The sequence below is a fragment of the Glycine max genome, chromosome 9, assembly GCF_000004515.6.
Source record: "Glycine max cultivar Williams 82 chromosome 9, Glycine_max_v4.0, whole genome shotgun sequence".
Classification (NCBI taxonomy): domain Eukaryota; kingdom Viridiplantae; phylum Streptophyta; class Magnoliopsida; order Fabales; family Fabaceae; genus Glycine; species Glycine max.
This window is the reverse complement of record NC_038245.2, coordinates 44985375-45057463: the sequence shown is the minus strand read 5'-3', so window position 1 is coordinate 45057463 and position 72089 is coordinate 44985375. Positions and strand designations below refer to the sequence as shown.

General features: G+C 31.3%; 5 protein-coding genes and 1 long non-coding RNA gene across 6 annotated transcripts; 3 read left to right on the top strand and 3 right to left on the bottom strand.

Annotated features, from left to right (window-relative positions):
• Window positions 1–18654: 18654 nt before the first annotated feature.
• On the top strand, window positions 18655–21615 carry CYP707A1A (abscisic acid 8'-hydroxylase CYP707A2). Its single transcript, XM_003534293.5, has 7 exons — window positions 18655–19111; window positions 19200–19515; window positions 19731–20120; window positions 20388–20562; window positions 20662–20768; window positions 20889–21007; window positions 21137–21615. The coding sequence occupies exons 1-7, from the start codon at window positions 18909–18911 to the stop codon at window positions 21231–21233; spliced, it is 1407 nt and encodes a 468-aa protein (XP_003534341.1). The 5' UTR covers window positions 18655–18908; the 3' UTR covers window positions 21234–21615.
• A 10035-nt stretch (window positions 21616–31650) lies between these two features.
• LOC100780202 (AP-4 complex subunit epsilon) lies at window positions 31651–40324 on the bottom strand. The gene is made up of 10 exons (XM_003534292.5): window positions 39318–40324; window positions 38958–39173; window positions 38749–38859; window positions 37817–38014; window positions 37591–37722; window positions 37435–37491; window positions 37213–37329; window positions 35810–35887; window positions 34569–34712; window positions 31651–33200 (listed from the first exon to the last, which is right to left on the bottom strand). The coding sequence occupies exons 1-10, from the start codon at window positions 40248–40250 to the stop codon at window positions 32100–32102; spliced, it is 3087 nt and encodes a 1028-aa protein (XP_003534340.2). The 5' UTR covers window positions 40251–40324; the 3' UTR covers window positions 31651–32099.
• Window positions 40325–48507: 8183 nt separating this feature from the next.
• LOC102665425 (protein decapping 5) lies at window positions 48508–51954 on the top strand. The gene is made up of 5 exons (XM_006587606.4): window positions 48508–48645; window positions 48751–49653; window positions 50912–51220; window positions 51351–51461; window positions 51559–51954. The coding sequence occupies exons 2-5, from the start codon at window positions 48982–48984 to the stop codon at window positions 51691–51693; spliced, it is 1227 nt and encodes a 408-aa protein (XP_006587669.2). The 5' UTR covers window positions 48508–48645; window positions 48751–48981; the 3' UTR covers window positions 51694–51954.
• Window positions 51955–54154: 2200 nt separating this feature from the next.
• On the bottom strand, window positions 54155–56077 carry LOC100779666 (protein MODIFYING WALL LIGNIN-1). The gene is made up of 3 exons (XM_003534291.5): window positions 55528–56077; window positions 55237–55439; window positions 54155–54703 (listed from the first exon to the last, which is right to left on the bottom strand). The coding sequence occupies exons 1-3, from the start codon at window positions 55648–55650 to the stop codon at window positions 54454–54456; spliced, it is 576 nt and encodes a 191-aa protein (XP_003534339.1). The 5' UTR covers window positions 55651–56077; the 3' UTR covers window positions 54155–54453.
• A 210-nt stretch (window positions 56078–56287) lies between these two features.
• Window positions 56288–58355, top strand: LOC102665020 (uncharacterized). Its single transcript, XR_001382840.2, has 2 exons — window positions 56288–56534; window positions 56832–58355. It is a non-coding gene; the product is annotated as an uncharacterized lncRNA (long non-coding RNA).
• On the bottom strand, window positions 58286–66828 carry LOC100779139 (long-chain-alcohol oxidase FAO4A). Its single transcript, XM_003534290.5, has 3 exons — window positions 66293–66828; window positions 65103–65372; window positions 58286–60441 (listed from the first exon to the last, which is right to left on the bottom strand). The coding sequence occupies exons 1-3, from the start codon at window positions 66596–66598 to the stop codon at window positions 58594–58596; spliced, it is 2424 nt and encodes an 807-aa protein (XP_003534338.2). The 5' UTR covers window positions 66599–66828; the 3' UTR covers window positions 58286–58593.
• Window positions 66829–72089: the final 5261 nt, after the last annotated feature.

Below are 72089 nucleotides of genomic sequence, written 5' to 3'. Positions count from 1 at the left end.
TGAACATTTCTCACGATAAATAATTAAATCATAAATCATTACTTTGTACTCAATCCCTAATTATTATATTAGGATGTTTAATTTTTTTTTATACACATATATAGTTGTAAAAAGTATCCTCAATCATTCACTAAGATTAATCTTCTTTGGTTGATTCAAACATTCTCGAAAGTAAGTTTTTCCTTATTAATCAACTTTTCTCTATACGCATGAATTCAGATTCAAACCTCTAATTACTATACTCAAAGCATTTGACACATCACCAATGGACCAAGTTTCCCCCCACATACTGTGATGTTCAATTTGGTGTGAGATGATATAATTACATATGTTTTAATTCTTAATTACTTTGCGTCACATAATTGAAGTTTCGATGGTTAGTTTTGCCTCAAAATGAGAAAAAAGAAGTTTGAAAAAAAGTATTTGGGAGATTACAGGCTTTAGTTAATGTTATTTTCCTAATATATATCAAAGATTGCTTTTTTGAGTGTCATGGATTGTTTGATGCATAGAATAAATTTAAAGCACGATATAAAAAAAAACACAAAATCTAGCACAATAAAACACAAAGCAACAACTATTTTAGGAGATTAAAATTGATAAATAAATTTTGAGCTACTATAATAATTTTTTAAATGAGAAATATTAATAATACTTTCTTTAACACTCTATCTGATTAGTTAGAATTTTGTTGAAAATGATCAATTTTGGTAGGTTTTATTTTTCATTTAATATAAATCAGAAAGAGAAAAATATTAATTAAAAAATAAAATTTATCAAAATTAATGATTTTCAATACATTTTAATTGATCAATTAGTGAAAATGCAATTATTGTATACTTCAAAGTTGAATCCCAATTAAAAGTAATTGTGGCAGCTAACATTGTCAAAGGATGGTGTTAGATCAAATATATATTAAATATAATTTTTTTACATCAAAATTAGGACTCCAGGCTCTCTAGTAGTATCCAAAGTATTCATACCTATTTTAGTTTTTTGGATCAATTATAAGATTAATTCTTGATCCAAATTTAATCATATTTAAAATTTCTTATTTCTCTCCAAGAATTAAATAAAATTTAAATGTTATTGGAGGAGACGGTTTCCATGCCTCCTTAAATATAATTGTGAATTTTGATAATAAAAAAATATTGTGTGTAAAATTATTTGGCAATATAAGTGTATATAATTTTTAACTTAGATCGGTATAACTGATTCATTCTCTTTCAAAAAAGAGTTAATTAACTATCAAGGGAATCTGAACGATACATATACTCGTTTAGTTTAATATATAACAATTATTTTTGTATTGAATATGCTTTTCATGGTTTTGCGCATGACGTACAAAGACAAGTAACGTTAGCATGGCATGGCCACTTGCACCTTTATCACTCGTGGTCATTATAAAACAAATCCATATATGAACATGACATTAAATGAGCTCATGCATAATTCAACAATACGAACTTAGGACATTTGTTTTAATTATATTGGACAATGAACAGTAATAGTTATTTATCTTATCCGCACCAAGACAACTAATATATCAAATTAAAATAAGGGGAAGAAAATTAAAATACTACAGCTATATATAAACAAGCCTGGGATATATTGAAGTCAGAATGCCTCAATTGCACTTGGACATTTTGACTCCCCAAGAGTCAAGTTTTTCATTGATCTAACATTATGGAATCTTTGCATGTTGTTAGCATGCTTATAAATTAATTGCTTACAAACAATATGATGCCGTGTCTGTTAAGGAAATGCTAGATAATATTTACATATTTGAGAGTAAATAAATGACTATTTTTTATTGATAAATATAATGGTTAATGTATTATTTTTTTTAGTGGGAGAAATCAAACCTATAATTTAAACTTATTTAAATGTGGACTTTGTTTAACACTTAGTTTAAGTTGACTCTTCTTCTAGATCAAGTAGTTAATTAAATGGATTGAACCATAAGTTCAATCCAAAATAATTCTAAAAAAATTTAAATATATTTTTTTTATCTTTATAATATATTATTTTTTATCTATTTTTGTTTAATTTTATTTCTTATAATATTTTGTTTATTTTGAATTATTTTCTTTGAAAAATATTTTTTTATAGGTACTAAAAGCAAATTATCTACATATTTCAAGTGGAAAAAATGAATATAATAGAAAGCAAAATAAAAAAAAATCAAAACTAAAAAAAAATAAGAAGACCGTTTAAAAATATTATAAAGATCAAAACCAAAAAATCAATATATTACCAGAAACAAAATTTGGATTCAACCCTTCTGAAAAAAAAAATATTTAAGTATATTTTATCATTAATATTATACTAAGTCGTACACACTTCATGTTACCAAGAAAAATATTCCATCTCTTGCTCCGAAATTCCTAGACAAGTTATATCCTCTCAAAGAAACATTGCAGTAGCACCCAATGCCAGTACCAATGACGATATGGTAAGGTATAATTTCAACATTGTGAGTTAAATAGAGTATATATAGATACTAACCATTTCTATCCCAAAGAGCCACTTTTGTTTACTTGGCTTATTCATGTCTTTCTTCTTTTTACCCTTAGGTAGTATATTCATGTTAATTTATATATATTTCTTTTGTGCGTGTAATCCATATCTCTTGAGGCTTTTAAAGAGAGTCACCTTCCATTCCATTGAAACCTGCACCAAAATTATTTGAATGATATAATTGTTTGTGCACGTATAGCCGTCATAGTCTAAAATCACAGGACAAAGCTATCCGGTGTAGAGGAAAAAAAAGTGTACTCCTTGACGAGTTGTTAATTCTTTTCCATCGATTAAGATTAAAGGTGAGTTTGGTTGTAATGAAAAAAAAAAAAGAAGGAATGAAAGTGAATACTGAATAGATAAGAAGGGGATCAATTGAAAAATAGAGGTTATTTAACTGAAGAAAATTACAGTGAAACAGAGAAAAATAATTAAATCAAAGTAATTTGATAGATAAGGAAAAAAATGACTCTTTAGGATTGAAATGGTTAATATCCAAATTAATTTAATTGGTCAGTTTTGGATAATCGGATTTTGCGGGCTGATGGACACCCTTATTCAAATAAGTATAGCTCAAAATATATATAGGTTCAATTTTTCATATTACCCAGCATTAAAAAAAAACTCATTAAACTCTTTTCTCTTTCTTTTTTTCATTTTTTTCCTTTTCTTCTATATATTTAACTATTTTTACATAGTCATCAGAACAAAAATAGATATTCACAAGATTCAACGAAATATCAACGATCAAACAATTGTTCCCAACACATCAAAATTTGTCAGTTATATATTGAGATACAGGTACCCTAGCTAACACGTGTCAATTACTTACAATAATTGAAAAAAAAAAAGGTATTAGATGGTATCCAAGACAACATTTACATAGATATATAAATAAAATACTACTTAATTTTACTCTTACTTGATGGTATTTCTCATCTAAACTTAATTATTTTGACACTTTAATATTTTATGTTGTTTTACAATATGTCTTTAGTAAAAACCATAAGGGATAGATAGTTAGGTACTAATTAATTAGAACTTGACCATCTATTTAAATTTTTCATTTATAATAAATATTTTATAATTTAATCATTTTTAAAATGAAAAAATAGATTACCATAAATTTATTGTCCTAATCTTTCATTTGTTTTTACAAATATTTTTTATATAATTTTCTTAATTTAAAATGAAAAATTGTTGTCTCGTTCATTTTCTTCCCAAACCTCACTTCCGAATATATTCTTTGATTTCTAGTGCACTCTCATTCTAATTTGTAATAAAAAATATTTATTTATTAATATTTTTAAAATGGTCATTACTAGGACTAAAAAAAGGTGTGTTAAACAATTATGTTGTTAATATTTCTCTTTAATTTAAAGTTCAAATATTAACTTTTACTTTGAGAACGCTAGTGGGTTTTTATTTTATTTTATTAATGTTGGAGCACGGAAGAATAAATTAGTAAGAAATCCACATTCCAACTTGGTTTTGCTTCTATCAAAAAACAAAAAACTTGGTTTTGTTCGAAAGCCAAATCTGTACGAAGACGCAAATAATTTTAACCCTATTGCATAGGTAATTGAAGAGAAAAGAAAGAAAGAGAGGTGTAATTTTAATTGTTGATTTAATGTTTTTAAGTAAAATACTAGTATAATTTTAATAGGAAAAATAGTGATTAAAATATATTGTTGTTGTTGAATGAGGGAATTAAATGTGCAATTATTTAAATTCAGATAAAGTGTATATAATAGGACTAATAAATTAGAAAGGGAAAGTATATTATATTTGACCAACCTACAACTGCATATTGACTTATTAATGTTAAATGTCTTTAATAATTATACAATCACCTAACATTCTAGCGATTAGAATCTGTTTGTCTTTCACATCTTAATGATTGAAATTTGAATACACACCAAGTTGCTCGATCGGTTAGAGAATGGTTGGATCGTCAACATGGGTCAGTACTGGATTGTACTCCTCCTCTAAGTTCATGCACTTGGCAACTCTAATTTGTTTCATTTCGTGGCTTTCCCTATTTATTTATTTATGGGAGACAAATTCAATTATGATAAGATGTGTGGGCTCTCACAGGTGTCTTGCTGTTGTAGCCTTTGCTTGGTCATCGTCCACTATATGCAATGCATTATTTTATTATTCAATTACATCAAGTTTTAATTTTGTCCCTGAAAACATTGAGGGCTGTGGGTGCCCAAGCCATAGGTCCACTGGCTCGTATGGTTTTAATTTTTTTGGGGATTCCCTTTTGGTAGGAATTACAAAGTATTTTTTATAAGAAACAATTATATAGGCAACGATACTCTTTAATTTTAAATAGACGATTAAACATATATTGACTCCTCTTTCATTCATTTACCTATTGTTAAATTATCAAAGAAACGTTCTTTATGTAGAATACTATTAAAGAAGTTAATTTAATTCCTTCAATGATTTAATAATATACGTGATCAAAAAAATAGTATGAAGTAATATGTATAACTAATAGCACACAAATGTTTGTCCAAAAAAAAAAACTAATAGCACATAAATGTGGCTTGCTTGCATGTTGTTGGGCTAACATATATATGGTGGTAGCTTATTTATAAGTAAAAAAAAAAAAAAAACGTATGTTAATGATAACAAAATATTAACTATCAGTGTTGTCTACAACTTTTTGTCGAACAAAACATGTGAGATGGGGAATTTGTATTTCCCAAAAAATTCAAATGGAATATAATTGAAATGTATAATTAAATCACATAATGACTTTTTAAAATTTACATAACATTTGATTCTTGATTACCTATTAAATGTAAGGAAACGTTTGTTTCAAGGAATCAAGAAAGATTCTAGAAAAAAACGATTTATAGAATATTGCATTCCTATATTTGGTAGAGATTTAGTAAAAACATTCTTAGAAAAATTAATTTCAAGGATATAAATTACTCACATTTGCTTCTTATTATTTTGTTTAATCATTTAATTTATATTTTAGGTTTGATTGGGTTCTTTAATTTTTAAAATTGAATTAATTTGATCTTTTTGTCTAAATTAAACTGATAATGTTAAAAAATATATTTTATAACGATTTAAAATTATTTAGTGATAATTTTAAATCATAATAAAGTGTGATTTCTTAATATCATTAACTCGAACAATAAAACTAAATTGAATTGATTTTAAAAATAAAAAAATCAAATTAAACCTATAAGAAACTAAAAAATTAAATTAAACCTAAAAATAAATTAGAAGATAAAAACTAATTCAACCTATTATTTTCATGGGAATGATAGGTATATGGAATTCTCAGATAAATAAAAGTTATTTTCTACAATAACCAATAATCATCTACTTATCCTCAGCTCGTTCTAGAAATACAACCGTATTCCTTAAAACAAATGCTCTCTAATTATCAATATTTATTTCTCACATCCTCAAATAATAAAAGTCTACTCACATTATTTTTTAAAATTGTCATATGACCTAAAGAAAGATTTTAATCTTTATCATTATATATAGAGAGGGAGAGGGGGGAGGCTCAAACGTGTAATTAAACTTTAGTAGTCTCCTTTTGGACCACATAAATCCAATGTAACAGGAGGGACAATAATAGACTTTTTACAAGAAAATTAAACTATTTTATAGTTGATATGCACTGTTCTCATACACAGGCTGTGTTCATAAAATATTTAATTTTATATAATAATGATTGGAAATAAACAAAAGAAAAAGTGAGGATGGTACTGTGTTGTCATCTAGCTAGTGTTAATTTATGGCTATTCCTCTTCATTTTCCAAACTTTTTCGTGTCATGTAAATGTAAAGTATAACCTTGTGCGCATGCGGATGTGCCCACCAAAGCCCAACGATAGAGAAGAGACCAAATGGCCATGGCATGTTAAAATTTGATGAAATTAATTAAAATAAACAAACATCTCATTCATATCATACGAGAAACATTTAACACGAAATATTGTGAGTGGTTAAGACAAATTATAGGTTTGGTTTGGCCGGGCATAGTTTATGTTACTCAGAACTTTTTAACCGCTTCAAACTCAGCTATAAAATTAATTTTTAATTTCTTTTTCATAATATTATTATTATTATCCATATATTTTTTTAATTTTTTTTAGTAAAACGTTGACCTTTTTTTTCTATATATACGAATATATTTTTGTGATTTCTTATTTAAACATGATTTTAATATAACATTTTTCTATTATTATATGATTATACATATAATTTTAAAATAATATCCTTGTATTTAATACGGGGATGAGAAGATGGATATACGTTCCAGAAGTTTGTGAATACTCTGATGCGTATTCTTGTTGATTTCTTTTTTTCAGCTTTCTGGTCCTACTAAGATAAACAACAAATGAAGTACTGATTGTATATTCAAAAATCAAAATCACATTAGAATAAGAAAGAAAGAAAAAGTTTAAACTATGTATCTTTAGAAAAGCAAAGTCGTATTTAAACACTAGTACGTGTACGTGCATCTTTAGTTGAAATTGATCATAGATGGAGTTTTAGACACTTCTAGAAGTTTTTTGTTTCCAATGCGATAAGTTATGCAATGAATATTGTCCAAATCTATATGACAAATTGACAAGTTGAATATTTTTTCTAGAGAAATGGGTAGGTAGCTACAATTGTATCGATCTTTAGGTAGCTTCTTGCACCAATTAATAATAGTCCAACTAACAGTAGAAAAGAAAATGGATTTGCAGATTTATCGTTCAGTGAAGAAAATGCATCCCTTTTTCGACGATTTGGGGGGCAGGGGGGACGTAGCTAACATGTATCTGCATCTAAAATTATGCGACGATAGTATGAGACTATGAGTACATATATAATTATTTATTTGTTATTTTCAACTTCTTTCTGCTCCGTTCTTTTAACTTACAAGATATTTTTCTAAGGAGGAAAATAGAATAAATTTGATTAAGTATATGATCTGAACTAAAAGTTATGTACGTAGTTCTAAAACATGCCAGATGTAGTGATAGATTATTAGATGCACGCACAACTAGACACTAGTTATTCATGTAATAAACTTAATTTTGAGAAACATGCACGACCTCATAGACACTAACAAAAATATTTTCTTCTTTTTGTTTTCGATTTTCTAAACAGGTTTTAAGAAAATGTGAAAAATTCGATATAAAAGAGTGTTTTTTTTAGTAGTAGTTTCAAAATTGATGTGATAAAAAAAAAAGGCTTTCTTTATCAATTATAATCACAATTTAAAGTATAAAATATTCTGCATCATTACTCTCAAACACCATTTACAAGAGACAGAGATAAGAGGGTTAAGGTTTGAAAAATTATAAAAGAGAGAAAGAATATACCTCGTGAAGGAGTGATGGAGGTGCATTTCATGAGGCTAGTGTTTAAATGAAAGACAAACACATCAATAAAAAAAAAGCACACATATTCAAATAAACGAAAAAGATAAAATATAATGAGGAAACATAGACGGAAGCCATATTATAAAGACGAAGATCAAGGATACATCAGTCTAATTATCCTTTCTAAGACGTCTTGAGGAGAGTATATAGTATGAGTTCAATCTTGATCTTCTCTCTGTACATCTTAACGTTGTTGATCTTTCTTGTACTATTAAAAAATTTATTTTTAACATTGATTATTAAGAACTTTTAACATTAATTATTAACCGATATTAAAATTACTGACGTTAATTTATTAACATTAACATCAGTTGTTTAAAAATCAATGTTATTGTAGCAAAAAATAATATCGATTTTTCAAAACATCGATGTTATTTAGTAACAACATTGATTTTTTTAAAAAACCAATGTTGTTTTGTGATTTATTTTTAAATAACATATTTGTTTTTCTAATTAGCAACTTATAATTAATTTATATCACAACTTATCGTTCAAAGTTGTATAAAAACACATAAAATCAGTCATGTATCAAAAGTTATAAACAAAATATATTAATATATTATGCATCAAGAGTGGTTATAAACATTTCTAAATAAAATAACATATTATAAACAAAAAATTACAAATTGATAATATATTAGAGTAATAATGTAATTTAATTACAAACAAAACCAAAATAAAACAAAGTTAGAAGTTGTATCTGTAATTTGAGTTCTGGGAAGCAAATTTTGTGTTTGTGCAAAAGTCCTTCATCCATTTCCAATTTTTGCAGTCTTCCTTTAATGACTATAAACTATTTTACACTTCGTTCCTTCTAAGTTTAGATGGATTAATCTTGCAGCTTTCATAAATGAGTTCATGTACTCGACACATCCTAAAATGCAAAAGAAATTCATATTAGATAATTATATGATATCAAAAGTTGACATACAGGGAAGAGTACTTAATTACTCACCAAACTACTGCAAGTCACTTTATACTCAGTTAGAAGGACTTTAAAAGTGACTGAGTTAGGAATTTGATGGTACAAGAAGTATCATTTAGGAAATGCTTTTGGTTCAGAGCTGCTTTTAAAGATAGTGAGGAGGAAAATACTCTGTCCATAGTGGGTCAATATGACCTAATGATTTCCAGTGAGCTCATATAACTTTCAAAGTTTTGTCCATCCAACAAGTAGAGTTGGCTCACCAGATCTTGATTATATGTGACAGAGTGCATGTTGTCACTAGGTATAACAGATGTCAGGTAGGCTCTAGTTCATCCTTCCATCTTACAGCAAATGACCTACCCATTTCATTGTAAGGCTACATTTAACAAGCAAATTAATATAAGCAAAAGTACTGTTATATATCAAGTCATGTTTATTTTAGAATAGTCTTGAAATAATTTCTAACCTGATCAATAACATGAACAATGTTGAACATTTTATCTAATTCTTTGTTAATCTTCATCATTGTGTCATTTCCTTTCAGTTATGTTAATGTTCATCCATGGTTTATAAACTCCATTTACAGTATAAGCATGACATTAATATGCATGATACATTTGACATAACTATATGATATCAATAAATCTGCACAACCAAGAATTTTCTCACTAGCACAATATGATACCAATATGATATTCCTATTTTGGGGGCCTAAGATTGTGGCAGAATTCTCACACCAGCACAAAGTCCCATTAACAAGCACATACACACAGAACCATGCAAATCAAAAACAAAACTGTGCAACCAAAGTCTATTTTCTAGTAGTGTGTACATGAAGCTATTACCATATACATAACCCAGAAGGCCACAACTATATTCAATAGGATGCACTACCATAGCTTAAAAATACATGTATAATTTAACTTCCATGGTAATAACTGCAAACTAAGCAAAAATAAAAAACAAACACCAACCCTACCATAGCTTACAAACACAAGCTAATCGTAATAACAACAGCACTACCATAGCATTTACCACCATTATTAATTTTCAGAGAGCATATTTTCAAACATAAAGCAAAGGCGTTGCGATGCCATCACTACCTCACATGCGTTTCGTCTTCTTGAAACCAAATAGGACATATTTGTCGCGAGGTATGGAGAAGACGAAACACAACTAAGGTGGTGACGACAAAACGCTGGAATGCGAGGAAGAGAGAAAGAGTGAGTCACTGACCAGAGAATGGAGAGCATGCAAAAAGGAAGACGAAGAGAACGAGAATATGATGGCAAGAACGATGGAAGAGAGAACGGAAATGGAGAGCGCGACAAGAGGAAGAAGGAGAAAAGGTGAGAAACACCGATGGAGAGACGACGACAACGCGACAACACAAGGCAACAACGAAAGAGTGAGAAGGAAAAAAGGCGAGAACAAGAGGAAGAGAGAAAGATAAGAATGAGTGCGAGAAGAGGAAGAGTTTGAATATTTAATTTAACTAACATAACATCGGTTTTGGAAAAACCGACGTTAACGTGATTTGGTTAACATGTTTTTGAAGAAACTGACGTTAACATTAATTAATTAACGTTGTTTTTAAAAAAATCAATGTTAACCAACTCGCTTTAATGTCGATTTTTCCAAAATCAATGTTAACGAAATCATTTTAACATCGATTTTTAACAAAAATCAACGTTAACCAACTCGTTTTATTTACGAATATGCTATTGCATTTTTGTTAATATCGATTCTATAAAAAATTGATGTTAACATAACAATGTTATATTCATTCTTTCTACTAGTGTCGTATAGAGTATGAGTTCAATCTTGATTTTCTATTTATACATCTATTCATTTTTTGCTTTTCTAAATGGCCTTTATTATGAATGTATTCAACTTTTAAATCCTAGCCTCATAAAATGTTATAGTTTAGATTTTAGTCTTTCTAAATAGTTTTTGTTCTGAAAAAAGTCAAATAACTATCCCAAGTGATGACACTAACTTTATGCATGAACCTGATTCACTATTTCATGAGGGTAATCTTCTCGCTAATTATGGTTCTATTTTCAAACCTTAGTCTCCTTTGTTTCAAATCCTAAACTTATTTGCTTTTTTCTTATTAGTGAAGTCTTCATATGATGAAAAAGACAATTCTACTTGATGTACAGGCAAAAAAACATGCACATGTATATATATATATATTCTTTAAAATGAGTGAGTTTTTATTTTTATTTTTATAACTTTTTATTTTATTTTTCGTCACTCTAAGACTTGCAATTAGTATTGGTCCTATAAAATGAGAGAATTTTAATTTTGGTCCATGTAAAACATTTTTTTTTCATTTCTCGAAAATCTCAAATCAAGGTAAAAAAAATTAGAAAATTTTAAAGTAAAAAAAAAAAAAGCATTCATCTAAATTAAGGAATTTAGAAAATATTAGAGGTATCACTTGTAATAGTTGCTTGACATTTTCCTTAAATACATGAATAGTTAACGAATGTTATTCAACAGAAAAAAATGAATGTCTTATGACAAGAAGGATAAGAAATAATGATTTCATATTTTTGAGGATGAAAATCAAAGAAAAAAATATATTAAAAAGACTAAAATAAAAACTCGATCATTTTATTGAGATTGAAAATATTTATATATATATATATATAATATTACTTATTAATTTTATAATTTATTTCCATTATTGTCTCCTCCATTACATCTTATCTATTTAATTTATTCTTATTAATATTAGGATATTTATCATTAATAATGAAATACTTTTTATTCTAATTAAGTTTTAATTTATAAATCTATCTTGTTCAAATTTGAAAGTAACTATGCTATTCCTGTTTAATTTTTTATATAGAAAAAATATTTAGATTTTAAAATATTAAGTTTCACATGTGAATACTAGCACATGATGTTCAAGTTTAGGAATTAGTTGATCTTGAAAAATTAAAATATTATATATAATAATTATGCTAAACGATTATGTTTTTGATGTTGTATGGTTTTGTCTGGAATTTTCAATTTAATTGTAACAATTTTTAATAAATATTTTTCTATTAATACTTAAATGAAGTATATGTAGTAGGTATGGGTATGAATATATAAATATCTAATAGGTCGAATATAAAAATTAAAATTGTTATTCTCAGAAATATAAAGATGAAAACAAGCATATTTTTTTAAAAAATATATATATGCAAAGACATTTACTATGATAACTTAAACATACTCTATCCATTAGTTTGGAGATAAAGAGAATGGAGAAAAAATAAAATAAAATTCACACTTTTAAATTTTACTTTAATTAAAAAAAATATTATTTTTTTCACTTTACCGAACCATACCTAAAGTAGAAAGTGGCATTTGAAAGATTGGTTCCAACTTGTGTAGGCGAAATCAATGCTAATATGATATCAACCATTGATGCCATGGACAACATTAAATTTCGATTCTATTTCAACTTTTTCTTGTTGTGTGAATGAATTTGTCATGTTATATATCGATAAAAGAAAACTTAATTATCCAATTTTAATTAAAATTTTATAATAGATAAAAATAAAATAAAAATCAATCAATTATATTAAATTAAATTTTAAATATAATTATAAATTCAGTAAAAAATCTCACATTTTTTAAGTATCGAGTCGATCAACATGATGTTTTCAATTAAATATGGAGAGACCCAGCTCAACAAACATTGCATATTCTGGACTCTTGTCCATCTTTTGTTTCCAATTTTTGCTTAGCTGATGTAGTGGGTATCACCCATCCGAGACATTAGTTTCCCTTCTTTGTTTCTTCTGCTTTCCCACAAATCAAGAAAAAGTTGCAATATGTAAGACGCTGTGGATGAATACTTGGTACGTACTGCGATAATTAAATCCTCTCCTATATTCAGATATTGTTCAAAATTGAAATTAACTTGTCCTTGTCTGCTGAAAAAAAAAAATGTGAACGAAATTCAGATGTAAAAATTGAGAGACAGAGAAAAAACTAGAGCATGTCAGCAGGGATGGGTTTACATTAAGTAGTGCCGGACAAGTAGGGAAAGAAGGATCCTAGGGGGGGTTTCAATTAATTGCGTTCTAAATTTATTGATGAATAATTCAATGTGGTCGCTTAACTTGAGTTGAGAATCATGCTAACTTGTGTTATTCGACAAACTGCTTTATTAACCATTATCTTAGGATAAATTAAAACCTTTTTTTATATGTAAGAATTCAACGAAAGAATTTATAATACTAATGTATTTTGTTTAATCAATTCAACTAGATCACATTAATAAATTAAAACATTCTTTAAAAAAGGATAAATTAAAAGCATAAAGATTATATAAAATAAATCGATAATATTAAATGTTATTTTGAAATTAAAATATTATATTTTTATTATTTGTCATTATTTATAATGATCACTAATGATCCGGTAATTAATTGCAAAGTCTTATCTTGTGTACAGTTTATAAATGTTATCCTTTCTCAACTCACCAAATTGTCTTTTAACACGATTAAAACTGTGATGGGCTTTCAAATACCTAAACACAATGTCTCATATGGTGATTTTAACCGTGCCTACAAGCTACAAGTTGAAATAGTTAACAATAATTATGTGTTAGATAGTATAAAAATAAAACTAATTATTATTTAATCATACAAAAAAATATTATCTCCGTCTTCTGGTCCTTTTTATATAAAATAAGCAATAACATATTTTATATCACTATAAAGTATTTCTTATAAAAAGGATGGAGGTAGTATGTGCCAAAAAAGTATATGAAAAAACATTCAAAAACATACATCCAAAAATATCGTATATAGTTCTTCGAGCCAGTGTTTTGAATACACGTGCATGTGCTAATCGTGAATATAAATTTGTGGTGTACGTTCTATTTTGCTCCAAAACTAAAGGAAAGATGCTTTGTCTGTTTTCTGAATTCTGAAATTCGTTTTCCAATGCTCATTTTTCTTAAACTGTGGAATTGTACATTTGTATATGCACGCACTCTGCACAAATACATACGAGAAAGAAAGTAAAGTTGGCATCATCCTTATCTCTTCTACTCCTTAATTTCTCCACTTACGTGGCTTTCATTGTCACATATATAAGCATGCATTTAACGAGTCTTGCATTGCATGTCAGCAAGAGTTCAGAGTAGCTAGCCTCGCGTTTCCCACTTAATTGCGAGTGTTCTATGCGGCTGGGAAGGGGAGAGAGTGAAAGAAAATAAAAATAAAAATAGTAAAAACAATGAGAAAATGAACTTTAAATTCGTGATTAATTATTAGTTAAATTAATTTAATGAATTATATGTCAAAATAGGATACCGGCATTCTTGATCATGATAATTGTCATAACACAATTTTATAAGGGACTGAGTTCGAATGCTAGTAACAAAATATATCAAAATAGGATTACATTACTTCATTGTCACCCTTACTAGAGTTCACTTGCAATCAACAGATATTATTGATGGAAGTATATATATATACATATATATATATATATAGAGAGAGAGAGAGAGAGAAAAGAGATTTTCGGATACGTACTACTTTATTCAAAGTCAAACGATCAATGATCAGATCAATCGAAGAGGTTCATTCTCATTCTCATTCTCTTGTGACGTTCAAGTTATATATATCACAAGGCACGATTAAAAATTCTCCAGTTCACGCATTGAATTCAAATTATTTTGCTTGAACTTCCAAGTTTTTTAAAAAAGTTAAGAGTTGACATACTGCGTTAATTTGTTAGTATTTTATTGTTATGCGTGTGATCGGACGCAAAACTACAATTTTGGAATGCCTAATTACTCTTTTTTTGTGATTCTATTATTAATTTCACATTGACACGTAGCGGGTGATCAATTCCACCACATGCATATATCATGTGCTGCATGCAAACGTGTCAAAAATCCAACCGTAATACATAGGTTTTCAAAATCTATGTGGGGATATGCTATAGCTTCTTGACATGATGATTATGTTATAAGGCTTTTCTGATAATTAACTGTCCGAATAATAGTCAACGAATCAACAAATAAAAGATTTTAAGTACAAAATATTGAGCTTAATATATTTTTTGGTGTTGAGACCTTAATATATTAAACCTAAAAAACTTTTAATTTAAAATATTTTTTTAACAATAACTCATAGCAAAACTGCATACAATAAAAGTATCACATCTTAGTTTAATCTAAAAAGGGGATGTTGAAATACGAAAGTTTAATTAGTCTTTGTAATCAATAGTTTTGAAAAATCTATCGTTGATTTGTAACTACGACTGCTTCACATCACTCCTCGTATTTATTTAACACAACTAAGTCAAAATTGTTTAATGGAATACATAAGCAGGGTTTAGTGGATTAAATAAAATTTTATTTTCTTTAAATGATGCGGAGCCAAAGTTCGTCTTAAGAGCAAGCAATAGACATGTGCTGGGAAAGACCAAAATGTAATTAATTAACTGCATAAATAACCATAAAGAATTATAAATTACTTTTGATATTAAATTAATAACCCAAAAAATAAGGCCTTGATAGTTTGACTTTGAAAATTGCTAGTATTTTACATGGCCCTCTTTCAACAAACTGAGTACGAGTGTGTGTATATGTAGTTATTATTATTATTTTTAAATAGCATACTCATGTAATGTAGTAGTTTGTATTTAATTGATTTTCGGTGTATTTAGATTATATTTTCAGATGGATCGGTTTTATTATTTGTTCTTTTATATTTTTTTAGAAGCTATGTTCTTTCTAACTTTAATGAAAGTATTAAAAAAATTATGACTTTTAAATAACAATTCAATTATCTTTTTGGAAAAAAAGAATAATTCAGAAGTATTTTTAGTTTGAAAAACGCAAACAGATAAATTAAAAAATGTTTAAGATTCTCAACTAAATTAAATAAAAATATTAAATTAAAGTATATTTGGATTTAGTAGTTCACATTTAAAAAGTTAAGAAAAATCATATGAATTGATGCATATATCAATATAAAAAAAAAATAGTTGTTAGATTTGTCTCTGTTAATCTATTAATGCAAATGTTGTCTAGCTAGCTAATATAAATTAATTGAAATATTAATATTATAACTATTATAAGTAATGTTGACAATATAAAAGGTTATACTAATAGATACTTTTGTAGCAGTAAGAAAATAAGAAATTGGCCTTTATTATCAGCATATTGATTTATTATTAGTATATATATTTTTTCTTTCTTGTTGCTTGCAACGAGACATTAGTTTCTTGAATTGTAATTGACTTAAAGGAAGTGATTAATTAATGAACAATGCTAAAATATTTTTTCTTACTGGCTATATCTAACAATGCCATATAAAACTTAGCAATGCAATAAAAACTTTGAAATATCTTACATAACAATTTAATCTCTTATGATAATTAAGTCATAATATAGTATGAGAATAAATGATCAAGTGTTCGTCTTATAATCCTTATTACCCTCGTTCTTCTTATTAAAAAATTTAAACTTTTAAACAAGGTGAGAGAGTCTATGTATTAGTGTCTTCCAAAGGGATTGCTGCATCAACAATGACCGAAACAGAACAAATAATTTACTAAAAGAAAATAGCAATTTATGATTTGGGGACCATTAGAGTTGAAGACTTTTTTTCTTTCTGAATGCATGGATGAGTTAGTTTAAGGTGGGTGGCAGCCTCATTAATGTAAAGGCTCAACTCACACCATCAAACCTACTCCACAGATAGTTGAAATGTCCAAACAATATATTTCCAATAGCCATAAAATTCTATATCTTTTTCTGAATTTGTTACCAGATGTCCATCTTGACCCAAACCTCAGATTAATTATAACACAGAATTGGATTTTGCTGTTTGTGTCCGAAAATGAGTTGCTACTTCTACTTTATTGTCAGTAAGAGAGGTTAGGCATAAAGTGGAGTGATGGAAGCCATAAACAAAACAAGTAAAATGAAAAATGACTCAACAAACAAAGTGTTGTTGTATAATTAACAGATAATCACATTCTTTAAATACATACTTGATCAGAAGTTTGATTTTCAGCTTTATACTAATGAAAAATATTTGTTTAAAAAAATTACCTCCTTAAATAAATATTTATATTTGAAGAAATTAATCCTTAACTATTAAACCTTGAACAATCAAAAATGAGAATTGGCAAGGATCAAAAGTTGTCCTACATAATTGCATAAAAAGATATAAAGAAATTAACAGAATCCAGACTTATACGGACAATGGGAGTAACACAAGAAAAAAGGTTTTTAGTATTTAATAGAATCCACACTTTTGGCTTTTGTCATGACTAAGGGGCACTTTTATCAAAATGATGTATTTTTTTTCAATTTTTTTATTTGAGGTGGATTTTAAATTATTATAAAAAATGAGATAAGAGATAAGTTTTAATATGTGTTACGATTTTTAAGTTATTTTGATTTTTTCATTTAAAAGTGTAACATTTACTATGATTTATTATTATTTTATTTTTTTTTAATTGAAGTCGTAAAATTTTTTTTACTACTTTAATTTAATTTTTTTATTTATGACTTCAAAGTTGTATATATTTTTTTTAATCTTACCACTTTAAAGTAAGTTTTTTTTTTAATTTACTTCTTGAAATGGTAAGTTCTTTTTACCTTTAAAGTTTTTTCTTATATAATTTTTCATTTACTTTTTTCTTTTGTTTTGCTTTCAATTTTTTAAAAAAATTGTAAATGATTTTATTTATTCAATTATTTATATATTATTTTGTATATTAAAATTTAGATAATTTTTTAATAATGTTATTGAATTTCATTTGTTTTGTAAATGAAATAAAAAAATTAACATAATGTTATTTAATATATTTTTAAATATTTTAAATACTTAAATTTTAAAAAGCTAAAATTTTATAAAATAGTAAAATATTTTGTTACTAATATTAACTTATACTTTATGAAATAATATTACTTATTTTTTATAAGAAATTTATTATTAATAATATCTAATAATTTAATAATAAAGGCAGTTGTTAAATTAAAAAAATATAATACATTAATATAAAATAAAAAATATATAAATTAAAAAGAAACATAAAAATAAAAATTAACATTAATATAAAATAAAAAATATATAAATTAAAAAGAAACATAAAAATAAAAATTATATTATATATATTTAATAATTAAATAAATAAAATTATTTATAATTTTCAAAAGAAATTGAAAGAAAAAGAAAAGAAAATAAATAAATAATTCTAAAAGAAAAAACTTTGAAAATAAAAAAAGTTACAACTTTAAAGTGACGTGATTAAAAAAAGATTTATGTGACTCCAAAATAATAAGATTAAATATATATATATATATATATATATAATTTTAAAATGATAAATAAAAAAAATTAGACTGAAATTATAAAAATTTTAAGACTTCAATAAAAAAATAAAAAATAACAAGTCATATTATATATTATGATTTCTCATTTAAAAGTCACGTGTTACGATTTATTCGATCGATAATAATTTAAAATTACCCATATAAAAAATAAAATAAAAATTACTTCCATTCAATAAAAGTCTTGCGAGGGTCGCTCGTGTATCTATCTCTATGATTAAATTGACAAATTAAGCAAATTAAGAACCCTTTTTTAATAATTTTCTCTCTCTTGAGGCAGTCTCAGTCCTCTCTCCCTACAGAAACACCTATCCATGATACATGTACGGTCAACCAAACTCCAACTCTTATGTGCATCCGTATACACTCTTGTGACACGTGCTCTCTCTCTCTCTCTCTCTCTTTCTTAAATTAGACCAAAACTTGAATGAGCTGGAGGGAGATTCCGTGTGTGGAAATCGAGCTGTAATTGAAAGCCTCCCCTTTCTTTTTCCCTCCTTCTCACCCTCTTCCTGCTTCATTTGCTTCCACTCTAGGAATTAACAGCCTATAAATACCTCAAATGTTCAACTCCTTTTGTCACACACACCCTCTTCTCCTTCTTCTTCTTCTTTGTGTTATCCTTCACACACCTATTACAAGTCAAGCCACTCAACTCACACTAACATAAAAACATGGAACTAAGCACCATGTTTTTCCTGTGTGCTTCTCTTCTCTTCATTGTTCTCTTCTTCAGGACACTCATCAAACCTTACTATGTCTCCAAACGCCGTGACTTGCCACTCCCACCTGGCTCCATGGGTTGGCCTTACATAGGAGAAACCTTTCAAATGTATTCTCAAGACCCAAATGTCTTCTTTGCCTCAAAAATAAAAAGGTTCAACTCACTCTTCATGCCAACAACTCTTTCACTTTCTTTAACGGACAGACATACAGAAATTTCAAATTTTTTTTTTGTTATCTAGGTTTGGCTCTATGTTTAAGTCCCACATTCTAGGTTGTCCCTGCGTGATGATTTCCAGCCCCGAGGCTGCCAAGTTTGTGCTGAACAAAGCTCAACTCTTCAAGCCAACATTCCCAGCAAGCAAAGAGAGGATGTTGGGAAAACAAGCTATCTTCTTTCACCAAGGAGAGTACCATGCTAACTTGAGAAGGCTTGTTCTTCGCACCTTCATGCCAGAAGCCATCAAAAACATCGTACCGGACATTGAATCCATTGCCCAAGATTGCTTAAAGTCTTGGGAAGGCCGTTTGATCACCACTTTCCTTGAAATGAAAACGGTGAGTGAGCCCTCCAAAACAGACACAGCACAAAACAGAGCTAAACAGAGCTCCTCTGCTTTCCTTCTCTGCTCATTTTTCCTTCGAAAACAAAAATAATAATAACAAAAGAAAAATTACCCATTTCATGTCTAATTCCTCGTTGGTTTTTTTTAACAAAATAAAAAAAGAAGGGGCTTTTACGGTTTTTGATTTTGGGGTCTCCTGTCCTGCAGTTCACCTTCAACGTTGCTCTGCTTTCAATTTTCGGAAAAGAAGAGATTCTGTACAGAGATGCTCTGAAACGGTGCTACTACACTCTGGAGCAAGGGTATAACTCAATGCCAATTAACGTTCCGGGAACACTGTTCCACAAGGCGATGAAGGCAAGGAAGGAGCTTGCACAAATCGTGGCCCAAATAATCTGGAGCAGGAGGCAGAGGAAGATGATTGATTACAAGGACTTGTTGGGTTCATTCATGGATGAGAAATCAGGGCTCACCGACGACCAGATAGCGGATAATGTTATTGGCGTCATTTTCGCAGCTCGTGACACCACCGCCAGTGTGCTGACGTGGATCGTCAAGTACCTCGGTGAAAACCCCAGTGTCCTAGAAGCTGTTAATGTAAGTGTCTCTTGTTTTTTCTTTCTCAAAGAAAATTGAGGCTGAGGGCATAAAAATAGTAAAAAGTAGTTCAAAAATGATTCTTCGACACCTCAAAAGAGAAAGCACTGAGGGTAGATATGATAGGTAACATGACGTATGAAAAAGAGAAAAATAGAAAGAAATATGCATTGTTCGGGCATGCATATATCATTCTTCAAAGTTGTTTGGTCTATTAGCCTTGCCTTACACTTTTTTTTTTTTTTTTTGAATTTTTGGACTTGCCAGGAGGAGCAAGAGTGCATATTGAAGAGCAAGGAAGAAAGGGGAGAAGATAAGGGTCTAAATTGGGAAGATGCCAAAAAGATGCCAATAACTTCAAGGGTCATTCAGGAGACTCTAAGAGTTGCTTCAATTTTGTCTTTTACTTTCAGAGAAGCAGTAGAGGATGTAGAATATCAAGGTCAATAATCAAATCTGATATTTTTAGTTAATTTTTAACCCAAGATCTCCTTTCCTTTTTTTTCTCACAGATTCTATGTTGGTAATTGTTTTTCTATAGGGTATCTTATTCCAAAAGGGTGGAAAGTGCTACCTCTATTTAGGAACATACACCACAGTCCAGACAACTTCAAGGAGCCAGAAAAATTTGATCCCTCAAGATTTGAGGTAAGTAATTATTGTGCTGTTTACCTACCAAGCACAGTTTTGTTGCTATTCATTCATGTGTGATCCCAAGTCAGTCAAGACCTTGAAATTGAGAGATTCTTCTGTTTAATTATTTGCCAGGCTGCTCCAAAACCCAACACTTTTATGCCATTTGGCAGTGGGATCCACATGTGTCCAGGGAACGAATTAGCCAAGTTGGAGATTTTGGTCCTCCTACATCATCTGACCACAAAGTACAGGTTGGTAAACTTAATCACGAGTAATTTCAACAACCCTTTTTTAGCCATAGGCTTTGAATAGAGACATATTATTCCAAATTAGGGGGTTTCTAAACTAGCGTGTGCTGCTTCTATTTTTTTCTGGTGCAGGTGGTCTGTTGTGGGTGCAAAGAATGGGATTCAATACGGCCCTTTTGCTCTTCCCCAAAACGGCTTACCCATCACATTATTTCCCAAGAACAAGTAGATATCACTCAAACAATGGCTTCATAGTAGCTTTCTAAATATGGAAAGAATTGCTTCATAGCTCTCAAAATTGGTTTCCATATTGCAATTGGATAACCAAACAAGGGAGATCAACTTTTCCCTTCTTTTTGGCCAAGAGAAACCCAAAGGGGTAGTCTTGACAATAGCATACAAACAGGAAGAATGTCAAGTGTATATAGAGGAGGAGGTTTCACAGCCTGAGCAAATAGTATTAAGTTCTTTTCATTTTCTTATTTTTTTTATCCTTCAAATGTGAAGAAAAGTCCTCATAAGATTGTATTGATGCATTCAACTAATTAGTTCTGTATCCATAAGAATGCCGCAAGGCCAAAATAAAAGTTAAATTTTGGTTCTGAGAAAAATGAGTTTCAAATTAATACCACAAAACTTTCTGGCAAATCTTAGGTAATAATACACTTTATAATCTTTAACAACAACAATAATAATAATAATAGTTGGGAGAAAATAACAGGGAAAATGAAAAAAAAAAAATACGTGCGTCCCATCTTGCAAACATGCATTCAAATTCAATTATTCAAATCTTGAATAACACGGATTTCTTGTACCTCATTTCAATCAAAGTCAGGTCCCCTGAGATCCGAACACATGTCGTTTTAATCATACAAGCAAGCATTATCCTGCAGGTACTCTCCAACGTAAGTCTTCTACCAATTAATTTCCTTTTCTGCTCATAAAAGTCAAAACCATCTATTTTTCTCAATCGGGTTGGTTTTGTAAACTCTCGAATCAAGTATTGGTTGCAGCAATTGTGACATACTTCAAAGTACTAAGTAGTACTATATCCTTATAGAAATATACTTAAAATAACATACACAACGAGAAAAATTATAGAAATGTGTGTTTTATTGGAGTTGTATTGGAGAACAATCCTACTTTGCTTCTAATTCTGATTTTGGTATAATATTTAACGGTTACGTCGGTGCTACCATCCATCAATATCCACGTATGAAACATTGCAGTTCCTAATTGTCTATGTTTTTGTAACAAGATAAACACCCCTTTATTATGGCTTCAGAATTTCTGCAGTTAGTGTTTCCAAAGTTGCTCATGAGTCATGAGTCACGAGCATGTCATAGTTATCTAATTATATATCTAATTCCACACTGCTGTTGGTGAAGAAATATCTAAATGTTGGAAAGCTAATTCAAGTTAATTCATATGCTGTTTCCAACCATAACTTTCGTGGCAATATATATATATCTATTGATTCAGTTATATATTATATGGGTTTGATATTTGATGTTGAGAAAATAAAATGGTAGGTTATGTGGGCCTTGAACTTGCACCGCTTAGCTGTTAATGGATGGTTTGAAAGTTTCTGTGCAATCAAACCAGGGCACATAATGTTAGTTGGAGTTAAATTACACTTTTTTTTAAATAGTAAAATTTTAAATTGAATCTTGTAGACATAAAAATACATTTAGACAGGAAATTTCACTATAAATGATTACTTGATTTTTAATGAAAAAATATTTCACACTGCAATAAGGACACTTGCTCATATTATAATATCTTATAATTAATTTAAAATAAAGGTAAGTTAATTCGAATGTGATTTAATGACAATCAATTATAGAATCTAAAATTTTTCAAAGACCTTTTTGATAGCTTTCTTTTGTCTTTATTTTTCTCTTCTTGCCTCATCCTATTTCCTATAAATTTATCACTTTTTTTTTTATTTCTTCATATCTTTAAATTAAATGTTGATGGGCATATATGGTGTTCATCAAACATTTTCTTAAAAACAATATAAAATTGAATTGCTATTCTCATAACTGAGATCACAATAGACAATGATTCAAACATATTTTATTGTAAAAATGTGGAGTGATTATTAAGGTTTATTTTGAGGAAGTATTAGAAAAAGCTTTTAAAAAAGAAAAAGTCTTTAAAAATAATATTTTTGGGTTTGATAATCGATTAATGTTATAGCAAGTGTTAACACATTATAACGCCCGTTCAAAAATAATTACTTCTAATCAAATATGCAGAATTCAAATTATTTTTAAAATATTTATTTTGTCCTTTCAAAGTAATATTATTTTTGAACGTTTTCTTTATATTTTATTATTAAGAATCTTCATTATTTTAAAATATTTAGAAATCAAAGAATTCATGAATTTTTTTTTACTTAGCTTGAGAAATTAAGTTATTTTACACTGTCATACATAACTCTTTTTGTCAAAGCAAATACGTAAAAGAGTAGTTAGACAAATGTAAGATTTCTTACGTGAATTTTAAAGAGACTTTCCATCGCTGTAAAATAACCTATTTTTGGACTATTTTTGATCAAGATCAAAGTTGATTTTGGTTTACTTTTAAGAAATATAATTCAGAATAATTATAATTCAGAAATATTTTTGAATTTCAAAAATGCTAAAAACACCTTAATCGAATAATTATAATTCAGAATATAATATACATTATATTTATCATATTGTCTAACTTAAAAAAAGTATTCATTTCTCTTCAAAAGTTTCTAAGTTTCTCTTTCTTTTTTTATATTGGATAAAATTAAATGTTATATATTTTTTTCTTTTAAGGACAAATATATTTATTTTGGCACAGTTAGTTGAAATTTGACTTTTGGAGACCCGACAGAATTCTTTTTCTTCTTATTCATGCAGGGACGGGCACGTAGTGCCTATCTGTTAGCATTTTTTTACTATTGTAGAGAAATATTAAAATTGATATCATTTAACAGTTTTTATTTTTCAATAATTTAATACGGTTTATTTAACATGAGAGTTTGAATAGAGTAGTAAATAGTTTCAAAAGAAGATAAATAAAATAAAATACTCTAATACTATATATTAAATATGTAAATTAAATGGGATATTCCCTTTATTTTTTTCATATGCAATATACTAATTGTTAGTCATATATATATATGTGTGTGTGTGTGTGAGAGTTTGTTAACTTACAGCTTTTTGTGTTTTAAAAAGAATAAGTTAGTAAGTAAGTTATACTTGTACGTATTTTAAGGAAATTTATAATTATAATTTATTTCTTGTAAAAATTAAATGGATATAAATCAACAAATCTTATATGTATTTATTAGCATATACTCTCTTTTCTTTTTAGAAGGAGTAAATTAGTAATTTATATTCAAATATATTTTTAAAAAATTTATAGTTATAATTTATTTATTTTAAAAAATAAAATTGATCCCATATATATATATATATCGTTTAAGTTGAGCTGGAAACTCTGTCAAATTGTTAAGTCATTGAAGTTCGACAACCCCAATTATTAAACGAACTCGTTCCTGGTTTATATTTCTAATTTCCAGTTTTATTCCTATTAAAACATACCATATTTTAATTAAAACAGTCAGTCAAATAAAATTACGAAAAAAAGTCAGTCAAATCTTCATCTTCTATATTTAATTATTTTCAAACTTTCTCGATTGAGAAGAGATAGTTCCAAACAAAGCAAAAATTTATAAAATAAATACCATCAATGTCACTGGCTCACTAGGTAAGCATCTAATACTCATTTTGGTATATGATTCTTATTAATTTGAGTGATAGAGTATCTTTTACACCTATTTTTAATAGAGTCCAAATTTTAATATATTTTTAGATGAATCAAGACATTTCGGGAGTGAAAGTTAATAACTCATTTTTTAAATTACTGAAATTCATTTAAAAGGTTGACATCATTCAACAAATATGAATCATAAATTAAATTTATAAACATATGCTTAAAGGATAATATAATTTACCAGTCATATTACACAGTTTCCGGATGTTGATTATCTGAATCTATTAAAGTACACTGGCCAACACTTCTCAAGAGTTTAACCTTGAGTCAACAGTGCAACTCAGACACAATCTACTCCCTATACACTATCCACATCCACTTAATATTTCAGACAGATGAAAATCATTACTTAGCATGAAGGTAATGGGTCCGGGCAATGCAACCAACTCACAATCAATGATAAAAGGCAAAAAGGAGAAACGGTTGCCTATAATGTCATGAAAGTGGTTGAGCTCCAACCTTTATATGTGTCCTTTTCAATAGAAATCATCATCTTTTAATTCAAGGACATAAAAAGAAGAGATTGTGCATTATGACTTTGCCATGATTTCTAAGATCTTAGCCAAAAATGCTGACTCAGAGCTCTCTGCATCTCTCATAACAAGAGCCCAAGTGTCCAACGTGTGTTTTTTGATTTGTTGTGAATTTAATTGCGAGATGTCGATAGATATGCCCAAGATACACTTCAAATCTATGACAGCTATACAAAATATATGATTCCTTAGTCAGTTTGTTCAGATCTTAGTTCTGCCATATCTGGGATATATATGAATACACTATATATAGCACCATTATTTGGTTCTTTAGACTATAGTTTTTAGATAAATGTTAAACGATGGGCTATGTATCAATAATTTTTTATTTTTTTTTCAAATGTTGTGGATTGAATGAATCCAAGTATCTATCTAACTGTTTGAGACTATAGTCCTTGAACATTAGGTGAGGCCCTGGAGTTTCGGTCAGACGGTGTAGGAAGTCAATTCTAATAAAGTTTCAATTTTGGCGTTAAGTCCATTTTTCAATTAATTGAATGTCAAAGTATTAGACAAGTACAACGAAAAATTCAAGAATGGAGGTTGAAGATTTTTTTTACAATTTTGGCAATTTTATGATCTTGTAGTTTCATTACAAAGATAAGAACATAATAGACATAAACCTTAATAGCAAAATGATATGGTAGTTCAAGCTAGTTGAAACTTGAAACAACAAAACAACATCGGGCTCAAGAAGGAAGGGAAGTGAAGAAAATAAGTTACACAATATATTGACAGAAGAGGCTAGCTCCACAATGTGATGAAGATTTAAATTTTCGTTTTAAAAAATATTTATATTTATTATTTGACCGTTTCTCAAACAAAATTATGATAAAAGAAATATGTATATATATATATATATACACACACACACTAAGTTTGAGCGCAGAACATCGAGTTGGAACACTTTTGACTTCGGAAGTGGCCCTTCTTGGAGGTCCATATCAACCACATGGGGCAAGGCTATTGGGTTAATAAGTCCTTGTTAACAAGTTGTTTGAAATTTCAATTAGTTGAATATGAGTGTAGAAGTTAAGGTTGAAGAGTCTTACTTACATGATTAAGATTCACTATAATAATGTTTCTAAATTAATTATATATATCAAAGAAGTGTCCACTCATGTGACCAGTTCTAGACACGTGCGCTCTGAAATTTCTCTAGCTAACATTTTTCATAAATGAATAGCCAAGAAGTTTACATATGTTCTTTGCTTATAGTGACTGTGCCCTAGTTTGAGGTTGAAGAGACTTGGAGAATGCTAAATAACTAGGAATCAAGATTAAAAAGAGTTTATGGAAAAGTGTTACTAATATAATTTATTCTGAATTTATAATATATATAAATATAATATAACAATAATAACGACAATAATCTCATTTGTTTTCTATATTTTCTTTTTTTTCATTTTAATAATTTAATTACCTTTAATAACTGCATACACATTTGCATAATTAATTAAAAGAAAAATAAAAAATAATCAATATATGAAACTGATTTCCTGCAACACATTTTAAACGACATGGGATATTTTGTTCTGGTACAAAAACGACGTAGGATATGTATCACGGCAATTGGTTGTATTCTCTTATTGTTGCACTGTATTTGAAACTGGATTTTTGTGTTTCAATACAAAAAATTAATACTTATTAATTTTAGAATATTTGTTAGTAGGATTTTTTTCTTGTTTTTTTCTTGTTTTTTTAATAAGAAACCGGTGACGACAAATGATTCAGATTTAAGTCATTTAAAATATTACTTCAGTTTCGTTCCTATAGATAAAAAAAATATTTTTAATATGATTGATTTTTATTTTTATTTTTTGAAATATTGCATAATGAATGAGGACTGAGGAGTATTAGTGTAGGCTTGCGTACTCATTAGTCATGAGACATGACGGCTAGCTAGACTTATGAATTGTGATTGCCTTGTTGCAGTCAAGAAAGTTAATTATTTTCATGCATAATAGATATTAGATAATACCAATAGTAAAACAGAAGATCAAAATTTTAATTTCAACTGGAAAATCTCTGAATGGGATATGTGTTTAGTCTATTTAACTAAAAAAAACATCAGTGTCAAAGAACGTTCATAAGAAGATAAAACCAAAAAAAAAATCAGTACAATCCGCTTCGAGCCAAGAAATATGAGCTCACATGAAGTTGTGTTGAGGTTGTTTAAGGATTAGATGACATAATTTTAAATAGTATTTTTTGGACTTATTTATAAGTATAATTTTTAATTTTTATGAACTTTAATTATAAATATAATTTACTATTAAATTTATCATTAATCAAATTATTACGAGTGATTAAATTATCACGAGTTAAATTTCATACTAGGAATATTTTTTTATTGTTTGACAATATAAAATTTATTTTATATTATTACGGCATGATTATATATATATATATTTATTGTATTCATTCACTGTGAATGTGAGATGGATGAAAGGAAAATAACAATAAAAAGTGATGAAGAAAATTCAGAAATATAATAGATGATGTAATGGAAATTAAAGAAAAAAAATAAAGATTTATTTACTTAATTAGTCTCTATAATAATAAAAATTTCTATTCTAATTTTTATACTTAATTAAAAATATCTCATTTAAATAATTCCTACTCACCATACCCTTTAAAAAATTAGTCTTTCTACATATATCATTTTAATTACTTGTAGTCCTTAAGGCGATGATTAAAAATTGTTATGTTTTTAACTGTAGAAAAAAAAAGTTGCACTATATGGACCAATTAAATAAAAAAATAAAGATAAGAGAAAGGTAAAGGTGACAATATTAAAAGCTTTTAGGCAAAAATAATCATGGTTTTGCTGGACAAGATCAACTAATTGAACCGAGAATCGATATGATGATGGGTGTCCAGACATTCTTAGGCAATAATTTAATCGTTTACATTAACTAATAATTTTTTAATCCTTATTTTATATTATTTTATTACTTAAAATATCATATACTATTAAAAGCATAAAATTAATCGGTTGCCATCACAATTAAACCATTAAATTTTGAATTAGTGTATTCACTTGTTCAATCATAGGTGTAATTTTAAAAACATTGAAATAACATAAAGACTACGTGTCTTCATTGTACTTAAATGACTTATCCAATTCAAAAGACATTTGCTTCAAACCGTTATGTGACAATTAAGTTGAGATAATATTTTATGAAATCTAATTTGTTGAATGTAAACCAATGGCAATTCAATCCATATGGTTGTGAAAGTCATATAATGCTGTGTCTGTGTGTAACTTAGAAGCTTAGTATCTTAATTATCTTGTACAAAACTAGCACATATACAACCGGATGAAAACTGAGATCGAGAAAGAAGATAAGTCTCTTTCCTCGTTTTGTTTTTGTTGTTGTCTCCTTCTTCTTAAAAGCTAGTTCTCTGCTCCTCGTTTTTTTAACGTTGCAAAGATGATGGTCCTAACTCCCAACCTAAGCTATGGTGGTGGACTGTGAAATAATGAGTAGTGGAGCTCGTACTCTGCACTGAAGCTATAATAATGCTAAATATATATGACGTGGTGTAGCCGCAACAGTAGTGATATTTGGAACATATTGCACTCGCATGCACGCACGCACTAGGCGCACGAGAGAAACCAAAAGTGGTGGAAGAAACAAGAGACACGTATATACTATATATATGTAGCTTTCCACGTTGTCTCTTAATTTGTTATTTCACAATGTACTTTTCTCGTGTTAGGTTCCTTTCACCTATGAACTATTTTTCTAGTTACTATTGAAAACTTGGACTAAGAAAAATCATAACCTTAGCTTCCCGTTATGCGCCGTTAAAGTTGAATCCCATATATATGCATGTTACATGATGTTAAGAGCTAGCAGCCTAGCACAATTGCTCAAAAATCTAGCTACCAATGTTGTTCAAGTATTATTAATTGTTGAATGTTAAGTGTTAGAATTTTGGTAACAAGCATCACAACATCTATATCATGCAATCGCCATTTACATTTCCATCAGAATTAATGCTGCCATTTGTAATAAATCCGGATAACATATATATTTCTATGGTGGTTAATATATAAGCAAAAAGGAATGAGGTGCATATTTTTTTCTTTTTTTTTTTGTATTTCAAATGTTAGGAATCTATCATATCATACACTGGGACGTTTACAAAAGGCAACCCATTAGTGCCACTTAAGTAAGAGGTTTACAAATGCAATACTCAAGCAATATAATTTGGCATGATAAAAGGTTCTTTGCTTTTGGCTACATTTTAAACCACAGAAAGTGTTGTTGGAGCCATGATCAGAATAGATGGTCCTATTGCCTTGTGAGAGTATTTGAACTTTGTATATAACAAGATGAAAGCATGTAAATCAATGTGCACGAGAGGATGATTAACTTTAATTTGTATCAGCATGCATATGAAAGCGTGCTAGACGGGTTATACATCAAGAACCAAATCACCACTTTTTGCCCTGTGTTCTAAATCCCATTCATGTGATGAAATGCTAAGGTTAAGAGATTTTCACATTACAACATCTTACTCAGCGCACAAGACATGCTTGTATTCCTTGAGGAGCCACAATCCGGTGCGAATCATGTGATTATGCTTTTCCTTAAAGAATGAAGAGAAAAATGTTCGGCCACTTCCCAACCTACATCTGTTGGCTGTGTTATCAATTTTTCATTAAACTGGTTTATAATTTAATTGCCATATACATTCAAGTATTTAAAGAGTTGGGTGAAGATTTGATCTGCTCCCTACCTTATCACTACATAAAAAAATGTCATTTACTAATAGGAAAAGGGTAAAAAAAAGTTTTAGAACTAATTTCATTAATATAATCTTTGTTTAACAAATTAAACTATTAGTACAGATAATATATTAAACTTATTAATACAATGTATTAAATGCAAATAATTTTTTTTCAACCATGTAATCATGAGTTTTTGGCTTTTCAGTGGAACCTCAAGGTATTTTCACAAACATTGACCATTTAGGTTTGTTATGAGACTTATTATCAATTTTCAATAGTATATTAAGGGAGGATTGAACCTAAATCATCTCCAATAAATTATATTATTAATATAATTTAATATTCATATTATTAGTTTAATTTTCACTAAACAAAAATTATATCATCGAGGGTTGATCCAACACTAAACTATTTTTGTGTTTCCCTACTCAAGTGCTTTTTCACCTCTAACGTAAAGAACAAAAAGGCTCAATGGTAAAATTCATTTGGATTTCATACTTAAAAAGTTCCAAATGCACTCAAAATGTGGAATTTGCACGTTAATGACATCTACCGTCACGTCGTTTTATATGGTCCCTTATGTTTTGTAGTTCCAGAATGCCTAATATTTTTGGATCATGTACGGATAAAGTTATCAATAAATATTCTAAGAAGAAAAAGTAAAATAAAATAAACTTTTTTTATAAATTAAAATCAAATTATACACTTCAGCTTTCTAGAAGAAAAATTAAATAAAAAAACTTCTATAAAAATTATTAAAATTAAGTAAACTAGTTAATTTTAGTTTATAAAAACAGAGAAAAAAAGAAAACAAGATATATATTAATATCGTAAAATTTATTTATATGTTATTCAATTACAAATCACTATCACTTGTATAACAAATTTGTTAATCTTAATAATAATTATCCTAAAAGTCACACCAAAACTAATATTTAATTGATTAAGAATATAAAATTATTTACAATAATCATGTATATTTATTAAACTCTATTGATTTCCCCTTAATTATCTAAACTAGTCTTAAATACACAACTTTGATTCAGAATCTCAAAGCCAAGCCTACATACGCATACTATTTAATTGGCCTTTCTCTTCCAAGTGCATAAATTACTAATACTACTATTACAAAATTGATAATTCAGTATCTACACGATGCATGCTCATGTTAAATAAAGAGTTTAATTTGATTCACGTAAAACTTATTTTGGGGGGAGATAACTGTATATTATCACTTTTTAAACTCAATTGATAATTCAGTACCTACATAATAATGCACGCTCATGTATATTCATTAAACTCAATTCATGTTACATCATCATTAAATCCTATGTTGTCATACTCATACCATTAAAGACCTTTAGTTATCACCATTAACTTTTAAAGACGTGCAACAATACTCAAGTCAAAACATGACGAGAGAGCGAACGCAACAAAGGAAACACAACTGGGCCAATCATGAGCACTACGGTATTTCCATAAAGGAATAGAATAGATGAAGTGATGAACCTAACCTCGTTATCACTCTAAAATCATCACAAAAACAAATGTCGTTCACATCATCAAACTGATATTATTAACCGCAGTGACGAACTTCTCATTGTTGAAAAAACATCCTATGGACATGGAAAACTGCACATAAATGTTTAAAAAAAAATAAAAAAATACAGCTTTGGTACAACAAAGATGACCAGGGACTTCCTACGTGTAAATAACAATATGACCGAGTGCATGCGAGGAAACTCGTCCATTCTATAGCTACAAAAAGCTATTCTGTAATGAGTTCAAGCTTTAACCTGGTTCGGTTCTGCCATCATTCCTGGACATTGAATCACCCCAATCTAGGAGGCCGCATTTATCCATGCCTGATAATAACTTTATATTATTCAATTTTACGTGTATATCAGACAGTAAACTGTTTCAGGCAAACTCGATAAAGCAGCAAAGTTGCTAGGCAATCTATCTTCAAGCATCATGATCTAGAATTGGCTTAGTAAACAGATTAGCCAAGCAAGTCACTGAACAAGTTAGGATTCTGACTTGAGGGCTTCACACCCATCTGCCTCACTAAAGCATCCTTCTCCAAAGAATCTTTAGCATCTGGACCCTTAATAGATTGTGGCAACGGCTTCACAATTGTTTCTTCACGAGTAGCTTTTGTAGCTGCATTTGACAATTCAGATAAAAGATTTACATCATACCCCCCACTCACGGGTATAGAGTCGCCACCACTGACAGTAGTCTCGGCATAGAGTGACATAATATCAGGGGCATTTGTAGCAGCAGCTACATTATGATTTGTTGCAGAATTAGTGCTTGGGTCAAGAAGTCCTTCCAATTCCTTGAATGGGTCCACAGAAGGAGGAGCCGTAGTGACAGTTGGTTCATCCAAGTCAAGCAAATCAGCAGGAGGTGGTTGATGAATTGCTTTTTCCACAGCTACTTCATTGGGTACAACCGCAGCCTTTGATCCCCGAGATCCGTCTGCAGCACTTGCACTAGATTTTGAAACCTTGTGACTTGTAGATGATCTTTTCTCAGGTTTAGTTGAACCACCAAACAATGAAGCAGCAAGCTTTTGCTTTTCTGGAGTAATCTCAACCTGTGTCTTTCTTGAATCATAAGTATCATGCACTTTTGAATTGACAGTTGTAGCACCATCCACCAGAGTTGCCCCACTCGTTGGTTTTTGGGAAGTAGAATACGAGGCAGAGGCAGATGATGTTGAAGATGAATACGTTGGTTTACCCCACTTCTTCTGAACACCATCAAGCCGTAGCTTAAGCTCTGATGATCCAACCTCAGAAGTTGATCCCACTGACGAGATATGGTGGGTCTCCCTGGAAGACAATACATCGGGCACTGGAACAATGTCTGCTGAAGATGCAAATGAAACTGGAGTAACTTTCGGTTGCATTGGAGGCTTTGGAACTTCATATGCCTCAAATCTTAGACCATGCTGCAAAGTTTCATGATGATCTTGGCTTCTGAAATTTTTCATATTCCCCATTCCAGCACGCACATCCTCAGGAATATAGGATTCAGCACCTCTTTCTAAAGACTGCTGAACATACCCATTGAGGAAAGAAAGATTCTTATCAACCTGCATAATAGATTCAACATGTCAATACTCTTGCAGCAGAAAAATAATATATAACATGGATTATTCCCAAGCACAACACTTGCTATTGTTTAGTGAAATGAAATTGCTATGCAGTGCATATATATAAAAAAATAGCTGAAAATTTTCGTTTTGGCACAAATTAATTGAGATTAATCAACGATCATAAAGAAACCAGAATAAATATCTGGGAAGAACAAAAGCTCAAATCTCAATTTTTGTTAAAAAGAAATCAAAATTGCATGTGTTTGTAAACAAGACAAATCACACTAACCAAAGGAATGATAAAGCAGCTATGAGAAATTTGCATAACACTATTTCAATCCCAACAACCTCATGTATTCCGTCCCTCAAAAATTATATTTTGGATAGTTAAGTAGCATTTTGATTTCCTATCAGTAATTATGCAAACATAAACCAAATCTAACCAACAATATCATCCTTCCCCATGAAAAAGAAATAAAATGAAATCACATCATATTAGGAAAAAGTATAATGTTATTGCAAAGCTGTTTCCTAAAATTGAAAGCTTGAATTTGACAAAAAAAAAAATACATTTTCTACAAGTAACAACTGATAAAATCAAAGTCTTGGATTGCAACCATTGAATAACTTAAATTTCAGATCAGGCATTAAAGATGCTATCTATATATGTAAATTAGGATCCGTTCTATAGACATATAATTGAGACAGAAATATATAAGAGCACAGTGAAAATGATCAAGACATTAAGAAAATGAGAGAAATTTCAACACTGTTCTAGAAACTAAGTCTTGAGTTGTAGAAAGTTATACTTTAGCAGATTGATTGATTTTTCTTATGATGTTTGCAGAGGGATGGTATCTAGTTAATGAATTAAGAACAAACTAGGCATTTTTCTAGTCACATAGATGAAGCCATGACACCTATCAATCATAGAATAGCCATAAATTGTTGGAGTTGTTGCAGTTACTGAAAAACATGACTTGTAGAAAAAAAGCATGAAAATCTTATCAAGAAATGCTACACTAGTGGATGCTGAAATTTGGTTCTTTTAGAAGGCTTTCCTTGACTAGTTTTTGTTTCATGCACTAAACACCAAAGAAAGAGAAATTTCATTCATTTAAAAGGCTTTCCTTGGTTGCTTTTGTTTCATGCATTAAACACCATAAAAGTGTGCAAATAGATGAACACAGATGTAATATCATAATTCTAGATGAACATAGATGTAATATGATAATATCAGATTTGGCACCCAAGTGTAATTTTCACAGTACAACTTGTACTGATTTATATATAATACAATATTACTTTTTCTGATTAAAAAAAATATCATAATTCTAGGTGAGAAGATTCTATATTAGCAATAACCTCAATGTCTTCACAACTTGCATCTCGTGGCATTATTGTTTCAACAGCTTGTACATCCAAACCTATAAAGGCTTGCAATTCATAAGCACGTTGCTGCAGATCTGAAGAGTGGGATGCCAATAATTCTTCAATCAACGATTGGCACTGCAAGTAGACAAGAAAGAGTTACTCTTCATACCAATAAAGGCATGAACCATATTTAGCATAAACTGGTAAACTATGACAGGAAATTTTATTTTTATTTTAAGAACATCCTACCCATATACAAAATGGCATTTGAATCTAATCTATCAATTACAATAGTGAAAAATATTAGATTGAAATGGTGATACACAATGCTGACTAAATTATCTTTTTTATATTAATAATTTGGTCAAGTACTAGTGTATCATTACAACTATAAGCCTGAGCACACTAATACAATAAGACTATTAACTCTAATTAAATATGGAAACAACAACAGATGGTCAGAACTTCATCTGAGTTCGAATCCTACTTAGAGGTCTACTAGAGATCAGAAATTGTTGAAGAAAGAACAAAAGAAACATCTTGTTCTTTCCAGGCGATCGGAAAATAAAGAAATAGTGAATTTATTTAAGATAATTATGTACTTACAAAATACCGTCTCAATTCATCCTATTTCATCATATCCGGGATGTGATATGGTTCCAAAGGGAGAACTACACTCAACATATTACAAATAATTCAGAAGACATGCTAAGATATTTTAAATATTTTCAAAATAGTCTGAGATATTCTAATATTTTTAATAGGAGAGTCAACAGTTGAGCCAGAGAATCTCATTGTCACTGGCTACTTTTATCATTGAAAAATGTGCTTGGAATTCATAAAAATATATAATTCAAGAAATAAATGTTTAAAGGGAATTTATAGAAAAAAATAAATTTTTAAGATTTAATGCTCATATTCCTCGTGGTCAACTTTAATATGTTAGATTATCAACCAAAACAATAACAAACCATAGAAAATAAAAATTTATGGGTCAAAATAGATACGTAAATGACAACATCATTCATGCAATTGGAAAATGCCTAAAAGGGACTTCTAGAAGACTATTTTATTGAGGTGGGACTCTTTTGTATGATGAGAAAGATGGGCTAACATAGCAAACATTACAAGGGATAGTCTTTATATAGCCCTCAAAATTCAATCATTCATTACTATCACAGAAAGCCCATGAGGTAGAAAAGGTTTTTGACCTAAATTCTTTCAGCATATACCTCAGATAGGATATCCACTTTCCTCCCGGCTGCTACTTCAAATGCATAAATTTTCATCAATGCTGAAATTGCATTAGCCTTCACAAAAGCAAAAAATTAGTTCCGATTTGAAATAGTGCAAGCAGACAGATTGAAATTAGAGCAAGGCATAGGATGGAATGGATACAATAGAACTAACGATAAAAAATAGTTGAATGATGTAACAAAGTTCATGCAGAAAACATACCATCATCAACATATAAACTAATGCTAGAAACATAAAAATAAAACACTTAGCATATATATGTAATTAGAAATACTTCTAACGTAAGTGAGCACACCCAGGGCAAAAATTATTGCATACTCACCTAAATCATTCAGTCAGGAATGTAATGTAATGGAACATAATACCTGTATACCCATGTATTTCTCACGATAAATAATAAAGTCAAACAACACACAACTTATTAACACAAGTCAAATGTAGATTTGGACAGGCAAGCATTTAAATTATCAAAATAAAGTGAAGTACTTGATTATTGACATTGTTATAAATTGCAGGTCGGGGAAACGGCTGAAAGCCAACAATCCACTATATCATATAGCAAAAGTTGCATAGCGATTGAAAACTTGAAATATATGATATATGTCAATTGTATATGTATAAAAAATTAAGTTGTATGCAAATAAAATAATGCATAAAAATTGGCATAATATTAACTCAAAAGTTCAATTGGCCAAAGACTCATTAGAGATGACAAGAGGATGCAAAGGGTGAATAAACACTGATGGAGGAGTGGAAGAGTCCTTCCCTGATCCATACGTAAAGCCATGAACAGAGGTCTGCGTATGAGAGAAGTTTAACAGGTTTTATGTGAGTGGGGGGAGTGGGGACACTGGAACTGAGCGGGAAAAAAGTCAAATGCAGTCCCACATCCATTTCTCAAAACTGTGACGTGCACAACAAATGTGGCAAACCCTATAGCCATTTTTGTGGAAGGCGCACTGGAATGGAATTGCGATTGCAGATTTGAGGGATTCCACAATGCAATAATGCTATAGCCACTATTTAACAACACTGTTAATGAGACTGAATTAGTTGGAATATAGAGAGAGAGGATATATGGGGTAGAAGAAGTAGAGCATATATGGGGTAGAAGAAGTAGAGCAAATCAAAGAGAAAAAGCCTAGCAACCATAACATAACTTGACTAATTTCTTAATAATATGGATGCATTTTCTAAATAGAAAGAAAAGTTACATGAAGCTTCAAACATAAGTAGATTTATTATGCCTAATTTCATATCAATACCACATTACTGTGATACTGATGTCAATATTAAAAGCAATCAAAGTATTCCTAAATTATGCATTTTAACTTTTCCCCCTTTCCTTATAAGGGAAGTGTTGGCTTCCAATAAATACCTTAACATTTTCATCATTGGAATATGCCTCTGCAATGTCACATAACTTCCCACTGATATAGGAAGCAGAATACTTTCCATCTACTGTTCCATATTCCCCCAGAACCCAACAGATGACCTGCAATCAATACTTAGAGAGTTAAAGTTATTCTACAAACACTTTCAATTTCTTCGGAGTAAAATGAGAAGGGAAAATCCAAAGCATAAGTGGGATAGAAAGTACTTGAAGAAACACTGATGGAAGCTTTGGCTCTCCTATAATGCGCAAATATGACTCAACCTACATGAAACAGCATCCATTCAGTAACATATTTATGCATATATTCAGTTTCATGGTGGACATATCAAACAAATCAGAGCAGTGATCAAAATAACATACAGCAGATGATCTCAACTGACTGTCTGCAGCATCATCATCCTCTCCAAATCCTTCAGCAATCAACCGCATCAAATTATGTGCCACCTTAATATTAACAAGATCTCCAGCATGCTCAAAAACTTTATTCATGGTCTGCATAACCATAACACCAGATATTATTAGTTATCAATGAATGTATGCAAAAAAAATGTAAAATCAATAGTATTGAGGCAAGTAATTCAGTTACCTGTATAAACCAATAATTACTTGGTGCAAATTGCTCAGCAAGTTCCACACATCGAGATGCTATATAAGTTTTATAATGGTCATCACTCATGCTAATCATGTAATCAATCATTCTGTCAACAATCACTTCCACATTGGAGGACTTGGTCATTTTGTATAACAGTTCAAAAGTTTTTCGTTTCAGACTATCATCTGGGTCCTGAATCACATACATCAAATTTTAATCAGAATTCCAAAATTGAGCATGATTAGAAGAAACTATGCACAAAACTTTGTAAACAACAGGGGGCATTGTAATTTTTATTTTATTTTTATCGACAGATGTTAATTGTTAGTTTTTTTATTAGCATGAGGGATTGAACCTGCGACCCTTCCCTCCTTCCCTTCTTTCTTAACCACCCAGCTAACATAATACATCCGGCGCCATTGTGATTTTATGTGATAAACATCATCAGGGTACTTATCCACAATTATATGGACAATATTATGCCCCATTTCTTGCCAAAAAAATATTAAGCATACAAAATTGAATAGCTCGTGAATATAGCCCATTTCAGGGACCAATTATAATAAATATCTGGTTCTCAAAACTCAGTTCTAATTGCTAGTTTAGTAAATTTCAAACATAAATGAACCAAAAAATATAGATGTCCCCCTTAGACAATCATGGATAGTGACAGCTTTGTAAACTCTGGGTGGACCCATTTAACAGATTTGTATGTGATAATTAATATACCATTACCCAAAACCAGCATTGAACTTACAAAATTACCTACAGCATTGATCATCATATGGTTTGAACTTGCAGACTAAAAATGGAAACATGAAGTGAAACAAGCATAGAATGATCTGATCTGATTTACACCAAAGCTAAATGATCTCAACATTATCGAAATTCACAACAGATTGATTTTTATGAGCAACATCCCTCACCTCCAAGCAGTCAATGACGGCAAGTTGGTGCTGTTCTGCAATATGTGGACTTAACTTTATCAACCGACCAAGGGCATCAATGCCCATGTACTTGAGATTATGACTGTCACTCTGCCCACATAACAATTAACAACATACATGTAAACACACAATAACCAAGTCCACTAGCAATGTCACATTGCATGTAAACTCAACACATCTCCCCAAACCTTCAAAAATTTTGCGATTACATCCGCAGCAGCCTCTAATAACTTAGGATTGGGATATATAGAAGCAACACAGCATATGCACTGATAGAGAACAGCATTCCCTATGTTGGTCATCGAATCACTCCTCCTGATTATATCACCAAGCACAGTGTACATGTGTCCACTAGCTTGCTTGTCGCCACTTCCCAGTAACGCAAGTATTTTCAGCAACTTAATCTACAAAAGGAAAGTAGCAAATCTAAGCAAAAGGAACAAGTAACATGCAGAAACAAAACGGTCCTGACGTCCTGTTTGGATAAACTTGTCCATAAGCACTTATATCCAAACAGGAGCATTAATTAATGTTGAATTTAATAGAACCTGAATGAAGGGTGCAGGCATTTGGTGATAATCATAAGTCTTGGGCAACCTATGTTCTGCGACTTGCTTGAGAATATTAACAAAGCTAACGACAAGGTCCTTAAAAGAGTTAACATCATCGGAAACGATATTAGAAAGCGGGCAAAGAGAAGCGCCCATTACACCAGGATCGTTATCGAACAACCGCTTACGGAAATTAGAAAGCAAATGCGAAACGGAGGACGGAGATTTGAGGTAGAAGCGGTGCAGCGCCATAACGGCCTTCTTCCTAACGGCGTCCTTGGAGTGGTGAAGAAGCTCGACGACACGAGGAAGCACGGCGGGGATGGTCTCCTCGTTGATGAGCCTGCAGACGGCGTTAAGAGCGGCGCAAACGACGAGGTAGTTATCGGAGGCGAGGTCTTTCTGGATTGTGTTGACGATGAGGATGATGAGGTCGTGGTCGTCGCTGAGGAAGAGCGTGAGGGCGAGGTAGCCGGTGCGCTTCAGGAGGAGGGAGTCGTGGTGAGTCATCTTGACGGCGTGGATGTATCCGAAGGAGGCGTCGTGGCCGAGCATCTCGACATAGAGGAGGCGGATGATGTACTCCTTGATCTTGCGTTTCGGAGTGTCAGCGTCGTTGATGCGGCGTTTTAGGGTTTCGATCTCGCGGAGGACGATGCAGTCCTCCTCGGCCTTGGATCGGGACTCGCCGATGGACTTTATGAGTTCTAGAAACTCCTTCGAGTTGCCATGATTATTGGACCCCATTGCTCCCTCCCCACCAGCTTCTTCAACTGCTCCACCTTTGAATGTATGAGAAGAAGAAGAAGAAGAGACTGAAAGAATGCTGCAACAGCAACACACGGCGTCGTTTGGAGCTTCCGGGTGTCGGAGAATGAGAGAGTGATCGCTGGCTGGGTCCCCCACTGTAAAAACCACCTTTGAACTCATTTCATTTCATATCGTCATTTTCTATTTTTTTACCGCCAAATTCAATATAGTAGTACGGCAGTGAAATGTAATTAAATATGCTCCGATTCAATAGGAACAAATAGGCTGTATTAACCAGAAAAATGAAAGTTCAGCAATAAAATATATATATATATATATATATATATATATATATAATTCACCTAAAAAATTAAGAAAAATTGCACGGGTTTCACGAGGAATAAGAACAATGGAACCAACCAAACTACCAAACTGACCACTTATATATCTAATATCTTCACCTGCTCCTGTGAATTAAAATGTGATATAGTAATTACAATTGATTGATGTCTCTTGCAATTAAAATGTCATATGATAAATACAATTGTCTGATGTTTCGTGCAGGAGTACTTCAACCAAAAAGGACTAAAAAACTAAACATGAAGATAAAAAAATCAATTAAGTTATGAATATGATATTTCTCACTTTGCTTTTAGTCCCACTTAATTTGTTAAAAAATAAAAATAGTCCAACTTAATATGAATTTTTTTAATTGTGAGGTAAAAGATGTCTGTGAGCGTCCTAAATAAAATACAACATCATACAAGCTTTTATGAAAAAGACATATACACACTTGGGTTAATCTTCATATATCACGGCATTCAACAAATAGACTTTTATAGAATATTGCATTTCATTAATATTAACTCTTAATTGATGACATTTTTCTGATTTTTATTAAGCAGCTATGGTGCAGCCACATCTCTACAAATATGCAAGTTTTTTATTGTGTCTATTGCATTTTTAGTCATGTTTATCTCCTCCTATAGTGTCTTGGAAATTAAAACCATAATATTAGACATGATTGTTTCTTTACTCCATTACATTCATAAAATTGTGTAAATGAACAACAACAATGTGTTTTGCAAACGACAAAGAATAAAATACGTGAATATGATGCGTTTTACGTAGGATATACTAAAAAAGCATACGGTAAAGGTAGAAAATTTAACAAAATCCTTATATCACTAGAGGTTTCACAAATTCAAAGAATGTAGGTCCTAAAGAAGAAGAAAAGGATAAGAGAGTTGTTTTGATAAGCTTCCACGACATGCGAGTTCAAGTGTCATGGAAATAATGGAATCCATAAATTAGAGAAGTTGCTTCAAAACTTTTTTACTATTTTTTAAATGATTTTTCAAAAGATCCATACAGCAATAATGTTTTATGAGATAGAGGTCCAGGTGTAAAAATTATTAGATTTTTACTTGTTCAGAAATATAAATACTAAATGGTATTTATTTTTAAAAAATTAATATACATTTTTTTATTTATATGCTCGATATTCTCCAAAAGAGTTCCGTCGATGATAGACCAATTTAAATCCTATATATATTTTTATCGATCAAATCCAACTCAAACCCGTGGTGAGTTTGCTTAGCTCATAGATTGTGACTCATATATAACAGCTTTAACTTGAAGCACAAATATAAAAAGTTATACTCATTACATGGCAAAACTACAAAACAAAAAAAAAAAGAAGCTAAAAGAGTATTTTATTAACTCATACGAGTCAGACAATGCATTTATTTAATGTCACCCGACATTCATTTTTAGAAAACAAATAAAAATCCACAATGTATACTTTTGAACTTTGCTATAAAAGCCTAAGGAGTTAACAAGAAACTAAAAGTCGCAAAACTATTAAAGAAGAAAACAACAACATAAACTTTTTTTTAGACAAATTATTTATTTTTAATACATATTTAAAAAGATTTATGAAAAGTTTTTAAGTAACCCATCTCAACCTTCCTTTCCGTGTTTCCCTAATTAAATATGTAAACAACTCCTTTCTTAGTGTATCTTGGTGTAACATGAGGTGTAGATTAATCGGATCTTAATCACTGAGAATGGCAAAAGCATTTCCAATGGAACTAGTAACACCCTAATTAAGTATGTGAACAACTCCTTCTCATTTTGTTTGTCTTTGTTATCCTTTTTTCAAACAAAATATTTATTTTTAATGTGTTCTATTTTGTGACAGTGATGACACTTTATATTCCTAAACTTAGACCTACTTTTGCTTTTCTCTCTACCACATCTACTTCTTTTTTATTTCTTCAACTTTTTTTTTGGTTTTTAGTGACAAAATCTAGACAAACAAAAATTGGCGTTTCCTTTTATCTTTTCATTAAGAGTATCACTTTATGCTAGTTGTAATGAATCAACTCCATGAGGGGCTGAATTTGTATTTGAAACCTGAAATGTCTCTTACTTAGGCATAGTAACTAGCAACCATAGTCTAAAAAACTCATAATCAAACTTGATGCTCACCTCTTACAATTGATCAATCAACCATTGGGATTCATTCAAGTGATCTAAAATGAAAGTCCTTTCCTTATATTTTAAGTTTACTAAAGAAATCAATAAATACAAATTATTATTCCTTAACTAATAGGCATATAAGGACTCAAATTAATCTCCACCCATTATGTTTTTGCACATGTGTTGACATGATTATAAACATTGTCTTCTAAGAACTATGAAATAAAATCACACGCTATTACAAAAGCGCGTTTTTACGACGTTTCTAAGACGGTTCTGAAGGATCGTCTAAGAATAAGAGGCAGTGGCAATTTTGTAATTCGGAGGAGAAATAATATTTTTTATGTCACACATTCTAAGGCGGTTACAAAGAACCATCTTAGAATGTAAGCTCATGGCAATGTTATAATTAGCAGAAATAAGACAACGACGATTATCTCGTAAGCCCATCTTCGTATACACTAGTAATATTGCATCCCTGGCCCTGGCCCATAGCTACGCGAACTACTTTCGAACCAGAATCAAACACTCTAGCTAGCTGCAGCACTGTCTTATGCCTTAGGTTACGCCGTTAAGACTCTAGCTTGCGCCGTGAAGCACTGTAGTTGAAACCCCTCTCTCCCTGAAACCTCTCTCTCCCTGAAGCATTGTAGTTGAAACCCCTCAGCTCCAACATAATGTTATTTAACAAATTTTAGTTTGCATTATCATTTATCAACGCATCCCTTCATCTCGATAAAAATAATTTTCCATTTTCCATCCTCCATTTGTTTTCCCTCACACTTTTCTTATTGGAGGGAAAAATCCAAAAAAATTTCGGACAGGGAAGAATATATCTTCTTCTTCTTCCACTAGTGAACAAATCTAGGGTTTTAGTCTCTTCCTTTAGCTTATTTACTATGAGTTTATTTATTCTTTTCCTTCATTTTTTTCTTTGATTTGTTTTTTTCTCGTTAAAGGAAAAAGTCATTGCGAATGCATTGCTTGCCACGAATGCATTGGAATAACCACCTTAGTATCTCAAACATTCTAAGACGGTTATACAATGATTGTCTTAAAAAGTCAAATACGATTCCTACATTCTAAGACGGTTAGGCCAACAATCGTCTTAGTATTTATAATATTCTATGACGGTTGTGCGAATGACCGTCTTAGAAAGTCAAATATGTTTCTTACATTCTAAGACGATTAAACCAATAACCGTCTTAGTATCTATAACATTCTAAGACGGTTATCGAAATAACCGTCTTAGAAAATCGAGTTTACTAAGATGGGTTAGGACCTAAAACAGCCTTCGAAGGAAGAAATATTCTAAGACAGTTATTAGTATACATTCCTTTCTAAGACGGGTCCAAAATCGTTTTAGTATAAGGTGAACCATTTTACAACACCCATTTTTAAGACAGGTGAAAACTGTTGTAGAATGTCCTAAAAAATCGACTTAGAAAACTATTGTTGTAGTAGTGATAGTTTTTTTGTGTGTTTAAGATCCCATTTTTCATCAAGCTTGAAATTTAGCTAATGAGTAACAAACATGAGGATACACATATCTTTTACAAATAGAAACCCTTTAGTTTCACCATTTCCACAAGTAATAATCAATGTGATTCAAATAGACTAATTTGTATTTGCCCTCAACATGCAAGTTAAACAACTCCAAAGTCAAAGAGTTATGATATCATTCTAATGAAAGGAAAACACCAAGGCAATGAGCAATGAAACTCATTCATTTACAAGAAATTGTGAATAACAACATAATATGGAAAAAAATTGAATAGCACAAATAAGTTAAGATACCTTAAGATCTTAACATGGAATCCCTTTAATGTGATAGGTAAAAATCATGGACACAAATCACACAATCAAGCTCCAATTATAATTATAAGAAAATGTGTACAACAAAGTTCTAAACAACCATACAAGTTGTGCTCAATGGCCAATCAAATAACTAATGCAAGAATCTTGCAAATAGAGGATAAAAAAAAAGATGAAAGAACTATAAAATTTGTATGCTATGTGAGCTTAATATCTTCCATCACAAACAACAAATTAACAATTCAATTGTTCAATTTAAAGAACAAGATGTCCTATTTTGCTGACAATTGGCCTAATCTATCTATTAACAAGGTAGCAATGCGGTTTTACAATTATTATCTTATGAAATTGTAAAAATGGTGCTCCCTCTTCATCTCTTAAATTTTGTAGTTATTATGTATTTAAATTGGAATCTTTCTCAATACTCTTATTTAACCCCTCTCCACTTAAACAACTGAAATGTAATTTTATTTTGGATTTTTTTCCACATAAAAAGAGCCCACACCCAACAAATGCACCTTGACATATTCAAATAATGAAATAAGATTTATATTCCATATATTATACTATACTTTATTATATTTTATTTCAAAAACAAATCTATTTGATCTCATCTCTTTCCATCCATCTAAAGTTAAAATATAACCCTGATGAGTTAATTAAACCATTTTATTACACTTAACCACTTATTAACAAAAATCTATATCAAAATCATACACAATTCCTAGTTTTTAGTTTTTTTTTTATAAAAATTCAATACATGCATAATCATATTGTTTTTTTTTTCAACTACTGTAATTAAGACTTATGACTTTTAAGTGGGATTATCTTGGAGTTCCATAAACTTGAATTCTTTTGATTGATTATTTAATTAATTATCAATCAAAGATTTAATTATATTTAAAATTAAAAATTCATGGTGGCTCCCCAAAAATGTATTTTAAGAAATACACGTATTAATTGTATATTTAGTCAACTTTTATTTGAAGGGAAGGAAAGCCCGCTTTTTATCGCCTAGCAAGCAAGGAGTGTCTTCCTGTTTGCGACCCATAAATACTAATTTTGCTCTGCAAAAGCAACACACGCGCGAAAGACAACCGTTTAGAAGTTTAAGCCACCGATCGATTGAGAGAGCGAGCGAGCGAGGGAGAGATAAACCCTAACGTTAGAAGATTCGTAACACCTCCCAAATTCTCCCTTCATTTTCCCTCCACCTGCTTCCGCTTTGATTTCCGAACCACTGCTTCCACATTGTTGCTACGCCGCATGGCGACTGTATCCTGCGCGAACCTGGAATCCTTCATTGGTTGCTTCATATGCTTGATTTCCAAGTGCGAGATTCGCTACGAGGGCGTTCTCTATTTCTTCAACATTCAAGATTCCATCATCGGCTTGAAGGACGGTACGTTCGCCCGCCGTTTACGTAAATGTGCAACGGAACCACCGTATCTTTCATTTTGCGATTTTCTTTTGATGGTGCCGCGGTGCCTTGTTTGGTTAATTTGGATGATTTAGAGCTTCGTTTTCTGACGCTGGAATTGATACGATGAGAAATGTTTCTTTAACGTCTGTTTCATGATGGAATGTTAGGTTTAGCTTAGAAGTAAGATGGTATTTGAATTGGAAAAAAGGATAAATATATGGTTGGAGCGATCGTGGCTATTCAGTTTGTTTGAAATGAAATGTCTCAGAAGATATCAATGGATAAAGTACTTTTCTTGAGCTGAAAGATTTAGCCAAGAGGAATGCCATTCAGTCATTGAGTATGTTTGGGTTGACAATGGAATTAGAACCCAAGATAATGCACAATCTGCTGCTCCAGACTCCAGAAATGGAGCGTGCTGGTGAATGGTGATGAAAGGTTTTAAATTGCGGCTGGGAGATGCTATGAACAAATGTGGCTGATGCGACTGCAACAACACTCCAAAAACCTTACTGTTGCAGCCAAAACCCTGGTTGCGGACCCTATTTTAAAACCTTGGTGATACTATTTGGAAATACGTATAATAGAATTTGTTTAGGTTATTTGTACTGACTTTATGCCTAAAATGCTGATGATGGATGGAGATTGCAGAATTAATAGGTTGATGATGGCATACTTCTGCTTTCTTTTTTTATATAATTTTGAACCGTGAGCCGCTGTCATTGTCATTGTCCTAGTTCCTATGGCAGAATGTACAACACAATCAAGTAAACTCATATAGTTCTTCCTTTCGACAATTTGGCTTGCCTGAATCCTATTACATTTTAGACTGATGATATCCACAATTTGTTGTCTGCACTCTACACCATCTTTTGTAGGGTACTCATGCTAGCATTTCCACCTCTATTCAATTTGTAAATATTGGAAAGCTGCCAGTCACCCTTAGCCCATCTTAGTTGCAGCCTCTTTGAGGGTTGTCTTAATTGCAGCCTCATGGATGGTGCTTAGTCCCACATCAACTAAAGATATGGCTTAAATAGAGCTTACAAGGCTTGAGCAGTCCTGACCTTATAAGTTGGTTTTGTGAAGTTGAGTCAGGCCTTAAGCCCACAATCTAAGAGTAAACCTGGAAGGACAGGGACCTATGATGATTTCTTTACATTATGGAAAACATGGTTTCTTGTTCTGATAAACTAATACTTAAATGTTACCTCTTCCATTTCACCCATTCCACTGATGATGATTAAATTTTGCCTCAGTCATGAAAAAAAATACTATATTACAAATCTTGCTAAAGGCTTCATGTATCACTGCCTTATGGGCAATTGGGTATTTGTACACCTCAGCAGCATTTTCTTTAAATGAAATAAACAGCCGAGTTATGAGCTATTGATTTTTGATAGTATGTATTGATTCAATAGGCATTTATGCAGGTAAGCTATGGTATGAGTATCCTTGTCTGCTTGGAATAATTTGAAATATATATGCTTACGCATTATTTATGCATGGAATTAAAATTGATATTAAATATTCAGCTAATTAGTTTGTAACCCTAAGATGAGTTTATTATGTGGCAATCCTAGCTTAGTCCCATTCTCCTGATAGTAGTAATTGTTTAATGTGAAAGTTTCTTTCTAACATGGAAATCCTTGTGATATGAGATTGCAGTTAGATCCTATGGAACAGAGGGGAGAAGAAAAGATGGTCCACAAGTTCCTCCAAGTTATATGGTTTATGAATACATTCTTTTCCGAGGAAATAATATTAAGGTAATTATAGTTTTGTTATTTAACTGATATATAATATGTGAAATATTGGGTACGTTTCTGATTATTGCTTTGAAGTATCTCACCCCACCTAGTTGAATAAGGCTTGGTTGATGTTGTTGTATAACTGTTATATATCTTGGTTTCAGGGTTCTAAAATATCAATATAATTATGAATGGTCTGTTATTGGGATTTTAAACTTTTAATGTCTTTCCTTATCATTATTCATCAGCAAGTTTCCATTAAACATAATCTTTCTCATAATAGAAGACATTTCTGTTGATGTGCATTGTTTTCAATTGCAATATTGCTCAAACTCATAGGTTTTGGTGTAATTGATAGATTTTGGGTGCTTGTGAATTGTGATCTTTCTTTTATACAAATTTTCCTCTTTAGGTTGATCATGTTTTGGTCAGTGATGACTGATGTGCCATATAATAAAACCCTCACCGACAAGATTGTTTTTTCTTTTCCTCTCATTTGTTCTCATTAAGAGTTCACCTTCCTAATTTCAAACTAATGGCTTATCTGGTATGCTTGTTCTTCATTAGTTGCGAGAGGGGGTGATTGATGACTTTATGGCCATTTAAAAGTTTGTTGGAGAAATTATAAGGAAATTTGATTGATCAAATCTCTCCTTTGAGTTTTGCTAGACAGATAAATTCTACCATAGTGGATGATGATTCAGTTCTGTATGGAGTGGAGTTTCTTTATTTGAAGTTTTGCTTGACATAAACAGATGAAGATTAAGTTCTATATGTAGTGATGTTTTGAGAACTTCAGAATGAACAAATCTAATCTGAAAGTCTAGAACAATTAAGAGTAGACAAATGGAATGCACTCCACAAAATAGTAATCTTAAGCTACTGACTTATTTTGTCTCTACATAATGTAACATGAATCCATATCAGTAGCAACATAACTACCATTTGGTCACAAGAACTTGTCCTTTATGCATGCCAGATATACTTTTCTAAGCTGTGCATGTTTTTATGAATTTCACCATTTCAGAATTTGCAGATCAAGTTCCCCGCCCCATCTTCCAAATTAGAAGAGCAGGTTTTTAGTGATCCAGCTATTATTCAGGTACCTGTGTTTAAGGACAGTACAAAATAAATTGTATTTTGAACTCATCTACTTATCAATGACTATACTATTTCTTTTAAATCATTTATCTCTTTTCCTTCTCAGTCGGAATATTCTGGGTTGCTAAGTTCTCCAGTGGTTGGGTTGCTAAGTTCTCCAGTGGCCTCAGTTGGTGGTAGAAGTTTGACAGAATCAATTCAAAGGCAAGATAGCCCTGCAATATCCAGTAAAGCCTTTCCTGCTGGGTTGCCTTCTCATCAGTCTGTAACTCAGCCGGGACCTTCAAATTCATCTGCTGCTACTCAAGTTGCTAGTCATCCATCTTTTTTTGCAGCAATGGATTGGCAAGGACCCAGTCGGATATCTAGCAGTAGTTCTCATTCTCTGCTACAATCTAGTTCTCGTCAACCCCCATCACTGGCAGCATCCTTAGCTGTGCAGAATCAGATGCAAAATGCAGAAACTCAGGTACCTATAAAAGGGGGATGGACAGCTTTATCAGACTATGGTCTACCTGTATCTTCTGCCATGGCTTCTCTCGTAAATCAGACTCATCCACCTTCTCTTACCTCTTTAAAAAATTCTGATTCTCTTGATATTCCATCCCTTTTGTCTACTAAGCCACCTGTATCATATTCTGCATCCATGACTTTTGATGGATCAAACATGCCTCAGTTTTCTTCAACGCTCCAAGACATAAATTCTATTCAAGCTCAAATATCTGGAAACATTTGTCCTGACCCAAGGTCAATTCATCCTCAACATTCTGTCCATCGTTCAGCTCCTTCATTTGTTGATTCTACTTCAGGTTCCTTGCCAACAGCACCATCTTTATTAACCCCAGATCAATTTGCTTATCCTAGAGAACAGTTATTGTCTTTAACTCATTTGAATCCTACTCAGAAGGATATGGGTTCTCTGACTCTAACATCCTCTGGTTCCTCTGCATTAATGCCTTCTCCAGCATCTCAGGCACCACTGCTTCCACTACCAACTTCAGTGCAAAAGGTTAGAAATTTTTTATCATATGCTCTTTATGGGGTGGTGCAAATATTTTGTTATGGCTTGTTGGTCTGTTTTTGAAAACACAATTGCATGCACATTGTTGTACATAATGTGTTTCTTAATACCAACTGGAGCATAAAGAATAATTTAAATTTTATCAGGAATGGCTCAACCTTACTTGCTTTTCTGTTCATTTGTAATTGTAATAATAATGTTGTTTGGACTCTGGATTGAATTGAAGATCTTATGGGATGTGGATGGGACTGTAATAGATACGGGAATTCTTACCTCAAACCTACAATTCTGCATTTTTGAGTGATGGGAAATAAAATGGAAATTTGATATAGATTGTTAAAAATTCATGCCTTGCCCATATACCAAATTAACAGACTAACATAGCTTTGCCTATTGGGCTGTGCTTGTAAAATTGTACAAAACTTTATTGTTGTTCACTCACTTCTCTGGTTGTTAGTTAACATGTAAATTGCTTAATATTACGAGTTGCACTTTTCTCAAGTAGTGTTAAATTTTAAGTAGTCTGATTGATTTGTGAAGACTGTTTCCTAGAATATATAGAAGAATATTTCTTGTTTTCAGAGTCGCATCTGGAAGCTGCACTTTTTTCTTTCAAATTAGGCATAAATATAGGTATTTAAGTCAAACTTTTGTGGGTTGCATTTGCATGCATCTTAGTCTGCTGGGGTTTTGCATGTGCCAATAACTCATCAGGACAAAAAATCTGCAAACTTTGATAGAGTATTCACTACTGTTCATTTTACCATTTTTTGACCTACTTTGATATTTTTCATTGTACGATTGGAAAGTTAATGTTATTTTACCAATTTGGATAAATTTGATTACCTAACCTAAAAAGGTGGCTTTATGCATGAGTCTCAAATGTACATAGTCTCTTCACTTGTGAGTTGTGAGTAGAGGGGCAGTTTCCACAACTAGAAGCATGTGACTACCAGATCACATGTTAGAAAACTATGGAAGATATTTAAATATTAAATAATAATTATTATTACAGGGACAAATATTTAAATTTAATATAATTAATTATATAATGAGGGCAAGACTTGGCACAACCATAAGATTGGTGCCTTCTGAACTGGAGGTCGCAGGGGGTAAAACTGCATATATCTGTCCTCTCCAAACCCCACTAAGTGTCATGCATTGGCTCCCTTTCTTTGTATAGTTATTTATATTTATTTATATACATGTAAATATGATAGTATTGGTGTGTTGTTGATTTTTGCAGCTTCCATGCACAGCTCCACAATACACTGAAGAGTCTGATTTAGAGGCCATCAATGAAAAGTTCAAAAAAAATGTAGTATGGGGTTCTTTTGGAAAGGCAACCACAAAAATTGAGGGAGTGGATAATGCTTCTCTCCCAGCTCTACAATACACTGAAGAGTTTGATATTGAGGCCATCAATGAAAAGTTCAAAAAAAATGTAGTATGGGGTTCTTTTGGAAAGGCAATCACAAAAATAGAGGGAGTGGAGGATAATGCTTCTCTTAGTTTGGGTGACAGAGAATGTCCTGGGGTGATACCGAACCCTAAGGTAGGACTCATAATGTTTCCATTTGATAAGAATTTGCTTTTGTTTTGAAAGTTGTGAAGCATGTGGTTTTTGGCACTATTGAAAATTGTTCGAACTTGAATGGATCTTATATTCTTGCCTTTCCTTGCAGACTGGATACAAGAAAGATGACTTTTTTGATACAATTTCTTGCAACTCTTCGACTGGTGGATCAAGGAGTGGACCAAATCTTTTCTCTGAGAGAATGAAACAGGATACTGAGGTCAGCAAACACATTAAGAACTGAAATTGCAGGGTATGAAATTATCCTTAAACTACAATGTAATATTTGATGTATTGTTTATCTGTTTCCTTTTCAGACATCTGACAGTTTCCAGCAGAGGCCTAATTTTACTTCTGGTGCTGGACGGGGTGCGGATTTCAGGGGCGCAAATAATTGGGGAAGGGGTTATGGCTACAATAGGAGAGGGCGTGGTCCAAACTTTCCTTTTTAGTGGTATCCAGATTTTCTGTTTAACTCCTGTCTTCCAAAGCTCCCGGCCAATTGTACCTATGTTTTTTGGGTGTTATCTTTGGCTTTATGTCAATGATGTTAACATGCTTTTGGAACTTTGATACCTGGATGTTAGAATGTCAAACTTACAAATGACCGGCCTTGTTCTTGTTTTTTTTGGGCTCATGTGCTGGTCTTTGACGTTTCAAGTAATTACTGTCCATAATTCTATAATCAGTGCCAGATGAACTCCTTACTGTTATATTGGATCAATTTTCTCTCCCCCTGTCCCTCAATTAAAGAAAATTACATCTTTTGAGACGTACATAGCCGTTGTCATCAAGTCCTAGTATTTATGATAATGATGATAACTTTTAAAATGCTTATAATTATTTCTACAGTTCAATATCCCATGGTGGTGTTGCTTTTGTTGGGAATCAAAATAAGAAGTTTTCTGAACTTTATATATATTCTAGCGTATAGTGGCCGGACCATACTTGTATGTTAGGAATTCTTTTAAATGCCATTGATTTTATCATAGATTATATTTAGGGTAAATGCTATTATTTTCTAGTATTATTATTTCTACATCTCCCAATTACCTGCAATGGTGTTGGATGTTGACGATGAAAAGGGAGGGGACCAATAGAGGTGATTGAGAGAATGTGTATTGATAATGATAATGTTATTTTGTCTAATGTAAGCACCGATCTTTGTTACAATAAGTCAAGCTAGCGTTTGCGACAAGGGCGGCTAGATTTTCTATTAATCTCATCTATTGAAAAAGGGCGACATAGTACGTGTCTCGCTTGATATTCAGTCTTCTTAATAAGGAAAACAGTATGGACATAGTGCTAGGGTAGGGGCATATGATGGATGACCCACAGTTTGTCCTGTCACGTATTTTTCACATTTTATTGCCACGGGTAAACCACCATTTTCGTGCAAGTATATAGTACTGTCATATTTGTCTTTAAGATTAAAGAAACTCTGAATAAGATTTTGAAAGCATAATCAATCAATCACAATAGTTTCAAATTTGGAAAAAATTGACTCAAGTAATTATATTAATATATGTTTAAAGTAAGAGATTAAGTTAAAAAAAAACTTAAATGAAATAAAAATATTAGTAACTTAATTGAAATCTTTTCAATATCAGAGAATAATGTGAAATCGTGTTTTATTTTTAAAGATAAAAATGGTCCCTAATCTGAAAGCCGCATATTATATTGCTATATAATCAGCATTCTCCTCGATAGCATCTCATACTAAGCTAAACTTATCTTTAAAATTGAGGTTATAGTTAATTAGTTATTTTTTAATTCATATACAAAATCCTAATGATGAGAATCAAACAAAAAAATAGACATTGAAACAATACAAGAATTTGGTGAACCAATCACAAGGACACATGTTAACAAAGCAAAGGAAATCTTGAACTAAATGATGGCAAATTTCATTATATCATATTCACAACTACAAGGAATAAAGTCCAAATTGGTCAATTAAATAAAGCAACTTGAGGAACGAATGTGTCTAATTTTATTTTATTTTATTAAATAAAGTTTGTAATAAGATGTTTAAAATAATATTGATTGTTGGTGTATTTTTATGTCTGCTGAGTGACTAAAAATGATAATTATTAAGTCACTTAATTGAAATAGTTATCAATAATAAATAATAGGAGTTAGACTTTTGATATCCTATGGTTAGCTATATCTATCTTCTATCTTGTGAATGAAAAGCAAATCAGATTACAAGTCATCTATTGTGAGTGAGACTAGTTCTCTTAGGTTGAATCTTTGAACTTAACAAGGATGCTTATCCTCGTGGCGTTGGTAGACTTATCAATCCTTGGAGTGTGACGCCTTCCCATTCTGATTTCTTTATTTTCATTCCCAAATTTTATTGAATCAAACCCAAACCCTCAAATTTCCAATTTTCGTTTCAATTAATCTCAGATTATATCTCCCAAAATACCTAGTCTTTTTCGGTGCTTTGTGAGTCTATCTTGCAATTCAGAAAGTATTTTTTCTCCTTGTTTTAAAAACACTCCATTCTGAAAAGTAAAACGTGAGATAAGATTATTTTTTTAACAATACGTGGTAGAGGCTGAATATTGGACTTAAATTTCATTCCTAGATGATCCAATCATCCACTTCCAATGGTTGTTGTCACCTAAGAATTATTTTAGGCTGTAATTGTGATTTTTTTTATCTCAATATTAAGAGTTTGATTTTGTTCTTGAGGTGCTATCTGGGGCCTGGCATACTTGAGGAAAGAATGGCTGCAACACGTAGAATTATTTATTTTGGCCTGGTTGTTCCAAGAATAATATCTTTTATGGGGGCAAATTATCATTCCTTGCGTGGCCTGGGAATCGTGGAATTGTTTAATTTTTATTTTTTTTAAAATGCCTCCAACACGTAGAATTGTTTAAAATTAAAGAAAACAATGGCTGCAACTCGTACAATTCTTTAAAATTAAATAAAATGATGCCTGCAACTGAGCACTTGAGAACTATAACAGACTAAAAAACTACAAAACAGTTGTTAATTATGCGGGTGGGATCCAAAATGTGTTCCTCTATGAGGCTCGGAGAGAATGTGTACAAAAGAATATGTCTCTTTCGTATAATGTAAGTCGAAAGAAAAAAAAGTTATTCCTAAAAGAAATGTCTCTTTTAGGAGCAGTTGATGTTCCTCAATCCATTTTATACTCTGAGTCTGCATTCTACTATAATGTATAAAATTCTTTAATCTCAAGTGTCACTCCGTTCCGTTTGTGCATGTATTTTGTTACCCTGATCTGCTTCATCATTGGTCTTCATTGTTAACAAAGCTGAACCCATTAACGATTCTACTGAAACTATGATCAATATTGCTAAACCAACGTAAATCCCTCCTTTGACAAGATAACACTCACCATTCAACCACCCTTCCCCATAGGCCTGCCTTCTGCTCATGCTTGTGGCAACAATTAATAAAATAACTGCAATTCCAAAGCTAAGCCTGCCAAACATGACCACTACCAATGTTAGTAATGTTCCAAAGGAAAAACTATAATCCCTAACATTTTTCTTAAGGGAAAGGTTATCTACGAATCATGTAATGTTGGTGTAATCTAAACATTTATGATATTTGAAGAACGGACCAGCTGTCTATGTTAATTCCTCGTTTCCACCCCTCCCCTACTTTTCTAGCTATGTAGTCTCCATCCTAAAAATGGTTCAAGCTTGCCAACCTTTGGCCAATAATGGCACACAGTTTCTGAAAATGATATAGACTTTATTTAATCGCCAAAATCAACACAACCTGAAGAAAGAAAATTCGGGTTTGATAACAAGATTGGATGGTGGTGTGTCCACTTTCTATGATGTGGTTACAAAAATCAAACTTGTTTTTAGAGCAAAATATGTCAATTCCAACCAACAGGAAAAATGATGACGACAATGTAGAAGCCAATAATTAAGCAAGCAAAGTGTGATTGTTGAATGTGATGTGCTAACAACTAACAACAGATATGCAAAAGATTGTTAACTCACCAAGATATCAAAAGCAGAATCCTTGCAACGAAAGGTATCTCAAACTTTGCGTTTCTTTTCCCTCCTGAACAATAAGTCCTGAATAATATAGAATTCCCAACGATTTGGGACAAAACCAAACAAACCAAAGATGCAACACCCAATCCAAATGCAGGACTTGATGGTAAATGACATAGTTTCCCATTCCATCTGAGATCCCCCTTCTACAAAACAAACAAATTAAAGCATCATAATTCAGAAAATCCTAACTGCAGAGTCTTAATAAATTAAAGTAGTGTAGACATCATGCACCTTGTTCCTCTTAGTCTCGGAGGCTATGCACAAGGTGAAGGAAACTAAGCCAAGAGAGTGGGAGATAACGATGCAGAAGATTAATGTGAATGTGAGTTTGCATTTTGGAGGAGTTTCCACCATGGTGGGGTGGTTGTTTCTGTGAAAACACTAGAGAAGAGAGAATAAGGGAAGGAATAACTCTTGTTTGAGTTCCTTCCTTTGTAGAAGTAGTAGAATAGTAGATGAGACTTCCTTCCCAATATGTCTATCATTGTTTTGAAGGAGATACCGTTCCTAACTGCATCTATCCTCGTCAATTGGAAAAAAACCAGCTAAACCTTTTCCATTTGTTTTGTAGCTGGTCTGGTCAACCGCTTGCTGAAATGGCAATAGAGATACAGATAGACACCAAGATCGGTGACAAAAATTGCACAAAATATTATTATTATTATATAGTATAACATGAGTACACAACAACAATTATCTGTATAGAATGGTCAATTTTCGAAATGATGATGCTAAGGACTCATAAGGAGGTTTCCTATTTTTCTCTACTTTATCTATATTACTAATGAATTAATAAATATATATACATAATTGCCCTCAAAATGAAGTAATATTGCCACTTTTATAGGTAGGCTTCTCTTCTAGTTTTCTTTCTATCGGTTTATGCGGTGAAGGTTCTCTTTATGCCACTTCTCAAGATAAAAGAAAAGTCTATATTCCCTCCACGTTTAAACCCAAATGACAGATAGAAGTCTCTTATCTCTTTGAGGTTTATGTGGGGCCACATTGACATGAATTGGAAAACTAATTAATTATTAAAAATTAAAACCAAGGTGCCGAAGTTGTTACTTTGGTAGTTGTAATTGGCATTGATTGATTACCCTCTCTTTCTTTGACGTTTCCTCAAGATTCACTCTTTTAAAGGCCCAGATTTGATTCCTGTAAAGACATGTGGGCTTGGGAGAGAAAGAATCATCACCAATCTACGGTGCCTAACTAGTACTATTATTCTTCACATCGTGAGTTCCGTTTCAATTTGACTTGGACTTGTTTAATTGTTGAAACCCTATTCCCAATTCAAATTGCGTGTGGATTCGCAGCGTTAAAAAATATAGCTTTCTTCGTTTTTGAGACTTGCATTTAAAATATTCAACAAACCTTGCAAATGGGCGCTGGAGGAATATTAGTTTATGCCTTTTTTTTTTTACCTTCCATGTTCATCTGGGTCACGCTGTGCTTTTCTTCCTCCTGCACCCTTCCAGAAAGAATGAAAGAAAACGAACTCAAAATGTTTTCTTGTTTGATGACGATTGCAGGGGTATCAAGTTATCAAATGGGTGCAACTTACATTCCAATTTGTGAGAGTCTTAATCAAGTTTCAATGATAGTGGCCCCTCACCAATCTCCAATCCCATCAATCACCATAAAACAGATAGGGTTACTTTTTCTGAGTTAGGATTGCTTACCTTATTTGTTTATTGTAATTTTGGAGGTAAGAAAAAAAGTAGTTCCACATTGCAACTGATTGGTAATCAACGACTTTTTTTAAAAAAAACATTTTGAGTTTCTTTTATTTTTGCAAAAGTGCTGACTTTGAAGATTATATATTTTCATTTTAGAGTGTCCTGAAGACTTTAACATTTTATAAGTAAGTTTACTAAGGTTTTGGGGGTTTAGCTGTAACAACATTAGAAGAATATATCTTATCCTATTCACATGAACATTTGTTTGGGAACTTTGCCTTGTTTGATCTGAAGTGCTTTCACGATACCATTTCCTTTTTTTTAAGGTGTCTGGCACATTGTCACGTAAGGAATAATGCCAGATTTCCATGAAAGATAATTGGAGAACCAGACTTCATGTAAACCAAATGACAGTGCTGTGTAAATACAACAGTAGTACTACTAGCTAGTCTAAGAGGGGAGAAATATTGTTGTGTATTATCCGTTTAATGTTTAGTCAGCTGAGATGATGTTTGCTTTCTTTTGATAGTGATTCTTTTATTTTGTGGAAGAGATGCTATTGAGAATTTGTGATGTTGTCACTTTATGATGAGAATAGGAGCCTGACTATCATGCCTCTCTACTTTTTCTGGCTATTGTACTGTGCTGCAATAATTCTGGGTTGCTTTTAAGTCTGACTGGATATGCATGAAAAATGAGTATTGATCTGAAGGCTCTTTCCTGGATCTTGAGGACTGTAGGATAAAATTTTAGAAAAATGATCATGCGTCTTGATGATAACAGCTCCTAGCTTCCTGTCAGTACCTACAGATTATGAGTAATTCTTGCTTACTCCAGATACATTACCCTTTTTCAAAACATAAATTTTACTTTAAAGTTATGATGGCAAAGATTCAATTTCTATAACACTGATCATATTTTCACTTGCTCATGGTATGGCTTGTAGAGTTTGTAAATTTCATGCAGGTTAAAGTGGGCAAGTCTTGGAAGGTATTTGCTTTCTCAGTACATAGATGAAAAGTTGACTTCATATTTTTAGCAATCTTTAAACAAAACCAATAGGCTTTGCTATAAATTAATGATATGATGGACCAGATTGTTATTAGTGTCATAGAAAATTCCTGATCCCCCTTTTGTGTATGTTACATTTTATCTGATATGTAGGTGTCAAAAATATATTTAGTGCTATGTGAGGACATGATGAAGATCGTTTGGATCACCTTTCCATTCATGGGGAGGAAGTACTAGCTGCACTCAGGGTGACTGTTAAAGCCTTATAGGTTTCAACCAGAATACAACAATGGCCATGAAAAAAACTGGAATATTGTTACTCTGAGTTATAGAACTGCTCTCTTAAAAGGATGTGACTCCTTTGAAGAAGTGTGGAGTGCACTTACTGGATAAAATACAGTAATAGCCATTGATTTAAAAATCAACAGTTGAGATTATAATAAAATATATGCACAAAATATAAAATAAACTATGAAGTTGTTAAATTTCGACCATTGCTTTTGTCACCAAGCAATTATTATTTGAACAAGGTTTTCTGCCCCAATGCTATGAATATTCAGTTCCATTGGAGCTACAGAAAGCAGCAAAAGATTTTTTTTTCTTCTCATTTACTTCTTTTCCTTTTAAGTACTTCAACAACAGATTGTGCTGTGCAATAAGCAATAGCTTGAACAGTAACCATTGGATTCACACCCAATGCTGTTGGGAAGACACTTGCATCTGCCACATAAAGGCCCTCCACTTCCCATGTCTCCCCTGTTGGATTCACCACTGATTGCTTTGGATTAGAACCCATCCGGCAACTCCCCATTTGATGTGCTGAGCACAATGGTGTTGTAAGGTCTGTCAATGACCTTGAACTTTCCTCTTTAACAAATTTCTCAAACTCATGATAGCTCACCTGCTTTACATTTAAGGTCCTCCCCTTATTATGATGTGTTCCAATTTCTTCAGCACCAGCTGCTGCCAGAATTCTCAGCACCTTCTCAATTCCTTTCTTTAAATTCTCTTCATCTACATCTGCAGGCTTATAACTGATACGGTCTGGTGCTTTTACAGTCCCTGATCCTTGATCCCTTGCCAGTGCAAATATATGAGCTGTTCTAGAAAACTTCCGCATTCGGTCTCTTATATCAATTCCAGAAGTCCATGGTGTGACAATTGAGAACATACCAGGATGCAATGAAGGTGTTTGGATCACTGCACCATATCCAGATTGTTCAAACTCTGCAACAACAGTTGACATTGCTGTCATTATCCCTCCTTCATAGCTCTTCTTATATGCCTCTGGCCACACCTCAGATTCAGGTGCATCTGGGAAGTAGCCCCATGCCATTACCACTGGATGAAGATGCAAGTTCTTCCCTATGTTCTGGTTCCTCAAGCCACTTCTTTTAAGCAATGCTGGAGTACTCAGTGCTCCACATGCTACAATTGTGACTTTGGATTCCACCACACAAACGTCTTTAGTTCCTTTATATTCAAACTCAAACGCCACTCCACGCGCAATCTTTCTATCCTTTCCTTCCTTTTTCTTGTGCAATACTTTTATTGCCTCACAACCTGGAAGAATTGCTCCATTGCCAGATTTCACCAAGTCCACCAACCATGTTTCTGAGGTACCCTTCTTCCTCCCATCCTTACAACCCATGCAACACCAGCCACAGTAGTGATTTGAAGGAGAATTCCTAGGAATGTTATTAACAGGATACCCCATTTCTTGACACCCTTTTCTTAGTATTGCATTGTTGAATCCTTCATCTTCAATCTCAGATTGAACTCCCATCTTCCCACAGACAGCATCCAAGGCTTCTCTATACAATTCACTCTCAAACAACTCTAGACCATGTTTGTCACACCACTCCTTGCACACATGCTGTGGGGTTTTAATGCATGCAGACCAGTTGATTGCTGACCCTCCACCAACAGTGGATCCTGATAGAATAAACACACCCATATCATCACTTGCAACCAAACCACCATTGAGGTACATTTGATCCATGGTTGGTCCTTCAAGAAGAGAAAGATTGTTCTTAGCAGAATAGCCTCCTTTCTCCAACACCAGCACTTTGTAACCAGCTTTTGCAAGAACACCAGCGATAACTCCACCTCCTGAGCCAGAACCAACCACCACTGCATCACATTGTATCACCAAAGAAGGACATGACAAGTTTGCGGCAGCAGCTTTATGCTTCCTACGGATGACCGATACAGGGAATCCGAATCGTCTTAGAGCATCTGCAGTGATGTCTTGTGGGTAGTTCAGATGGACTAGACCTTTGTAAAGGGGTCCTATCATCTCTTCAGCATCTTCATCTTCTTCCTTATCCTCTTGCCCTCCTCCTTTAGATGTTCCATCTAAAAAGTGGTTCTTCAACTGAGCTTTGAATTCTGGATCAGGTCCGCAGTATCCTATTGCTTTCCATGCAACGTTGTCTTCTGATTCATCTATCTGAAAGTATGCATGTGTCATCTCATAATGAGTACAAGGTTCCAAGCAACCAGAAAATCATATAAATTTGCACATTTAGACATTATACATAGTTGGGTCATAAAATTATACAAGAAATTGAAACTGAGGAGTGCTTTAAATATATATTTTGAAATAGATTATATTGATATAAAAATATTTTCATGCTATGCTAGGAGTATTAATTTAAGTGTAGAAATCAGACACACTAGCACTATTTCAGATTCTTTGAAATGGGTTGGATCGTCAGGACTTGGGAGGAATTGTTTGGGTCAGAAGCCCAAAAGAAATGCTTTGAACATAAACCTTTTGACACGCCCCTCCTCCTGAACACACTCACGCCCACACAAGCATTCGTATTGTTTTTGGGCATTTGTTTCTTGCACTCCCACTTTTGATTCATGTACCTCTTAATTATTTCCGGAATGCAAATTTATATAATATTCTGGAATGAGTGTTTCAAAATGCATTGGGAGGTGCAAGATTCAAATGGTTTTTGGAGTACTGAACAAATTGGATTGACAAATTTTGGGCCAATCTCGTGGTCTTGTTAACAAAAGTAGATAATGATTGGTGCTCTATGGAAAAGAGATCCTTATAGAAAAGAAAACTAGGTCCAATTTTCACAACGGAAAGAAGAGGCAAGTTGAACCAAAGTGCTGTTACTGGTTTTGCTCAAAGAATTAAAGCCTTTTCGTCTCTAGTAGCAGAAACACTAGCTCTCAGAGAAACTACAGTCCTGACACCAAACTGCAACATTGGTGTACTGTACAATTTCTCCTTAAATTTATGTGGATGACTTCTGTAAATTTGTTCATTATGTTTGGGATATACTACAAATTACTAAGACAAAATATTGACAAAAATATCTTTATTAAGAGTCAGAATCTAATTATGAATTCACTTAAACATTTAAATAAAATACTAATAAAATGAGAATATTGTTGGGAAAAGAATAATGCTTTCATGGTTTTGTAAAACTGTACTAACAGATATTTTAAGATAAACAAGAAGACCCAAAGGGACATTATAATATAGGACAAAGGGCTTATTTGACACAAGATATATACTGAATTCATAACTTCCTTGTACCGCTGAAAGGAATCATCATCATGCTGGAAAGTTAAGTAATCAGTACCCCACAGGACCCAAATTTAATTTTTGTTGCATTACATGTTTCAATGTAAAATTTATATATGACTAAAATTAATTTATACACATTTCAAGTTTTAAGTATATAGTAAATCAATCCCACTTAATTTTAAAACAAACGAGCCTTTAGTTTTCACCACTAATGGTGACTTCTTGGACTAACTATCATTTGTTTTTTACCTTCCGGTATTTGTGGGACAGCCATCGGTTCTAACTCAAGAAATGCTACTCAAACAACATAGGAACAATTGGGTAGAAAGTGGAAACCACGTAAATAAGCACAAACTTACCAATCTCAAATTATAAGCATAATGATGGTGGAGTTAACAGTCTGTTTTTTTTTTTGGTCTGCTAGGTAGTCCTTTACCTCAAGAAAAGATGAGCATAGGAGTTGAAAATTCGTTTGGTACGAAAGAAATGATAAGGCAACAGACAGGGAGAAGAAATAGGTGAGGAAATAGATTTCGTTATATTGGTAGATGAAAAATATGGAGAGAGAAAATAAAAAAGATATGGATCCTATGTATTTTTATTTCTTCACAAATTTGTGCGAAAATCAATAATAATTGCACTTTCAGTGTCTCATAATAATCACGGTGCTTTTGTAATGTGAAATCTTATATTTCCGGTCAAACATTATATTATCATTTATCAAAGTTTTCATAATCGATTATGAATCCTCATAATTAATTATGCAAACTTGCATAATCAGTTATCAAAGTTCATAATCACTTATTTCTATTCACCTTATTTCTCTCATTTCTATTTTCATCCATCTAGTTTTGCATTTATTTCTTTCCTTCTTATCAAACACACCATTGATAAATTTGGCTGGACTGTGTCCCCTACCAAGGTAGGGTAAATGGGAGTGAGTCAATGCAATTGGACTGTGATAACTACCATGCCCTAAGGCTTGGGATCCAAATCTTAGTTAAATTTCGTACCACTTTGATGTGGGACAAGGATACGTTAATTGTTGTTAATGTGAGATCCCCACGTCCAGCTCTCCAACCTTCCTCTCCTAGTACACTACACATGGGCCACTTTTGCAGTCACTTCCAAGGATGCTGCTATTCCTTTCTTCTCTGAGTTTTATTTTGTGTGACGATTATTACTATTGTTTTGGCTTTTGGGTGTTGAAATGGACATATAGCCACTATACTTTAATTACTTAAATATGACAATTTAAGACAATAAAAAAGCTCTTACTTGATCTACCATTAGTCTAATACAGTAGTATGAACATAAAATAAAATCTGAACAACATATATTTTCTTCAATCAAATTCTGAAAAGTGATAACAAAACCCCATGATTCTTACTAGTATTTTTTTTATTTAATAGTAAATAGTAATGCGCACGGACGAGGATGCTTAATGTGAGCGTGTGTCCAACGTCAGCTAGGAATCAAATTTTAAGTAAATGCAAAAGTAAAAATAACATCTTTCTAAGGTCGAATAATTAAATGCTGTGAGTGATTTTTTTTTCCAAAAAAAATAAACGGTATTAAAATATTTCGTCAAGAAAAAAAATACTATATTTGACGTTTTGAACGAGTGAAGCAGAATTTAATAATCGAAAATAAGCAGTAAAAATATTATTTTGAATATTAACCTGCTCTTCTATTATAATTTTTAAATAACTTATATTTTTAAAAGTAAATATCGTTAATACTATTATAATAAAGACATCTCAAAGTGTAAAAACTCCATTAATTTTACTTGGGTTCCTTTAGGCCATCATTGATGGCTTTAAACTTTAAAGACAAGACAGATGAACCCGTGATTTGGTGGAAAATCTGTCACGTGCAATTTGGTGCATTAAGAACCATTTGATGTAACCAAAAAATGCTGTTACAAATGGATAGATTGATAGGATCGTCACCTCACCAACTGCATGCAATGGATTATCACATTCAAGTTTCAACCACTCCTACTTTTAACTTGCACCATGACAACACATTTTTTATTTTGTGAGACAAAAAGTCAAACGGGAAGCATTAATGTTAGCTCTCATGCAATTCCAAAAAAGGTAAATTTTAAATAACATCATTTATTTGTTTGTGATATTATTTTTTAATAATTTCAATAGTGAAATTTTATAAAGATCAGAATAAGGTAGAAAAAATAACATGTATTTTTTTATCAATTAAGAAATAATACCATTTTAAAAAAAAATTATCAAAGTTTTGTCAGTTCTTAAAATATCTCCAAGGCAAACATGGCCAGAAGAAGATAAAATAATGTGCAAAAACGAAGTAACGGGAGATAATTATAAAAGTTGGTGATACCAATATCAGTATCATAGTTTTGGAAGGCAGGCCACCCCAGCCTTGTAAAATGGTCCAAACATATATACTTCTACCAACATATATACATAAAATGTTGGCCAGACATACTTATATATGTGCACCTATATATGCAAGGGATTGAGAGATTAAATAAGACATCTCACCAAAATAATAAGTTAATACGTAATTAATAGGTTTTAAATTTCATTTATTTCTTTAGAGTGAAGTATAACTATAAATTTATTTGTCCGTATTTTTCTAGTCTAAATATCTGATGAGTATTTACCCGCCTTAAAACATTTAATATGGAAAAGTATGAAGTGAAAGGGAAAGAGCAAATATCTAATTTGAAGTACCTAAGCATGTTTAATTATGAAAAAAAATATTTAAGAGAACTTTGTAAAAAGTATTAGAACTTGCTTTTACTAAATTAGTATAATTTGTTTGTAAAATTACTAAATTAGGGTCGTTTTTTCTTTAAGGAAATACCAATTACCAATATGAGGGTAATAAGTATGATCCACTTCTATGTTTAACAATCACCAGAAATTACTGTTATAAACTGTTTGCGTAAAACAAATTAAAAGAAGTTTCACTCATAAAGTGTGACTTCCTTCATAGTAATAATTTTTTTTTAAAAAAATAATACTAATTTTTAATAATTTTAAAACTAAATTATATTGATAAAAACCCAAATATTTATTAAATTTTAAAATCCCATAAAGATTCATTAGGTGCCGCCCATTTATATATTGAACCAAATGAATAAACTAGCTACTATGTTACTATTGGAGAAATGGCGATAAGAAGCAAGGAACTGAAAGCACTTTAGAAAAAAGGGGCCGGGAGACAAAGCAGCATGAGACATTAAATGCTTTATATGTGTCAATTAAGGCATGGTGTGCTCCAGGTTGGTAGAGTTAGAAATTGAGGAATGTTAGTTATATTAACATTTTTCAATACATATTTATATTACGGCGTAAAATATATTAAAAGAATACGTAATAGTTAGTTTGAGTGAAACTTAACTGAGTTTGAACTTATTAAGAAAAGTCTTAAGATTTAAGTTTTTGGATGAAAAAATATAATATTGATTAGTAATTCATAAAATTGATAAATGTTTAGTACATACATTATGATTTTTAATAAATTTTAATTAATTAAAAAAATATTCATTTTTTTTGTGCAAAATGAGTAATTACCTGAGTAAAGAAGATTAGGAGAGTGAGAAGTTTGATGGTCCTGAAGAGCATTCTAAAGTGACGAAGGTAACTGAGAGACCATGAACGCATAATCTTTTGGCGTTTCTGTAGAGATAAGTGAGGATAGGCGTGGATGAAGGGGAATTGGGTTGAGAGGCACCCAATGCCACAGAAAATTAATGTCCCATACCACGTTGACAACAGCCATAACACAAACTTCAGTAACCCTGTCAATGGGTGCTTCAATCTCTCACTTATCATGCCCCCAAACTGTGCATCATCACAAAGCAACATAACAATAACATTAGATTAAATGGAATTAACTAGCTATCCAAAAATGATAATAACTAGTAATATCTGATGTTTTAAATTAATTAAATTCTTTCTCCTAGGTTTTTTTTTTTGCTATAAATTTTATAAATGTATGTTTTACAAATGGCATATCGTAATAACTAGAATTTTAATTATACTCTGCCATACTGCAGTAGCATTTGTGATGTCATATATATGTATTAAAGTTAGTTATAACTGCAGTTGCAAAATATGATTTAAATAATATAACATAATAAAAAAATGACTTAGAGAGAAAATAAACGTTCATTATTAATGTATTTTACATTAAACAATTCATAAAAATGGAGAAATATACTATCATTGTATATTTCAAAATGGCATATCATAATAACTATAATATAAATTCGAGTGCGTCATTCTCCTGCATTTGTGATGTTTGACATAACATATGTCCTGAACTTTATAACTGCAGTTGCAAATTATGATTAAAAAACAAATAAATAAAATAATTAACTTGGAGAGAAAAAAAATACATTATCAATGAATTTTACATTAAAAAATTTATACAAAATATATACAGAAATATGCTGCAAAATTATCATTATCTATATATCAATTTTGCAGTATATTTCTCCATTTTTTGAGTGCATGTGTGTGTGTATATATATATATATATATATATATATATATATATATATATATATATATATATATATATATATATAGAGAGAGAGAGAGAGAGAGAGAGAGAGAGAGAGAGAGAGAGAGAGAGAGAGAGAGAGAGAGAGAGAGAGAGAGATTAGCAAGGGCTTTAGGATATATGATATATAGAAAATTGAAGGGCGGGGAATAAAAGAAAGAGAAATTGTAGGGAGCTAGGAAGCTAGTCATCATACACGTTCAGGTGTTCCAGTCATGGAAGCTGAAATCTGGTAAAACTTGGTGACAGATTCATCAGAGGAGTCCACAAAGTGGTCGGCGACAGAAGGTAAGATAGTGTCACAGAGAGCAGTGAGAGATTTCATTTGCCTTGGAGAGAGAGAGTTGGTGAGGGGTTGCAATTTTTTTTCTCTCTCTCCATTGCTTAGAAGAAGTCTTTGTGTGTCGATGCTACCAAGCTCAACCACACTGTGATCCTTTTTCCCATCCATTCCCAACCCCAACCTAAAGCTACCCTTTCTTCCTATACTTCTGTCCTCCATGCTTTCTTTAATTTTCTTAACTTTGTTTCAAAATATATATATATATGTCAAAGCTAGCTAGCTAGGTCACAGGTATAACACTGCACGTGGTTTTCAAACCTTTGGAGTTTATATATAACACCGTTTGAGAGATATAGCCACTTCAACCGATTTTTTAAAGGAAAGAAAGAAAATGAAACACATAATTAATGAGTATTTTTTTCCCCACGGCACGATTCTAAAAGGTACACGTTTGAAAAATTGTTAAAAATTAATAAAGACGGAATAATATAATAATAGGTAAAATATATAGCAAGAAGAACAGTGATTTCTACTGATTTTGTACAGTTAAAAGATCAAATTAATTAAAGATTGATGACTGTAATCAAGTTTTATTTGAAAGTAAGCATGTACACGGAAAACATATTTTATCTTAATATATAGAATATTGTTTTTTTAACATTCTTTGAAAGTAATCCTTTTTGACATATGGTGAGACAAGCAGAAATTTGAACCTCTTAGAGCCTGTTTGGTAAAAAATAAATTAATAGGGAAGAGAACATGTATTTATTTTGGATTATTAATTTGATAAGAGATAGAGGAAAAATTTTTAGAAATGACGGGTCTACTGTATTGCTTTTAATTTATTTTCACTTATTTTTTATTTCTTTTTATTTTTCTTCAACTAAACACTTTTATTCCCTACTTTATTTCTCACTATTTTCAGGCATCTTTTTTTTATTCATCTTATTTCTCTCTCCTTTTTACCAAACAAAACATTAGTATCGTAAAAAATCAGTTTTTTTTTTAGCTAGACTCGATCCTTGTTGGTTATATAAAAAATACATGCACCATATTTTATTTTCAAAATGATCATTGCAGAATATAAAATAAATAAAACTAAAGTACATGATAAGAGTCTTAAACTTCATTACTTTTTTTATCGACAAATAAAATATCGATATAAATACGGTACCACGTATCAAGTGTACCGTACCAGAACCCATTTACAAGTAACTTTGCCAGAGCAGGGCCTATGTGAATGAGTTCCCCAAAATTGGTTATAAGATATTTATGCAGAATATTACATAAATGCAAGATAACCAACTGTTTACAAAAGAACCCATACAAACAAAGCTCCCCACTTGAATTGATTATCTCTAGTTCCATGTTCAACAATGGTTTGTCTCTAGTTCCATGACCTGATCTTCACGTAGTTGTTCTCCATTCTTTTCTTCTTTTTTTTCTTCTCTCTCATCTCTCTCTTACATACAAAATTAGTTGAAATATGGATTGATTGTTATTGTTGTCTCGAATATTTAAGCTTGATTTTAATATTCGAGGTTTGAGAGATGAGTTGGCGATGGTTCTTCCTTCATATGTGGCTAAGCTGCATGCAATAGATCGAGATGAGTTGAATATTTATAAAGACACTCTAACACTTAAATCAATAAAAAAAAAATAACAGAGAAGTATAGGTAATAAATGCCTATATATATATATATATATATATATATATATATATATATGATACTATTGATGTTGGTTGCATTTATAAAATAATCGAGATGGGTTGGATTGTGTAGCATAAGATCCAAGACTTCCTTGAAAGGGAGTTTTCACCTGTTTTGGTATAAAATGCTATCAGTTTACTCCAGGCTTAGGTGTGTTGTTTTCCATTTAAAGAACGCATCAAAGTCACATTGTCTGTGAATTGCTTATGATTGACTTTGCTCAATGTACCAATTAGTGGTTTGGACTAGCTGCAGTGGTCTATTTTAATAGGTTATTGGAAATTAAGAGTTCAGTTCGAAACAACATTCCCCCTCTGGGTATATATATATATATATATATATATATATATATATATATATATATATATATATATATATATATATATATATATATATATATACTAGTAGAAGGAATATATGAGGGGTGATTATGAGGATTGGTTTTAGGTTTTAAAAATAAGTGACTAAATGAGAAAATAGTTATATTCAATTAAAATAATATTTAGGCAAAAAACAATAGTCCTGATACGTGGTTACTTTTACTACATTATTATTATATTACTATATTTATGTTATCTCTCAATGTACATTTAATACATTCTAAAAATATAAGAGTGGATAAAAATGCTTAAAAGTTTTTTTTTCATTATGTTATGAATCCATTGGTATTTTACCGATAACTAATCTTTAGAGAAACCTAATTAATTATTTTTCGTGAAATTTTTTTATTTATCAAGCTCGAACTAGAACCAACAATATTTTAAACAGTAAATGTTAAATATATTTTATATTTCTTAATTCTAATAAAATAAACATTTTTTTAGTTTAAAGTTTCTATTCTTATTTTCTTGACAAGTTCTGTTGCCAACTACTTGTAAGCATTTGTCATAATACTAAAAAATAAACTGCACGCTGTAAACATTTTAAAAGAAGAAAATAAGTTGGATAGCTTTTATTTTCAATTATTGCTATGTATTGGAAAATTTTCTTTAAGGATGAGAGAGAAAGGAACACGTGGTGATGATCCCAAATAAAATTCATAATAAATCTTAATAAAGAAATGAAAAGGGAAAAAGAAGAAGTAATGTTTTGAAATAAATGCAACTGATAACGCTACGTATTAACTCCCTCATCTGCCACCATTTAATTTGGGCTATTCGATTTTGATTACGTTTCTTAAATAAAAAATATAAAAAATATTGCCAAAATTGATGTAGTGAATCATTTCCGTCCTGTGGCTTTGACGAATCCAATAGTGCTGGCCTAAGGAAAACGTTTTGACTGATTATAAAATAATTAAATTAGTTATCATATTATATGCTCTACTAATTTGAGGTCCATTATGAATTGCATACCCCGGTTGATATGCCTAATACATCAATATCCTTTTCATGAATATATCACTACTCGTCAATTACTTATTTATGCTCGCATTCATGATCCAACCAATAACTAAATTTCGTGGAGGCTTCTATTATGTAAACCACTCGGTTCTACTTTGTATATGCACGAAAAAAAAAAATGCACCCACATTTTTTCTTTATATTATTTTTTTTCTATTAATACAAAGTTATCATCACTAAAAAACAGTAACAAGTTTTTATGGAGAATCGTAAATACACACAAAATAATTATTTTTTTTCTCAAAATAATTTATTTTATAACTAATGATCAATCATATTTGAGTTTTAGACCACTTGATTAAAGAACACAAATTATTACTATTTATATTAATCGTTGTTTATATTATATTCATTCTCGTAGAAATTAATGTCTTCTTCCTAGTTTAAAGATCACTAGTGTACGTCCTTCAATCCAATGTGTTAAAAATTAATCTCACTCGTAATATAAATTGTTGTTAACTCAAAAAAATTTTACATAAAGAAAATCAAATAAAAATTCTCATATTAGATAAATCTTTTCTCAAATGAATGCAATAAAACCTTACTTCACTGGACAAATTTTATAAGTTTCTTAATAATTAATGTTAATTCAACTTTTAAGAATTGAGGCAAAGACTCATTTTCTTCTTCTTCTTTTTTGATGATATCAAAGACTTGTTTTTTTTATTATCAATCTATGATGATGAGCAATTTTGTATGTATTATTATTGTAAGCACTTGTTAAAACTAGTAACAAATGCTTGTTTTGAAATAGGGTAATCTCTATTTATCTCAAAGTTTTTGTTTTTATTTTTTACATTATAAGGGATAAAATTTTAAATAAAGTATAATGAAAATAATAGGCCGAAAAGAGTACTGACCCTAATTAACATTCTTTTTGCTGGCAATAAGCGATGCTGTCAAACATTTGGTAAGCTGTTACAAATCATGAATTTTTCGGCATCTATGTGAAGAACCATGCACTGTACTACGATAACGTACAGTGCCAGTAGAGATTTACTGCATATTCATTTGCAAATTAAAATCATGCAAAGTAAGTTGACTTTAGAAACTGACCAACCTAATCTTCTCATCATTTTTTTTATTCGTGGAAAAATAATATTAAGAAATTTATAATAATTTATATATTATTATTCAACTAACTGAATTAAACATTATTCATATTATATGATGATTTGATCACAATTATTTGAAATAACAAAATTTATTTTCTGGATTTGATTGGCATTCATTGCATGATTTGGTGGAATTTTCCATCGTGTTTCTAGTGGAGTTTGCCCGTGTTTTAAAATTTAGGGTAGATTAAAGCGAAAAGAAGAGAGAAAAAAGTCTATGAAAAAAAATTAATACGCACAATATGTTATGTGATTGGAAAAGATGAAGGGAAAAAAATGAAGTAATTTTTTTATTATTATATTAACCGTATAGAGTAGGCATGACAAATATACCTGTTTTTGAGGGGATCGACTTGGACCCGCTCAAACTTTGACAAAAAAAAAATCGAGTTGATCAAAATTGGGTTCAAGTTTAAATTTTTTTCGATTGAAAAAGTCATATTCCGAGATGAGATTGGGTATGTTGGTCTCTGTTTCTGTCCCACTAATATTCTGATATAATAAATATTTTAAATTATTATCATAACCTTATAATACCCTAGTTCCTATTATCAATTTTAATGGATTAATGTTTGTTTTATGCATGAAATTATTGTTTTTCTTATAATCATATATAATTTTTACTTAATTTATGTTGAGCTCAAAAAATAAATGAGAGCAAACAATTTTTACTTTATCTTTTGACAAGTACTTAAAATTTCAACATTGATAAATAAGGTGTCATGATCAGTATTTCTTTAAGTTATCCAAAAATAAATGAGATCAAACAATTTTTACTTGAAATTTCAATTTAACATACTTTAATATATTTACTCTAATTACAAAAAAAAATATTGTCCTCTTTTCTCCATTTTTTATGAATAAAAAAAAGATAAGATCAGGGACGCGACAAGAAAACTTGATCCCCGAGTGAGGGTGAAGATGAGTTTAATTTTTAAATCCCAATGGAAATCGGGGGCGAGGAGAACTTGGGAAATCGAAAGCGAGGCTGAGGAGACCAAACCCGCCCCCGTCTCGTCACATTGTCACGCCTAATACAGATTATTCACTAATTTTATTAATGATTAATTTCTGCGTGAGAATCTAGATGATCATCTTTAGTGTGATTTTCCTCTCTCAAACTACATTTTTTTATCCATAAAATTTGAACTAAACTATTGTTCAAAGGACTGAACTAGAACTACTCGAACTAATGACTTGTTGGTAATGAAGTGAAAATAATGAAAGAGAAATTGATTGTAGCTTGAGTATATTTTCCTTTCCTTTAGCCTTAATACTCTCCGCCTCCCCCTTCTATTGCTTCCTGGTCTCGATCGCTCCCATCTCTTTCAAGAACAACTCCTACCATCTTAATTTAATGAAGACCAATTTTGTTAATTAATGATTGCGTCCTTTGGGTGAAGCGTACTAAGCATTAGAATGTGAGACTTTAAATATCCCATAGGATATGATTGCCACAGATGTTAAACTCGTAAATTAA

What these genes read in the sequence shown, in the direction of transcription:
- CYP707A1A (XM_003534293.5), top strand. Translation starts at nt 18,909, where the DNA reads ATGGAACTAAGCACCATGTTTTTCCTGTGTGCTTCTCTTCTCTTCATT. An exon ending in CTTTCCTTGAAATGAAAACG is followed by an intron (nt 19,516 to 19,730) that starts GTGAGTGAGCCC and finishes CCTGTCCTGCAG; the next exon opens with TTCACCTTCAACGTTGCTCT. An exon ending in TTGATCCCTCAAGATTTGAG is followed by an intron (nt 20,769 to 20,888) that starts GTAAGTAATTAT and finishes ATTATTTGCCAG; the next exon opens with GCTGCTCCAAAACCCAACAC.
- LOC100780202 (XM_003534292.5), bottom strand. Translation starts at nt 40,250, where the DNA reads ATGAGTTCAAAGGTGGTTTTTACAGTGGGGGACCCAGCCAGCGATCAC. An exon ending in GTAATTATTGGTTTATACAG is followed by an intron (nt 37,723 to 37,816) that starts GTAACTGAATTA and finishes ATGGTTATGCAG; the next exon opens with ACCATGAATAAAGTTTTTGA. An exon ending in CAAGTTGTGAAGACATTGAG is followed by an intron (nt 33,201 to 34,568) that starts GTTATTGCTAAT and finishes TCTATTATGCAG; the next exon opens with GTTGATAAGAATCTTTCTTT.
- LOC102665425 (XM_006587606.4), top strand. Translation starts at nt 48,982, where the DNA reads ATGGATTGGCAAGGACCCAGTCGGATATCTAGCAGTAGTTCTCATTCT. An exon ending in TACCAACTTCAGTGCAAAAG is followed by an intron (nt 49,654 to 50,911) that starts GTTAGAAATTTT and finishes TGATTTTTGCAG; the next exon opens with CTTCCATGCACAGCTCCACA. An exon ending in GGGTGATACCGAACCCTAAG is followed by an intron (nt 51,221 to 51,350) that starts GTAGGACTCATA and finishes CTTTCCTTGCAG; the next exon opens with ACTGGATACAAGAAAGATGA.
- LOC100779666 (XM_003534291.5), bottom strand. Translation starts at nt 55,650, where the DNA reads ATGGTGGAAACTCCTCCAAAATGCAAACTCACATTCACATTAATCTTC. An exon ending in CCGAGACTAAGAGGAACAAG is followed by an intron (nt 55,440 to 55,527) that starts GTGCATGATGTC and finishes TTTGTTTTGTAG; the next exon opens with AAGGGGGATCTCAGATGGAA. An exon ending in ATTCTGCTTTTGATATCTTG is followed by an intron (nt 54,704 to 55,236) that starts GTGAGTTAACAA and finishes CATGTTTGGCAG; the next exon opens with GCTTAGCTTTGGAATTGCAG.
- LOC100779139 (XM_003534290.5), bottom strand. Translation starts at nt 66,598, where the DNA reads ATGGAGGACAGAAGTATAGGAAGAAAGGGTAGCTTTAGGTTGGGGTTG. An exon ending in TGACTGGAACACCTGAACGT is followed by an intron (nt 65,373 to 66,292) that starts GTATGATGACTA and finishes GATGATGCACAG; the next exon opens with TTTGGGGGCATGATAAGTGA. An exon ending in TCCTAATCTTCTTTACTCAG is followed by an intron (nt 60,442 to 65,102) that starts GTAATTACTCAT and finishes GCATACTTTCAG; the next exon opens with ATAGATGAATCAGAAGACAA.